Source organism: Notothenia rossii (genome assembly GCF_949606895.1).
Source record: "Notothenia rossii genome assembly, chromosome: 9".
Taxonomy (NCBI): Eukaryota; Metazoa; Chordata; class Actinopteri; order Perciformes; family Nototheniidae; genus Notothenia; species Notothenia rossii.
Window position 1 is genome coordinate 55999766 of NC_136907.1, and position 69685 is coordinate 56069450.

A 69685-nucleotide genomic window follows, 5' to 3' on the forward strand; every position below is an offset into this window, starting at 1 on the left:
ATAAATGGGGATTCAAACTGTCAGTAGCTAAGACGCAGGTCATTTGTTTTACAAAACGGCATAACATTGCTCCGATATCGTTAAAATTGTATGAGCAAACTCTTGAACAGGTTAATACAGGGGTACTCAAATACAAATGTTAAAGGTCCAAAAAAAAGTTTTTAATAAGACAAAGGTCCGATTATTACGGTCATTCAACATTTAAAAAAATTGCAACAAGATTCTTAACACGAGGTTGCAAAAACAAAAATAATCTGTATGCAGCAGTTTTCATTGTTATTGCGTCTGTGCTTGATCCCTCAGAGTCGCAGAGCTGCACAGTTATGAATAAAGGCAGCCGCACCCTCTTTCATCCAGCATTCCCATCATTGCTTTATAAATGTCTTGCCCCCTTGTGTGTCCACTGAGGTTCGTCAGGCCCAACACATCTTCAACAAACTCCCCCTTTGCCTCATCATAAAAACTCACAAACACCAGCAACTGAGCATTGTCAGTGGTGCCAGTGGACTCATCCACAGCTAAGGAAATGCACTGTGCATTTTGTATTCCATCACAAAGCTGATTAATCAAATCACCAGCCAGTATGTATGATCTTCTGGTTGCTGTGGAATCTGAGAGGGGGATTTGCTTTATTTGACCTGTTATTTCCTCTTTTTGTTTGCCTTCAAACATGATCTCCATCACTTCAGTCATGCATTATTTTATACTTCAGTTATTATCGAGTGGAAAGTCCTTACCTACTGGCCTAGTGGTCACTTTTTTTTGACTGGGCAGTGTAGTTTTACACACCGTCTTATTTGACTTTCTCAGGACTTAGAACGGTTTTTTGGGGGCAGACCCCCACAAAGAAAAAACACGTAAGGTCATCATCTTAACAGTTTTGTATGCTCATCCCGTGAACAGAGCATCATGTCTATTACAGCTGAATGCGGCGATTACCATTTTGTTCAGCAAAACGCCTCACAAAATTAGTAAGATCCAAAGCTTTAGTGCGTTTTGATTCAATGCTGAGTACAGCCAAACTTGACAGTCTCTTCTCTGTCATTGTAGACCGCAAATACCTCATTCCTTCAGTACTTGGGTCCGAATCAGTCTATGGTCCGAATGCTTCTCGTTTTGCGCCGTACCGTTCAAATGAAATCGCCGCCAATCATATTTCAACGCTCGCGCCATGGGTTGACGTGCGTTACAAGACGTGTGTCTTGTGCTGCATTCACTTGCACTCGGACATTAGAGATGTTCTCTCATAAATGTCTGATGAGCCGCAACTTTTCTTTCAAAACAAAGCTGCCAACTGGGGTGGCAGCTGGGGTGGCAAGGCCTATTTTTAGGGTGGCAGTTGCCACGCCATGCCGCCCCGGGGTCCCAGGTAGGTGAAACTAGGCTGCTAGCTACAGTACAGATGCAACTAGATGAGCTGTTAACTCTCGCTCTGACTTATTTTTTTTTAAACACACATTTTTCCCACCCGCATTCCGTGAAGACCCGCCCTACTGTGCCTCTGATTCGCAGACTGTTGGTGGGGGGGAAAAAACGCTGATGGGATGCTGAATGTGATTGGACCAATGCGTTGACAGACACACACAGACACACACAGACAGACAGACAGATAGAGCGCTGTTTGTACACAACGGAGAATTTTGACTCGTTGCGTTGTCTCAAAAATAACACAGATAATACATATGAAAAGTATATTTTCGCTCAGAGTCCAGAGACAGTTGTCGTTCGGTCCGGATCCGGACCGGAGTCCGGACTTTGAGGATGCCTGGGTTAATACAATAAGATTTCTTGGTGTTTGGTTTGACAGAAAGCGAACATGGAGCAATCATATAGGAAAAGTTCAAAATGAATGTAAAAAAGTCAACAATGTACTTCGGTGTTTGGCGGGACAGGAGTGGGGAGCAAGTAGTAGGTCATCACTTCTGAATATATATTGGGCACTGTTGACAGAGTCACATGTATAGCAATAAACTGATCATGACGACGAGGTATTCTTTAGCCTTAACTGGCGTGGTTTATTTTCATATGTGCATTGCACCACTTGACCTGCTCTCCATGAGAGCTAGAGAGAGAGATAGAAGGGGAGGGAACAATCCCTTCTATCTGATATCTGACGTCAGCTACAATAGCTGCGCCTTCTTACGCCTATAGCGCCCTCTTACTGTGGAACAGTTATAGTGCAGTTACATGCAGACATATTAATACTTACACTTAACACTCCCACTTATGAATGACGTGTATACTGTACAACTTTTCCAAGAAAAATAACAATTCAAAACATCAAAAGAACATGGCAGTCAATATTACATAGTAGGCAATATTTTACACACCGAACATGACCCTTGCACATTTTTTCCATTTCAGTTTGGAGACAGGCTTGGTTATAGCGTCTGCAACCATGTCATCTGTAGGACAGTAAACCAGTGTCATCTTTCCTTCTCTGATGACAGATCTAATGAAGTGATATTCAATTAGACATGTATGAAACATCTCGTTCCAATTTCGCCCAGACTGTTTCAGGCCGTAAATGGATTTTTCTAGCTTGCACACTAGCTTCTCTCCTTTCTTCTCGTAACCTTCAGGTTGTTCCATATATATGTCCCTATCAATGGGTGCGTGCAGGTAGGCTGTCTTCACATCCATCTGGTGTAAAATCAAGTCGTCTTCGGCTGCCTTCTGCATAACTACTCGTACACTGGTCAGATTAGCTGTTGGGGAGAATGTCTCACCGTAGTCTATTCCTTCCCTCTGACTGTAGCCTTTGGCTACAAACCTGGCCTTGTACCTGTCGTGCCCTTCAATACCCTCCTTGATTGAGTACACCCACTTGCCTCCCACTGTCTGTCTACCCTCGGGTAATTTTGTTAGAGTAAAAGTATGATTGTCCTCCAGGGACCTCATCTCCTCATCCATCGCTCTCTCCCATTTTCCTGATTCAGGGGATATCATGGCCTCTTTAAAGGTCTTAGGTACACCACTCACTACTCTGTAGCAGTAATCTATGCTGGTAAGTGTACTGTCATCCTCGTCACTTTCTCTCTGGGCATAGTCTTTCAGATACTTTGGGGGTTTATGTTCCCGGGGGGGATATCTCCCACTGCATGAGGCACGTCTCGTCACCCTAGGGTGCTTCTCGCCATCATCCTCCGTTAGCTGTTGACCGTCTGTCTGCATGTCTGTGCTCAGTACACTAGGCTGTGTCGTCTCTCTTTTCTCACACCCTACTCTGGAGTCCAGCTCTGGCTCCTGTGTCTGTGTCTGTGTCTCGTTCTCACATGTTGTCTTTGTGACAAACTTTACTAACCTGTGCTTTTGCACTTTCCCCTTACCGGGATAATAGACTAGAAAAGCGGGGCTGACTTTGTCATGCCCTACAAAAAGTCCTTTCTCACACCTGGACTCGAGTTTTCCTCTGTCCTGTTGGTAAGCATAACACACTGACCCAAACTTGTGCATCCTGGCTAGATCACACCTTTTTCCTGTCAGTGCTGTATATGGGGTGGTGCCCGTGTGCTTGTTAAAACACCGATTTCTGGCGTAAGCTGCTTCTTGGACCGCATAATGCCATAGACTCTTAGGTAAGTTACCGTCTATTAGCTTACACCTAGCCATTTCGAAAAGAGTGCGCCCTTCCCTCTCAGCTATCCCGTTCTGGTGCGGGGAATAAGGACAGGACGTTTCGTGTCTGATCTTGTTCCCTCTCAGCAGTGACTGAAACTCTCTATTTGTAAACTCTGTTCCATTGTCGGACCTCAGGCATTTTACGCTGCCATACGGAGCTACATCTGCAAGGAATTTCTCTGTGGCCTGAAGTGCGTCACTCTTTGCTTTGAGAAAGTAAACAAACACTGCCCCTGTACACACATCTGTGAAAGACTGCATATATTTAAAGCCACCTATGGACTCATTAGTTACTGGATCGGCTAGATCTGTGTTAACTAGCTCAAGTGGTGTCTTTACTTTTTCTGTGGGACCTATGTTCCTTGTTTGAGTGAACTTTCCCTTTATACACACATCACATTCTTTGTTAGGTCTATGCTTTTCACCGTTAATGTGCATGCCTACAGTTACCGCCTGCAGCTTCAGTATATCCTCGTAATTACAATGACCCATGATCTCATGCCATGTCTCAATATCATGAGTGACATTACACACACAGGGGCGCCGTAAGGCGGTGAAAAGTTAGGACGATTCCAAGGGCCCGTGACTGACGGGGCCCTCAAAATGTTTAGAACATTAAGAAAAAAAAATGTAAGTAACCTTTCATCAATCCTCAATAATTGACATTAATAGAACGTTATATTGATAAAGTACTCACTAAACTTATGATTAATTTAACTTATTTTCTTCCAAAAGTTAATTATCCAAAGCCTCTCTACACCCCCTTCTATTTACATGTAATGGTTTGGTCCTGCCTCCAAACGCGGTGCAGCACCGGCACTTGTAGAGAGTGAAAACATGTGAGGAGGGATGCTAGTACTTAGCCTACACTTGTGTTGTACCATGTCTCAACGACTCAAAAAGTCAGGCTCTAAGAAAAGAAGAGAAAGGAGAGAAAGACAAGAGAGAGGGACTAAAGGGCGACAGTATGTCACCCAGTTTTTAACAAGAAAAGGTGTGGTCCATGAGTGGTGGAAATTATTCTGTTAGCTAATGTTTTGTTTTTACTAAGCTGACATTAAGTAGACTACTGTTAATGAGTCATTCTATAATTAGGGGTACATGTCATGTCCATAGGTTGTGGTAATCCATTTTATTAAGTATTAAATTAATGCAATGATCAATTTTATATTGGGGCACATATTTATTTCATTTAATACAAAAAGCCGACAGATCACATAATGTATTTAGCAGAAAATGCATATTCAGTGCTGGAATTTGCTGTTTTGGTGCTGTCCGATTTGCTAAATGTCAGGGTTTGCTCTTCAGTTAAGCAATAACATACATATTTTTGTAAATAATTTTCATTATTGTTTAATTAAAATAATCATTAGAATATAAACAAGGTGTTTTCAAAACTATTTGGCTCATTTGTGTACATAAAATCACCCAATTTGTGCGTGTCCAAGAAATCTCTGTCAACTGTGTTACCCATTAAAAACACCCCTATAAATTATCAATGGTTTGCTCCAAAGTCATATTTACAGTATCAAGTGATGTCATTTCCTTTTTGGAGGGAATTCTGAAGACAGTGAGGCAAGTTTGTACTTCTCCTCTTCAGTATTTCATCAATATTAAAGTGTACGCATAGAGTGGGTTAATTGATCATCAACTGTGTTATCAACATGTTTTTGTGAACTTACTTTAGATATTATATTTACAAATATACAGAGAGGGTGCATAAAAACATGATTTTATCAAGGTAATGTGGTGACCGGTTGAAGGTCTGCAGTTAGCACAAGACGCTAAAATGGCGGAAATGTCAACTGTGTTACCTCTCAACTGTGTTACCTATCAACTGTAACACGGTTGACAGGGATAAACACAGTTGACAATGTTGGCAGTTTATTGTCATAGTTTATGCTTATATTGAATGTTGAAATGAAACTTCACAGGGTATGGATGATTTTGATATTCAGTGGTTTGACATGATCCTTAAACCGAGTTATTTGTGTTTTAGAGCGATGAAGTTATCTGCTGCAGAGAAGCAGCGCCAGTACAGGGCACGGCGTAATTCTGATCCTCAGAGACGGGCAGCATACTTACAGAAACACAGAGAGACATGGCATGACAACAAAAACCTAGGGAAGGTGAAGACAGTAAAAGATTTAAGTGAGAGGGAGAAGAGAAGGAAACGAACATACTGGAGAAGAGCCCAACACCAGAGCAGAGAGAGAAAGAAAGTGATAGAGAATCAGGTTACCCCACCCCAGAGTCCTGAAAATGTTCCACAGCCTGACATGCCAAGGTAAAGATTTATTGAAACACAGAAAACAAGTTTAAGAATAGATTTGATTATGAAATGATAATACATGATAAGACACTAGTAACTGCTTGTCATCATTACTCCATTCAGTAAGCATATAATACATGATCCATTGCTTTGTGTATCACTTCAGACAGAGAATTGCTGGAAGGAAGAAAGTCAAGAGAAGGGAGTCCAAGTTATACAGGGAGGTTCAAGCTTTGAATGAATTACTCAAACAACAAAAGAGAAAAACTGACAAATATAGAAAAAGATTTACAAGGCTACAGCAAGTGTCAGAGTCACCCAGATCAAAAACCAGGCGCCTGTTAGGAAGGATTTCTGTGCCTACAGAAGTGCACAAAACATTAGTTTTCCACCATGCCCTAGTGGACAACATTAGTACAAAGTATGCCTCTACCACACACAAAAAGACTAGGCAGGTAATTGCAGCTCTTGTGTCAGGAAGGATCTTGAAAAAATACAAGTTCAAAAAAAGAATCCAGGAGACCCTATCAATTTCAAGAAAACAACAGAGCCACAGTGAGATATCCACCATCCCCAACAAGTTGAAGTATAGATCTTTATGCTATAAACTGGGCAACAACGTTCTGTCCTTCATGACAAGGGATGAGAATAGCCGTCTCACAGCTGGAAAATCCCAAACAATAACAAGAGGGAAGAAAAAAAAACAGAAAAGGTTCTTAAACGACACCATGAGAAACCTGCACAGGAGATTCCTCCTTGAGAGCCCCAACTGCAGGATCTCATATTCTTTGTTCTGCCGTATGCGGCCCTTCTGGGTAGTCCAGCCATCCATTGCAGACAGAGAGACCTGCCTTTGCAAGGTACATGAAAATCTTTGTTTTCTTGCAGAGAAACTACATTCTCTCCGACTCATTGGGAGAACTGACTTGGAGGGAATGGCAGAGTCAATATGCTGTGACTCAAAGTCAAAAGACTGCATGTACAATGAATGTCCTAACTGCAAAGATAGAGACTTTCCAGTCGCAAGTGAGGGAGATTTGCAAGCAAGTGTTTTTATCACACAGTGGAAAACGGAGATTGTTCTCAGAGAGAAGAAGAACAAGGAAGGTGAAAAAGAAAAAATGGCTGTCAAAATGACAATGAAAAAGAAGACAGAAACGACTCTGCAGGATGTACTCGAGCTCTTCCAGCGCCAATTTACACACTTCAAAAGACACCTGTTCAACATAAAGCAGCAATTCACCTACTACCGGGAACTAAAGAGGAGCATGACAGATCATGAATGCTTAATTCATGTCGATTTCTCCGAAAATTACGCCTGCAAGTACTCCTCTGAAATCCAAGCTGTACATTTTGCATCAAACCAGCAGCAGGCAACTCTCCACACTGGAGTTCTACATGTTGGTGGAGTGGAAGAGCATGTGTGCTTTAGCACAATCAGTCCATCAAAGGAGAAAGGCCCTGCAGCCATATGGACCCACCTATCCCCAATACTCAACCTGGTCAGGGCTTCCTATCCCAAAGTGACTGTTGTGCATTTCTTTAGTGATGGGCCGTGCACACAATACAGACAGAAAGGCAATTTCTATCTGTTTTGTACTAAGCTGCAAAAGTGTGGTTTCCAGTCAGGCACCTGGAACTTTTTTGAGGCAAGCCATGGTAAGGGTGCTCCAGATGGAGTTGGAGGCCTCCTCAAAAGGACTGCTGACAGGCTTGTTAGCCATGGGAAAGATATCCCCAACCCTGAGCTCTTCTTCAACTCACTGGTGGATGCACAGACCAAAGTCAAACTCTTCTTTATCAGTGAGGATAGAGTAGATGAATCGACAAAGAGCATGCCAGATCGTCTCCCGGTGGTGCCATCAACCATGCGCATTCACCAAGTGGTAACAGTGACCCCGGGACGAATCAGTTACCGGGATGTGAGCTGCCTTTGCTCAACAAGACAGACCCTGGAGTGTCAGTGTTACAACACGAAAACCTTCACCTTTGAGGCTCAGGCAACAGCACCCACACAGGAGGATGAGAGTCTGCATGAGGCCCAAATACATTGGCAAAACACAGACATCATCGGCCAGTGGTGTATCTTAAATTATGATGACAACATTTATCCTGGAATAATACAAGAGGTGAATGAAAGTCATGTTGAGGTTAAATGTATGCACCGGATTGGAGTCAATCGCTTTTTCTGGCCTAAGCGGGAGGATGTTCTGTGGTATTTACATGAGGACATGATCAGAATTATTCCTCCACCAACTTCTGTGACCTCACGACATGTGGAGATCGACAGAGACATATGGTCAAAGATCTCAGCGATGTGAACTGTCTTAAAACAAAAGAAACACGAAACATAAAAATGAAATACAAGAGGATGAGTTATAAATGTTTTGTGCATGAGATTAATAAAAGGAAAAAAATGTTTTTTTAAATGTAGAATATGTTAAAGTTGAAGATGTTTGGATTCTACTTGAGTTAAGGACAGAAGTTAGGGATGTGAAAAGATGTATTAAATAATTTTTTTAACTATGTTCACAGTAGCTATGAGATGAGTTTAAGTATTGTGATGTTTTTTAATCTTCTTAATTCATCACTTTTGTGATCAAAATAAAAATGTTATCTTTAAGAAAGGTTTCTGTTGTTCTCTTAATGCGTCCTGTCACCTGTGTTACTTCATCAACTGTGTTACTGTGTCTGTCAACTGTGTTCCGTGTGTTTTTTTGTGTAATAAATATTTGAAATGTTGGTTTATTTGTAAGACAAATTATGGGGTATTTCTCTAGAAAGGGAAGTTTTACATAAGGATGGTGAATAACTCTAAAGTCAATTTAACATGGATTTAAGTCGAAAAAGGATTCATCCTTGATGATAGCACCTCACAGAATGTCCATCATTAAGCTTAAATTTCATATTTTCAGATCAGTTAGACAGAACATCTCCAAAACCCTAGTGAATAGACTTAAAAACTTTCAAACAAATGTTTTATCAAATGTGTAGTACTTCATTCATGTTTTATATGACATATCATTTGTCTGTAACACAGTTGACAAAATAATGCATTGAATGTTTATTTTCATTAAAATGTTTTAAAAATCATCAAAGCTTAAGCTTGGCAGTTGATGAATTTAGCACGTTGAGAGTATTTTATGAAAACAACTAGATTATTTATTAAAAAAAACAGTAATTTCTTGACTTTTTGGTTGATGTGAAATGTACCCCTAATTATAGAATGACTCTAATATATTTACAGAAAATTCAGAGGTTTTTCATTTCACTGATCTTTTAGCTGACATTTAAAGGTAGGGTAGGTAATTCACTTCAGAAACACTTTTTGTTATATTTCATGAGATGCTCTTAACATCCCGATAGCAATGAATATATTAAATGCTTTGAAAATAAATACATACAAACATTTCATCTGTGGAAGCCTTGGCGCTGTAAAAAGCACGACCAATCATCTGAGCCGGCCCGGCTAAAATAATTGGATGGCCTACCTGCCTTTCAGCCTTCCAACTGTGCACAAACTTATATCGTGCCCTCATTGGTCATGTGCGCGTTTGTGTGTCTTGGAGGAGTGTCTCTGTAAGGAAGTCTGAAGGAAGGGGCAGATTTTTTTTAGTTGTGTACTTTCAGATTCTAGCGCACTCGAGCTGGTTTTTTCCATTCTTACCTCCTTACCTTTAATAAATGCAGGCACATTTTTAGCGCCTATTCATACTAAATCAGTTATCCCTCCCAGGTGCCAGGACCAACAGATCCATCTCTAAGCTCAGCAGCCCTGTCCCCCCATAATGCTGAACCGGAACAAGCTTTTCTCCCAACTGAAGGAGGTGAGCAGCATTGTGTTGAATGACATGCCACTTAACATATTTGAAGGGAGACTGGAAGACAATATATCAGTGATGCAAACACAGGTATGGTGAAAAAAGAGAGAACTATTCGAAGCAGAATAAAAACAGCGTAATATACCATCTGACAAAGGCCTGTGCTATAATGCTTCAATTAACTGGCTATTCTTTATAATGTACTCAGATCAATAGGAGACAGAGATGTTGAGTTATAAATCAAGGGTTTTTATTATTATTTACAGCAGGGTTGGGGAACCTTTTTCCTTTCAATTTTTACAACATCCTCCGAGGGCCGTACAAATTATTGAACTCAACCTCTGCTTAAAAAAACTAAAATCACAGCCCATTCATTTGGCCTTTCTTTCATGCTGTGCAAAGAAAAAGCAACCTCTTAATCCATTTTACCATGACTCGCGCATGAATGCATGTGCACGGTGTGGCATGACCACCAAAACAGAAAGATAGGGACACAAGATGTGTGCAAATGTATTTGGTATCCTGTCCATGTGAACATGATTTAAGTGGGGGGGACCTAACCTCCTCTAGGAGGGTCCGGGGGCATGCTCCCCCGGGAAGATTTTTTTTAAATATCGAAGTTAAAAGCATCAATCTGGTGCACTTTGAGAGCAACATGAGGAGATCTATGGAAACATCTTTCAACACCCATTTGAAACAGAACTGTAAGCAGATTTTTCTTTTTGGATATTTTACAAATCACTCCCCTTTTAAACTCTATTCTTGTTATTTTAAACACCTTTTTTGTTACCGTCATATAGTATTTTATACCTGTTTTTCATTTAGTCTCTAATGTCTCATTAATAATTATAATGATCATATCAAGGTGTGCCTTAACCTCACTGAGCTGAGGTTAATTGAGCCTCTCAGGAGAGAGCTCTCTTCCACCTGGTTGTAGAAAAGCTCTTTAAATTCGTTAGCATAGCTAGCTAACCAGATGCTAATAACAACAGATCGCCACTGTGCTTACAACTAAAGACACAGCCACGCAAACACTGCGGCATGTGTACGGCTCGTTATGGGTACTTCAATATTTGAAAAGCTGGAGCGGCGTTCCGGTGCTCTCCGTAAGCACTCTAGTCTAGTCTACACTCCTTTCAGACGAGACATAACCACGTGAAGACACGTTACGCTCGTGTTGTGTTCAAGGAACCTGTCCTTGGCCAGGAAAAACAGGCACTCGCTTGTTTAATTATTTTGCGATCTAGATTTCTTCTTCTTTTTTGAAGTGAGAAGTTGTCCGGAATTACACAAGTCAACCAAAGCAGCGTTAAAAAAGCGGGAGGCGCCGAAAAGCGACTAATTTGCATCACTGATATATATATATATATATATATATATCAAAATAAAAAGCTAACATCTAATTTTAATTATAAATTTCAAACACAGTATTTTCCCACATAGCCAATGATCTATATAAAACAAAAAACTGCTTTTAGTCTATTTGGATATAATTTGGACAGTTTGAAGCGTTGAGTGAGTCTGTATTAGGTAAACTAAATGTTAATCACTGACATTTTGGTTATGATATTAATACTTATGTTATTATATTAAAGCAGGGGTGGGGAACCTCCGGCCCCCGGGCCGTATACGGACCGCTAGACTATTTGGTACGGCCCTCGAGGTAATTTATAAACAAAGTGGCCTGTGCCTGGTGGTGAGGCCCAATGTGATATATTTTCATGGGGCCCAAAATCCCTGGCGGCACCCCTGTACACACATCATTTTCATTACATTCTGTTTGTAGATAATACATTCTCTTGTACACCTCAATGTTAAATCTCGTACCGTCAGGCTCCCCAAGAACATCGTTACCTTCATTGAAGAACACCTTGGCACCATTTGCAGTAGCAGATTTGACAGAAAATAGTTATTGGGGGAACGAGGGTATGTAGAGGGCGTTCTTCAACGTCACTGTACACCGGCGCCCTTCACTGTCTATGAGGCATACCTCTGCGTCTCCTCTCCCGTGCGCCAACCCGAAAGTGCGCTTCCCATCTGCCAGCTCCATGCTGTGTCTCTCCGGCTCGAAGGTGCTGTCAAAGTTCTTGAATCGTTTCCTGTCGTTGATAAGGTGGGACGACGCACCTGTGTCCACGATCAGTCCCTTCCTTTTGGCCTGCTGCTGCTGCGCTGACCAGCTGGCGTATGCTGTCTGCGCCCCGAAGGTGAAGTCCTCTCTTCCCGCTGCTTTCCGGGCGTCATCTCGACTCGCCCCACGTCCACCACTGCCGCCATCTTGTCCACAGCCGCCATCTTGCACGCGCGCGTACCGAGCGCTCTGTTCGCGCTTATTTCTACGTCTCTGTCTGCGTGTCCCGAAGTTTTACAGAAACTGCACCAAACAGTTTTTGTGCAATTATCTTTTCGGTGACCCTTTTCTCCACATCGCCAACACGCCATCTCCGTCGGGGGTCCGGTCTTTTTCTTTGGCGCTGCCCGGGCCTTCATTACCCTTTCTCCCGCCTCCTCGGCGACCGGGTCTGAGTCTTCTGAGGCCTCGTAGTTCCGCAACTTGGCCTTGAACTCCCCCAGCGACATGTCTGCTGAACCGCGCGTCACCAACAGTGTGAACGGTTTATACATCTCCGATAGTCCCCTCATAACCAACTGGTCCTGACGACGAAGTATTCTTTAGCCTTAACTGGCGTGGTTTATTTTCATATGTGCATTGCACCACTTGACCTGCTCTCCATGAGAGCTAGAGAGAGAGAGAGATAGAAGTGGAGGGAACAATCCCTTATATCTGATATCTGACGTCAGCTACAATAGCTGCGCCTCCTTACGCCTATAGCGCCCTCTTACTGTGGAACAGTTATAGTGCAGTTACATGCAGACATATTAATACTTACACTTAACAGGCACTCATGAGACCTGTATTCGATTATGGGTGTATAGCGTTCATGGCAGCAGCAGAATCAAACCTTAAAAAACTGGATGTCCTACAAGCTCAGGCCCTGAGAATTTGTAGTGGATCTTTTAAAACATCTCCAGTATCAGCAATACAGGTGGAAATGGGAGAAATGCCTTTAAGGATAAGAAGAGTGAAGTTAATGTTGGCATACTGGGTAAACCTTCTGGGGCACAGTGATAGTCATCCTGCGAAAAGTATTTTTGAAAGACTGCTGGGAGCACAATGAGTCACATTTAACAAGTTTTGGATGGATTGGCGATGTTAAAGCAGCAAGTATAGGTTTGAATCAAATACAGTATTGCCCCACAGTTCCAATCTCGTCCATTCCACCCTGGTTATTCCCATTGCCAAGTGTAGACCTCAATATACAAAAGGAGTTAAAGGAAAAGAAAGAACTACCAGTATTGCGCATAGTCCAGAATTATTTTGCAAGATATCACTCAGACTCAACAATCATATTTACAGATGGTTCCAAAGACCCAGAGACAGGGCGTGCAGGGGCAGCAGTATATATCCCAGTGAGTAATACACATATAAAGGAAAGGGTAACAGACCATGTGTCAGTATACACCACAGAGTTGTTGGCATTGGTACTGTCATTGAAATGGATAGAGGAGAAAGAAATACATAATAGTGTAATAGCATCTGACAGCTTTTCAGCATTATCGAGTATACGATCAGGTAGATCTTCATCATTCATTTTATATAAAATGCAAATCAAAGCCATAGCAACTCGTTTCATCTGGGTTCATGCTAATGTTGGTGTGGAGGGTAATGAACAGGTGGATATTCTGGCCAAACAAACACTCAGAAGTATGAACATAGACATAGAAGTTCCACTCAGTAAAGCGGAGGTTAAAACATTCATACAGAAATATGCACAAACAACATGGCAAGATCATTGGGACCTTAGTGATACAGGAAGACATCTTTATAAAATTCAAAGGTATATGGGGGATGGAAGGAAGGTGGGGTTTAAAAGAATGGAGGAAAATGTCATTTCTCAGATGAGAATAGGTCATACAGGTCTCAATCATACATTAAGTATAATAGGAAAGCATCCAACCGGAAAGTGTATACACTGTAGCCAGCCAGAAACTGTTGAGCATGTTTTACTGCTTTGCATGAAATATAGTACTCAGAGAAATGTGCTTTTCCAGACACTGAAGAAAGCAAAATTCCATGACTTGTCGCTATCAGGACTGTTAGGGAAAACATCAGGCAATATATATTGTGAGATTATTAAATTTCTAAGAGAAATTGATACATTTAAAATAATCTAGAGTTTTGGTTCTTTGTTTTGTTTCTTTTGTCTATTGTTTTCTGCTTACTCTCTTGTCCACACTCCAGTGCAGTTGGTGGCGTTAATGCACCTACAAGTTGGTTTGCCAACCGCCAATAAACACGAAAGAAGAAGAAGAAGAACACTAGGTGGGTTATGGCTAGAAAGGATCCGTCTTGTGTAAAACTCGCGAGAGATGGAGCTATTTGGAAAAGGGGCAGAAATGTAAAATATATTGTAGCTAAGATTCAGGAAGCCATTACGGAAATTGAAAGCTGGTCTCTGACATGGGGGTTTAGATTGTCGGTAGAAAAAACTGAAACTTTATTTTTTACGAGGAAAAGGATAGGTGAGGAGGTTAGGTTAAAACTTTCTGGACAAGATCTAAAGAAAGTGAAGACATTTAAATTTCTGGGAATATGGTTGGACGAGAGAGTCACATGGAGAACTCACATTGATAAAGTAGTAGATATATGTAAAAGGGTTTTAAATGTTATGAGGTGCTTGGCAGGCACTAAGTGGGGGGCTGATAAAAATGCTTTGAGGAACGTATACACGGCCTTAATAAGATCAGCCATAGAATACGGACTAATAGTGTATGGGTCAGCTGCATATTCTTCTCTTCAAAAATTAGATAGAGTCCAGGCACAAGCACTAAGGATATGCTGTGGGGCAGTAAGATCTACACCAGTGTCGGCACTTCAGGTAGAGGTCGGAGAAGTACCTATTTCTTTGAGGAGAAAGCAGTTAATTGTTCATTACTGGGCAAATCTACAGGGTCATAAAGGTACTCACCCTACTAAACAAACTGTACAAAGAAGTTGGGAAAGTAACAAAATAAAAAAAGAAAGTTTTTGTTTTTGTGTTTCGGAAATATGTAAGGAATTCAAAGTTAAAGAATGGAATATTAGTCCGACGGTGTTGTTATCAGCTGTTCCACCATGGTTGCTACCTCAACCTATAGTAGATTTGTCACTAGTGAAACGGGTACATTCAATGAAAAACAAATTCAATGTACAGGCTTATGTGAACACTGTTCTACATGAACATTATGGGCAGTTTATAAAAATATTTACTGATGGATCCAAAAATCCAGAAAATGGTCTAACTAGTTGTGCATTTTATGTTCCTGAGTTAAAAGTCAAAGTGGGAAAGCGTACAAGTGATCACATTGCAGTATATACAATAGAGATGATGGCTATCTCTCTAGCACTTCAGTGGGTAGAGGAAATACAGCCAATGCGAGTGGTCATTTGCTCTGACTCCAGTGCAGCTCTGGAGAGTATAAACAACTTCTCTTCAGAATGTCGTCAGGATATTTTACATGAAATTTTACAAAGCATGTTTAGGTTAGTTCATCTGGGAATTGTTGTTCAATTTGTGTGGGTTCCAGCGCATGTGGGTATTAAAGGGAATGAAGTAGTGGATCAACTGGCAAAATGTGGTTTGAAAGCAAACCAGATTGATATTATGGTACCCATCAGTAGAGCAGAAGTCAAATATTTTACAAAAGTGGTTATCAAGCAACAATGGCAAAAACTATGGGACAGTAACACCAAAGGAAGACATCTATACCAGATACAAAGGGAAGTAGGAACAGGAAGCACTTGGGGGAGTAGTAGAAGAGAACAGAGCATTAACAGCAGGATAACATTTGGACACTCTGGACTAAACTCATCACTGCATCTGATTGGAAAACATCCAAATGGCAATTGTGATGGTTGCCAACAACCAGAGACAATACATCATGTATTTTTTAGCTGCCCGGATTATAACAGACAAAGATTCATTCTGAAAACTGCACTGGAACCACTCAACATCAAGGACATGGATTTCAAGGCAATATATGAAAGTAAATCAAGAAATGAAGCAAACAAGCTGTTTTCAAATTCCTCAAAAGCACAGGTCTGAGGATAAGGATTTAATATGAACATGTAATAACTCAACAGTAGGTGGCGATATATGCTCCAAGTGGAAGCGATTCGCCATTAAATAAAAGAAGAAGAAGAAGAAGAACTCGCGAGAGTTTGCAAGTCACGTGGCTGAATGTTTACGTTTGGCAGGCAGCCTTTCAGTTAAGATCGTTAACTAACATCGGTGGGCCACAGCAAATGATGGTAAGAAGCTAAACTATCTATTAATTATGTCAATTACAGGGAGTGTGATTGTTGAAATAGGGTGTTAGCGGTCTTGCTGTTCAAAGAAGAATGACAACACTGTAGATCACCAACACTATGGTTTATTTTTTATTCACAGGCAAGTCAACGTTGTCACAGTAAAAGTCCCAAGATAGCTCCTGGTGCAATAAAATGTTCCCTTTCAGTGTTTCACTATTATGTCTAATGTTTCTCTATTAATATTGCTGTCGAATTAATGTGTATGTAGCATGTTACTGCTGTAGATGTGTTACCGAGCCGCTCCGATTACAACGAGAGTTACAACGAGAACGTGACGTCATATTTACACAAGACGGATCCTTTCTAGCCATAACCCACTAGGTGGCGCCATTTCTCTCTTTGTCCACACAGCCGTAGAAGAAGAAATCAACCGGCGCGAATTTTCTGCCCACCGCGCGCATCTTCAGACCGTCCAAGCTCAACAAAACTCGAGTCCTAGTTAAGTAAGCGTCTGGCTTCCTTTAGTCATGTTTGATCACGTAGACTTTGAGTGATCTGAGGAGCAGTAAGTTTTAGAGTCATAGTTTCAGTGCTGACGATCCCGGTGCTAATGTTGTTCATTCTGTTCTTGTTTACGGTAGTACCATAGACTGTATATATAAAGGGTAGTACACATGACCTGGACCGTGACCCACCAGACTGTTCAGTGTGTGTCACAGGGACTTCATGAGATAAAAACAAAGCGAAAGCTGTGTAAGGAACTTTCTAGAACATTTAAAGTGTATGTGACACGGGTCCTTATGGGTTAATAATATGGATCATGGACATTTTCGAGTTGTGATCGTAAAGCAAGCTCTTGCTCTTGATATCCTGTTCAGACCTAGTTTCAGAACACATATTACTACATATAGTTGTGTTTAATTAGCTGTTTGTGTGTTCTCAGTTGATGGGGGATAAGCTGTGAAAACAACACCTACTACATGTACAAGAGGTGGTGTGTTACATAACAAACATGTCCGGATGCTCTTCTGATTTAAAAAAAAAAAACCTTTATGCCAATCTTTGATTTTGAATCATATGAAACGGTGACTTGACAATTGAGATCCAGCAGAATGTTATTTCTAACATTGTGCCTTTGTTATTCTTCTACCCAATCGTCATCATCATTCAATTGTTTTGTTGTCTTTGTAGGCTGGCCTCTGACAGCGAGTATGAGGCAGATGGCGTGGAGTCGTCACTGTCCACACGAGTAGAATATCATTGGTAGGACCACATGAAAACTCTTTTCTAAAAGCCAACACAGAAGTTAGCATCACACTGGTTTCCTTGTCAAAAAGCCAATAGGGTTTTTTATTTGGCATATCAACATTAGGTAGTTTAATTTAGCCCTATGTTAGCCAGCATTATTTTAAAGATGTGTATATGCTACAAAATTAATACATTTGGGTATTTTATGTTTCAAAACAAAACCTATAAAATCTCCTAAGCTTGAGTCAACCACAGATCTTATTTCGTGCAACATCAAAAAAACATTCACTTGGAGACGAGGGAATGAAAGCGTACAAATGTCTGTGTTTTAGGACTTATTTGAAGAACTTGTTGAATAAGATACAGGTTTGCATCTTGGTGATCATGTACAAATGTATAACCCCTCATGGGCTCTTTATCACAGGTTTGTTCTCTATCACAGGTCATTTGAGTATCGTCTGAAGTGGAAAACATCCATGTTGACACAACGCTCCTCAAGCCTAACAAAGGCCTCCAAGAAGATCGCCCAGAGAGACCCCAGCCCGGATGAAGAAGTTATCCAGCGCAAGCTGAGGGGTAGGACAAAGAGGAATGGGCTGAAGAAAATAGAAACTAGTGACAGTAGAGTCCATGCCGAGGAGAGGAGGGACCGCGACATCCTTGACGTCATTAACAGCACACTTGAGGCTAAAGGTGTCGGAGAGGAGGATGAAGAGAGGTTTGTAGAGGTAACTGATGAAGAAGTGGATTATTCAGATGCAGACCGTGTCTCTGTAAGCAGCATAGTGTCTGGTCCTTCCCTCCCCCATAATGCATCTCGAAGGAAACAGCTTCTCTCACAGGGCTTGTGCACAGCCTGTAGGAGCCTCTACGAGAAGGCAAAGAAGTTGAAAAGACCTATGAAAGACAAACTCCTGGACGATGGTGAGTTATTCTTTGTTTAAGCAACAGTGGATACAGTAATGTATGTGTTGGGAAATGTGCACGTGGTACCCTCAAATATTAGTACAACAAAGTATCGTCACAGTGAAAAACACAAAGTCCTTCCTGGCATGCTATCAGCCAGCCTTGTATATAGTGAAATGGTGATCTCCAAATATTTGCGACTTCAATAAAAGTTATGATGCAATTGCTGTAAATTAAGGCTCAGCGTAAACATTTTATATAATAATTCTCTGGACATAGTTTTCTATTGATACCTGCATCTTTTTATTGATTCAACTTGTCCAATGAAGTCGATTCTGAACCATGTGCTCGCATTGAATTATGAATAGTATAACTACCTCTGTAAGCATTTCTGTTTTTCAAAGCCAGTTTCATTACTAGTTTTGCACTATTGTTTTTATATCTTCCACATTTACACGGGACACACTCATCTGCCACAGGAGGTGCATCTCTGCAGCGTTTACTCTCAGGATGCATGATAACATGTTGAACCTCTCTCCGTTTGTACTTAAGATCCCAAGTCCCTGACATGTGACGAGTGGGTCCTGATCAAGAGCTGGAGACCGAGGAAGCTGCATAATGAAAGACGGTGTGTGTGTGTGTGTGTGTGTGTGTGTGTGTGTGTGTGTGTGTGTGTGTGTGTGTGTGTGTGTGTGTGTGTGTGTGTGTGTGTGTGTGTGTGTGTGTGTGTGTGTGTGTGTGTGTGTGTGTGTGTGTGTGTGTGTGTGTGTGTGTGTGTGTGTGTGTGTGTGTGTGTGTGTGTGTGTGTGTGTGTGTGTGTGTGTGTGTGTGTGTGTGTGTGTGTGTGTGTGTGTGTGTGTGTGTGTGTTGACTCAAATCTTTCAACATTTTAAATATACAGCAATAAAACAACTATGCTAAAACATGCTCAAGGGGGATATTTTTGCCACTTCATATGCCTGACTAATATGGTCCATTACCTTGTTTTAAAATTGCCGATTTCCCTAGGTTTAAAAGTTGTTGGAAACATTTGGGATAATATTACAGGTCTTGTCGGTTTCACTGATGTTAATGTATGAATGTTACATCGTATAACTTTTTACAAAAGTAACACCTGTAGCTATGCAAATACAAATGTTCTCAGCTCTTTATAACTGCTGTATTTCAACAGGAAGCTTCTGATCCAGGTACAACTGGTTAAGAAAAGACTTAAGGCCACAAATGGTGCAAAGCGGAACTCTCAATGTGGGAGAAAGTTGGAATCTTCAGCCTGCACAAGACCGCACAGCTTCCTCCAGAGGTAACGTCTAACACATCACCTTTAAAGCAGTAAAGCCTCAATGAGCTTGTTAGCATGAAAAATGACTTCATCATTTGTATCAGAAACCTTAGACGGTGTCTCAGAACGCCAATGAAACAAATGAAGAAGAGCAGGGGGAAGAGGAGAAGAGTTGGTTCACAGGGTCCTTGTTTGGCGAAGCAGCAGCGTCTCCACAGCAACCATCACCTCCAAAACATCCGTGTAAGCAGCACCGATAAGAGCAGCATTCTCAGCGCTGGTTTGGAAGGTGAGATCAATCAAGAAGTCAGCGATGATTCGAACAAACATCTGACTGTTGAGTTGATCCCCGCCAACGTTTCCCTGGAACTCACCGAGTCCAGAGAGCTCCCATCCAATCAGAAAGCAGCGAAAAAGGCGTGTGGATTCAGAGACTTGCTTGCCCAGTTGCGCCGCAACAGCAACGTGGTCGTGAAAGAAAGTCGTTAGCTAAGTGACTCTGTTTTATTTAATAAAACTTCAGGAAGGTATTAAAGCCCTGATGTAGCTTTTACTTGTTGAGTTTGCGCTTTAGCCCTCCTATTTTCTCTGTTGTTCTTGATGTTTCTGAGTTGAGTAGACCACTGATACAGTTCCACATACCTGCATGTTATTTATTTATTGTTAGCAAGTAGTTTAATTCTATGGAGGATGGATTGTGACACAATTAAATAAATAAATACATCATTAAATAATTAATTAAATGTGTCATTAATTAATTAAAATTGGAATTAAATACATAAATATGTGATTAAATGTGTCATTAATTCATTCAAATACGTATTCATTCAATGTAAAAACCACATATAATTATTTCACTATTTAATTAATTATTTCATGGACCTGTGTTATGGAGGATGGATTGTGACACAATTAAATAAATAAATACATCATTAAATAATTAATTAAATGTGTCATTAATTAATTAAAATTGGAATTAAATACATAAATATGTGATTAAATGTGTCATTAATTCATTCAAATACGTATTCATTCAATGTAAAAACCACATATAATTATTTCACTATTTAATTAATTATTTCATGGACCTGTGTTGCAGCGCTTCATGAATTTATTTTATCTGTCAAACTCACCCATCAAAGTCAGGGGGCGGGGCTAACGCAAATCTAGTCTATCCATTGCTTTCGTCTAAAGCCTTTCCAAGCATGGCGGCTACGGAGGACATTCTTCAACTTTCTCAGGAGTTGGTGAGAGATATTTTAAACCTTGCTGAAGATGTGGAAGCAGGACCTGCTGACCCAGAGCAGGTAGCGTGTAAAGCAGAGGAGTTTATTGAAATTGTTGGAGTTATTTCCGCCCTTTCCGATCAAGATATTGATCGTAGAGTGACTGCAAATTTAGAGGAAGTACTCCACCGCTTCTCTGGTACCAGGGCGCAACAGATACAACACACACAGGGACCAGGACGTTTGGCGTTTGACATACCGAGTGCAGTCTTGGAACACCAAGTTCTTTCTGGAACACCAGTTTGTCAAATTGCAGCATTGTTCGGAGTCTCAAAGAGGACCATCAGAAGGCGTATGAAACAAAATGGTCTAAGGTATTTACACTACATTCACGAGTTTTCAGTTTATGAATGGCCGGTGTTGTGTAACAAACTCGATACTAATATGTTTTTTTTGTTTGTGCAGAAAGACCGACCTCTATTCAGCAGTGAATGATGAGGAGTTGGACCATATTGTAACAGAACTCCACAGAAGACATCCAAACACCGGCTACAAGCTAATGCGAAGTCATCTGAATGCAAGAGGTGTGCGTGTTACAAGTAAGTATAATAATATATGACCTGATGTAAGGGATAATATAGAATGAGACGGTCATTTCTCCTATGTTTTGCTAACTCTATTCTGGGTCGTGAGAAAACGCAAAGCCGTTTAGAAATCAATGCATGGAGGGATTACATACGCGTGTATATCAGATGTGGGTAGTAATGAGTTACATTTACTTCAGTAACTTTTTGGATAAATTGCACTTTTAAGAGTAGTTTTAATGAAAAATATTTTATATTTTTAATTGAGTAATATTGTTCTAAAATAACAATACTATTGAGTACAATTGTTGGCTTCTCTACCCACCTGAGTATTAAATATATGTACATATAATATTTGTGCCTTGATTTATGTTACTTTTGTAAAGATTTAATATATGTGTGCTGTAGTTAAGAAGTATTGTTTAAAATACATGAATTTGAAGTTTATTCATTTATAATATCGTAGACAATCCCAATTAATTGACTGTAACCATAACAGCAGAAAGGGCAGCTTTAGCCAACAGAGATATTATCAGCTGTAGTCCCTGGCCAGATGAAAATAGACAGCCCCCCCAAAAAAGAGATTATTATTGATTACATTCATGTTCTTATTTGACAAATCAGATGTTACTCAACAGTTACTCAGGACTTGAGTGTTTTTTTTCTCCACCAAATACTTTTTTACTCTTACTCAAGTAGTTATTTGGATGACTACTTTTTACTTTTACTAGAGTAATATTGTTCTAACGTAACAATGCTGACTTGAGTACAATTTTTGGCTACTATACCCACCTCTGGTGTATGTTTTATATGTGTGTATTTATGTAGTGTTGTCAGACTCTGATCTTGCATGGTTGTTTTCCACGCCTTCACTCTCCCTGTAACAAGTTATGAGTAATTTTTCTAACCATCACCATTAGTCCGAAGCTGATTAAATAAGGCAAATATCCTACATAGTTCCTCTTGAACCTCTTTTCCTTTATGCTCCTCTAATTGTAGCGGTGTCCCTAACAACTGCGTGTTATACATAGCAGTGGTGAGAACAGACTGTAGAATGCAACGATTGACCAATCAATTTAACAGAATTGGTAATGATTACATTTATTTATACTGTATCTATTATTTGAAAATGAACTATACAGTAGTGAGCCTAGCTAATTTTAAGATAATGTTCATGTAGCCTATGTTTCTATTTGCAATGCATCCAGTCATTTTATTTGCAGTTAACTTGAAGCCAGTAGCCATGTATTAAAATATCCTATCACTAAGTTTGGTGTAACAACTTTTTTCTCTTTCAGAAAATTTAGTTAACTTATTTTGACATGGTTCTGCACTGTAATAGTTGTACACACCTCACTATGTTATGACACTGTTTCCTCAAATTAAGTGACTCCACAAGTATTTTTGTTCCAGCACTAGTCAAGTAGATTGAACAGGTGTGAGTGTGTGGTTTTTTTATTTCATTCTTCTATCCTCAGTCTCAAGACTGCAAGACTCATTATGCAGAGGGAGTCCACATGAGACGTCTAAGGCTGCGTGTGTTAAGACGACGCCAGTATTCTGTTCCTGGCCCGAACTCTTTATGGCATGTAGATGGCCACCATAAGCTCATCAGGTCAGTGATATTGGCAGATAAAGAATGCATCTGTCAGTAGAATTGTTTTACAGTGAAGTTGTTTTTTGTGTGTTTACAATTGCCTTACAGGTGGAGATTTGTTGTCCATGGTGGGGTGGATGGATTCAGTCGTTTGGTGGTCTACCTGACTGTGGCTGGCAATAATAGAGCTAGAACTGTCTTGCAGAGCTTTATCGCTGCTGTTGAGCAGTATGGGCTGCCATCAAGAGTACGGTCTGATAAAGGAGGAGAGAATGCAGATGTAGCAGAATTCATGATCAGGAGCAGAGGTGCCAACAGGAATTCGCACATCACAGGAAGAAGTGTCCACAATCAGCGGTAAAAAAATGTTTGGCAACTAGGCTCACACAACAAACATTACCAGTTGAATATGTCACCCACAAATTAACACCAATTGTCAATTTGATCTTAAAAACAGAATAGAGAGGATGTGGAGAGATGTGTATGAACATGCCCTGGACCTCTTTCATCAGATCTTCACTTCACTGGAAGATCAGGGAACACTGAATCCAGACAATGAAGTCCATCTTTTCGCACTGCACCGGATCTTCCTTCCTCTGATTCAGCAAAGCCTAGATTCTTTCAGAGATGGATGGAACTTTCATGGTCTTAGAACTGAAAGGAATCAGTCACCACAGCAACTCTGGAGAAGATACAGAGAGCAAGGCCCAATGGAGGACCCTACTGAGGTTAAAGAAAGATCAAATTTTAACACTTTTTAAATAGTCTGTTTCCCTAATGGAATTATATGAGAAATGATATGCTATAAAGGTACTTTAAATGAATCATACATCTTATCAAGGTCTCCTGAGCTTTTAAAGAACAACCTGAGTTATAGTTATAGTATTCATGGCTGTATTATTTTACAAAACTATATAGGCGACCAAAAACCAACAGGGTCCATAGTGCTCAGTAATTTTTTTCATAAGAAGGCTGTTTGCTGATATGTGGGTTGTATCCCATTTTGAATTATGTACTGATTAGTTTTAACCATTTCATCATTAAGTGGCCATCCTAAAGGCTTTTTATAGTTTTTTCACTAGAGTGCCTTGGATTTTTTCTTCGGTTATTTGTAATATGTATAATTTCTCAACTGACTTAGTGACCAAAAATAACAAACTTAACCCTTGTGCACTGTTAGAAACCACTACCGACTCGTTATTGTTCATTTTAGTGGCTTTTTTCCCCCAGCCACGACTTTGATGCAGGTAGAGAATTTGCCGAGTGTATTATTGACCTAGTGACATTTTTAAAATTATATTTACAAAATTCATTTCAAATTAATGTGTCACCAAAAATCATTCCATTTTCTGTAACACAGCAACATTTATGGCCACATTTAAGAGTGAAAACATCCAACAGTGCATGAGGGTTTAATACTTTGAGTAATGAAACTAGTTTGATGTATTAAGTACAAGATTGATCATGCTTGTCCTCCATTCAGGTTTATGAAGACTATGGGATCGACTGGAATGGACCTCAGTCTTCATGGAGGCACTGTGTCAGTCCCTGAGATTCAGCTGGCCCATGAACTCTCCGATGAAGAGGCTGCCATTTTGCCAGCTCCAGGAGTTTCTGTAACTGATGCACTTAGATCATATATAGAGACTGTGCAAGTTTTATCAAGAATCATAGCAGACTAATGTCCAACCAATGCTTTTATTTGGCATCTTAGAACAAGCAATCATATTTGTAAAACGCTTCATTCCTTAAAATCAGTTTAGCCTTAAAGCTCTTCCATCACTGTTATGAACTTGTAAATGGACTTTATGCACAGCTCCATTACTTCCTAAACTTAAAACACACTCCTTTTACTTGCTGTCTCATTATTGACCACTGAATGAATAACATGAATACTGCTCTCTTAACACTGAAAGCTGATGATGCAGAATGGTTGGGTGTAAGTAAATGGAAAAAACTATTTTGAATAAAACAATTGTCAACTACTGGACACAGTATGTTCACTGTTTGTTTTCAAAGACACTGAACTTGTGTCAATTGACCTGACCAACTGCACAGTGCACATCTGTCCGAAAAACACTTAAACAAGTCCAAATCCAGTCTGAACACTATTTATGGCAGAGACGAGTGCTTTCTCAAAGTCCATGAATGTTTTGAAATGGGCTGGCAGCTTTAGTGTTTCAAAGCATGTGGAGGATGTAGGAAGGGTTCCACCAGAAATCTCCACTTTCAGTTCAGGAGGAAGCTTCTCCCAGCCAACCCAGAACGTCAGCAGCTGTAGCCGATGAAGCTAAAAGTCAAAGTGGATTCAAGACTATATTTAGTTCAACTTAATTCATATCAATGAGACATAGAAGAGTTGCTAAAGAGAATAAATTAGCCAAATACAGGTGAAACTTGGAAAATGAGAATATCTTTCAAAAGTGCATTCGTTTCAGTAATTCCAAAGGTGAAACAAATCTCATAACATGCAAAGTGAAATATTTCAAGCCTCAGTTATAATTTTGATGATTTGGCTTACAGCTATGAAAATCAAAAATAAAAGAATCAAATTAGAATATTTTATGAAATCAATAAATGTAATCATCAAAATTATTTAAAAAAATGCTTGAAATATATTGCTTTGCATGTAATGAGTATATCAGTTTCACCTTTTAAGTTGAATTACTGAAATAAATGAACTTTTGCACGATATTCTAATTTTCCGAGTTTCACCTGTAATGTTAATTACCTGTTTCAATGAACATCCTTAGAAATCCAGTGATGCGGCACGTAGACTCTATGTCAAAGTCTTCATCATCACTGTCCTCAAGTGGCCATGTGATTTTGTCTAGAAGCATCTTACAGAACAAAGTAATTATTTTAAAAAGAACTTATTTTAGTGAAGGAATAGGCAGAATACATTCTTGGTAAAGGAAAAGAGAACCAGCTCAGTCATTGAAGATGTGTGTACATTCATCAAGTGAAGTCAAATCTAACTAAATTACTGATTTACCTGTGGTGTGAACTGCATTTCAGCCATTTTGGGGAGAAGAAGAGGGACAACATCTGGCCTAGATGTCAACAGGGGCCATACCATCACATCTTTCAGTCCTTTTCTCAACTGTTTGATTTGGCGCATGGTCCTCCCAATAACCTAAGAGGCAGAAAAATCCATATTACAGATGAAATCCTCAACCCAAATTTGCCAATAGTAGGGAAAATGTTCATAAAAAGCAAATTACTTGCTTTATAAAATCCATCCTCACTCTACTACACAATATAGCAACCCTTTATAAGACATTTTCAAGTTCTAGAATAATGTACGTACGCCGCTAATCAAATGTGTTTTCCTGGAATGTCCCTTTATTTTTCAACAAAAAAAATTCTACCTGGGTTACAAGTTAAAGAGAATGCTAGTTCTCCTGCCTACAGTCCCAAAATGCCTGTGAGAGAATAAGTGGTGCTTCATGCAAACCTGACATAACTGTTCTGCTTAAGACAATGATGGATGATGGGGAAATGCCACTTTCTAAGTTTCAGCACCTGGTGTCTAGTGCTCAAATACGGTACTAAGAGAAGTTAACAGTGGTGAACACCTAACTATCACCTTTTTAGAGTAGATTATCAAAAGGGAAATTCACACAACCAGATGAGTGTTGTTGAGCTGCTTTGATGTACTGTAGTGTGATTTTTTTTTATGAAGGATTGCATTTTGTTTATGATGATTTTTCCTACTGGGTCAACTTTTGTGAAATTGGGGTTTCTTAAATATACCATTGTTCTAATAACACTTGCAGGAATGAGAAACATTGTAGTAGTTAAACTGTATGTATTTAATGCTGGTTTTGAATAACTAACATTACTATGGGCCAAGACCAAATATGTTTAATGTTTCCATCTCTTCCTGTGTTGACATAAGAACCCAGGGTTCACAACACTTTATCATTTCAACAACTACAGCAATGAATTCCGTCAATAAATAGGGACTCACTGCATGGAGTAGAAGTTTGTTATGTAGCCATCTCCGATTTGTTTTGGTGACTGTTGGGAGATCCCAGGACATTGAAAGATCTGAAACGGCGTCCTTCTGTTCCGGTGTAAGTTCTTCATGTTCAAGCTAAAATCCAAATCATACAAGTGATTACATTTGCCCAAACAATAATTCTGCAAGGCAATTTTTTTGACATTACATACCAGTTTTATGATGCTCCTGATGTGCAGATCAGGACAGTCTTCTGTAACAACAGTTGCTGTTTCAGGGTCCCCATTGAACAGTACATGAATTACAGCAGGACTTAATCCTGTGACATGGGGGCCGTCATGCAGAAAGCTGTGGGCCAACATCCTTCCTGCAACCCGGAAGAGGTCACTTTCAATAAGCACCTCTGATGCAGCTGGAACAAGATGATCAGGTTCACCCTCAAATAGCAGTGTTCGGCCCATTCCTCCTGTAAAGTATCCAGAGATCTAGAGATTAAATCAAAAACAATTAACCACTGAAATACATTTTCATCTTTACAATAGGAAGAGACTTACCAAGATCTAGACTGAATCCAAACTGAAGTTTGGATATTATTGTTGTCATAAAGTACCGCATCACTCCCTCCCCAACAGCAACGTCACCTGAAATAAAATTGATGAATTAATTATAATTAATAAATAACAGTGGCAAAACAATGGCTGACTGATCCAGGTAACAGGATTAGGTAACATTTAACAAGCAAGGAAAAAGTAGTCAATATTGTATGTGTGTATTATGCAAGATCTTTTTTCATCAGTGATCTTCAATTATATGATTTATGGATCCCATTTAACAACTTCATATAAAAACCTGAGTGTTATAAACTTTACTGATACATTTATATTAAAAACTTTGGTAATACTTTACTTGAATGGGTATGCATAAGACTGACATGATAATGTCATAATCATGACATGACACCTGTCATGACACTTTATGAATGCTTATGACAGTCGTCATCAAGTGTCATTCGATAAATGATGTCACTTTTAATGCCAAGTTGACTTTGTTTGAGATGTCTTTGTTATGACAACTTGACATAGACCAAAACAACGTAACCTGTCATAAACATGACATATAAGACCTGATTATCAAACTTTGAAAATATATTTAGCTTTATGTCTTAACGTAACATTAAACTGTCATATATTGATAGCTTTCACATTGTAGTGTGGAATCTACAGAATTGACGAGGCATTTTGTTGGTTCTTTTTACTGCTTTATTTACGTTTTTACATTACCTTTTTTGTTGGAAATAGGTTGAGAGATAACTGGCACAGAGGACACCAGATTAGACATGCAAAAACGTTCAAAAAGTTTGATAATAAGGTGTTCTGTGTCATGTTTATGACAGGTTATGTTATTTTGGTCTATGTCAACAACAATGTCAACTTGGCATTAAAAGTGACGTCATTTACCGAATGTCACTTAATGAATGCTTATGACAGTCATAAAGTGTCATGACAGGCATCATGTCATGATTAAGACAGCATCCTGTCCGTCTTATGCACACCCATTCAAGTAAAGTGTAACCCAAACTTTATATTACTTACCAACAAGAATACAATGAAGTGGACATGCCCATTCTTGCTGCTGTTTATAGAATGACAGAAGTTCCCGTTCCCTGTCTTCTTCGGAGTCCCTTACATCCATCTTCATTCTCAGTGCTTTTCCAGGTGCATGTTCCCTTAAAAGATGCTCTTTGAAAACGTTTGCAGCTTCAGCTGGTTCCTTAATAAGCTTCCAATCTAGAAAAAAACAACAATAAAGTGATCAATTCCAGACAGACATGTTGTTAGTTGGGATGTTACCCGCAGATTAAGATATCCTCTCAGTCTACAGAAAAAGAAAACATTTACAGAATATTTTACAAAGCTGAGTTGATATAAAAACCGCTTTCTGTAAAAAAAACAAAATATTTTAACAATATATAACCCTATTGCCCATTGTTTTGTGTAATTGTATTAGCTTATCCAATTATATCTTACAGGTGTTATTTTTCTATTGACACAGTTTAAATTACACACAATCTTATAGCAACTGTATTGTGATGACACAGACCGTTGTTTGTTTCTTTGGGACCAAAATCCTCATCAATCGCTGCTGGGGCAACTGAACCCTCAGCTGATGTTGATGGCCTCACTGGAAGACTGTCAGTGACTGGAGCTGTCCCGCTATCATTTTCTTCACTTTCACCTCCCTCTTGTTCTCTTTCTAATGCCTGCATGGGTGCCCTTCAAGTTAACAAAATTGAGATTATGGTCACACTCCCTTGTTTGTGTGCACAACACTTCCCAAAGAAAAAAGAATACACCATCCTTCAATTTCTATAGGAAGTACATACCCATTGCAGCTCAATCTGTGCAGCTTCATCTCTGAAAAGGGAACTTCATTCTGGCAAGTGATGCAGGGGATTACTGGACCAGAGACATGACCTGAGCTCTCCTAGCAACAACAACAAAATACTTTTAATTAATGATTAAATGTCACCAGTGAGCTTTGTTTTAATTATGCATTAAACTGAGTGTGTGAAATTATGTACACTACACAATCTAAGGTTAGATCCTGTTGAAGTGGACGTATGTAGATTGTGGACTGTCCAATCATCGTTGATGGATCTTTCAGAAAGGCAAGTGTGTATCCAGAGCTGGGACACGGAAGTAGTGCCAGATTTCGACTACGAGTAGATCCTGCAATTTTAAGAAATTCAAAGCCTCCGCCTTTTTGGAGCTTCGGGAACACTTCCATAAGTTTGTTTGATATGACCATTGGATCGCTGTCATTCCCTGTGGAATAAAAGCACATCATATTGACTCACCAAAAACTAAGCAAATAAGCCTGTTATAACGTATTCACAACATGATAAATCAACCTAAGTTTGAGTCTAATATGAACATATGGAAATACTTGTCTATAAAAAGAAATGCCGAGCATAACTGCACAATTTCAACTTTCCACAGACAGTACAGTACTTTCTTTATGGTTTTGCTAAAGTCTTAGTTTCTTACTCACCTAAAAATGTCACTTTTTGCTCTCCAAGTCCTGAAGAAAGAAGTTCCTGTTTATGCTGTACGCTTGGAACTTTCTCCACCTTGTGGTCTGCCAAACAACAGACCGTGTGTGTGTAGCTTCTTCGAATGACTTGTGCTGGTCGTCTCATAGTCCTTCTGGCGCCACCGGTATACGGCGCGAAAAGCCTTGCTACCTCGGCTGCAACACAGAACAATGACAACTCAATCGGTCACCAGTCAGCTAAAACAGTTAGCCTCACCGTCTATTTAAATTTAGTGGTTGCTGCGAGCTAACACTATTTTGCCGATTAGCGTTGTATGCCCGCACCATTGAACACACACAAAGCATACCGCGCACACCTACCGCATACAAACACTTTTCAATCCATCTCCAAATTGTTCGCTAATTTAACCTACACCTGTGTCCAAAGTCATTGATTACTAACACACTTGGCTGACATTAAATGACTTAGCTAAACTAAGTTAGCTTACCTTGGACAGGTGTTCGCAGTGGAGCGGCAGGTAGTGGAGCCGCCGATGTCTCCGGAGCCCCCGCCGCCGCTGAGGTCGCCGTCGGGGCCGGAGGAGTTCTGCTGAGAGCTTCCTCGATTAAAGTCGCTGCTTCTCTCAGCAGCTCCGGGCAACTCTTCGACATGTTGTACTGCACGCATGAAATTCGTCGATGTAGGTGCAGGCATGGGTGCAGGACGGAGTCTTCCACTTGACCCAACGTACTGTAGCCTATAGGTGAATAGCGCCATCCAGTGTATCGGGGTATTTTCACTATCAATCCATTATCTGGAATCCATCTGTCTTGACTTGATGCGCTGGGTAACCAATCAGGTGTTAGAACCCGCCCCCTGACTTTGATGGGCGAGTTTGACAGATAAAATAAATTCATGAAGCGCTGCAACACAGGTCCATGAAATAATTAATTAAATAGTGAAATAATTATATGTGGTTTTTACATTGAATGAATACGTATTTGAATGAATTAATGACACATTTAATCACATATTTATGTATTTAATTCCAATTTTAATTAATTAATGACACATTTAATTAATTATTTAATGATGTATTTATTTATTTAATTGTGTCACAATCCATCCTCCATACCATAGATAATACATTCTCTTGTACACCTCAATGTTAAATCTCGTACCGTCAGGCTCCCCAAGAACATCGTTACCTTCATTGAAGAACACCTTGGCACCATTTGCAGTAGCAGATTTGACAGAAAATAGTTATTGGGGGAACGAGGGTATGTAGAGGGCGTTCTTCAACGTCACTGTACACCGGCGCCCTTCACTGTCTATGAGGCATACCTCTGCGTCTCCTCTCCCGTGCGCCAACCCGAAAGTGCGCTTCCCATCTGCCAGCTCCATGCTGTGTCTCTCCGGCTCGAAGGTGCTGTCAAAGTTCTTGAATCGTTTCCTGTCGTTGATAAGGTGGGACGACGCACCTGTGTCCACGATCAGTCCCTTCCTTTTGGCCTGCTGCTGCTGCGCTGACCAGCTGGCGTATGCTGTCTGCGCCCCGAAGGTGAAGTCCTCTCTTCCCGCTGCTTTCCGGGCGTCATCTCGACTCGCCCCACGTCCACCACTGCCGCCATCTTGTCCACAGCCGCCATCTTGCACGCGCGCGTACCGAGCGCTCTGTTCGCGCTTATTTCTACGTCTCTGTCTGCGTGTCCCGAAGTTTTACAGAAACTGCACCAAACAGTTTTTGTGCAATTATCTTTTCGGTGACCCTTTTCTCCACATCGCCAACACGCCATCTCCGTCGGGGGTCCGGTCTTTTTCTTTGGCGCTGCCCGGGCCTTCATTACCCTTTCTCCCGCCTCCTCGGCGACCGGGTCTGAGTCTTCTGAGGCCTCGTAGTTCCGCAACTTGGCCTTGAACTCCCCCAGCGACATGTCTGCTGAACCGCGCGTCACCAACAGTGTGAACGGTTTATACATCTCCGATAGTCCCCTCATAACCAACTGGTCCTGACGACGAAGTATTCTTTAGCCTTAACTGGCGTGGTTTATTTTCATATGTGCATTGCACCACTTGACCTGCTCTCCATGAGAGCTAGAGAGAGAGAGAGATAGACAAGTTTACGCGCCAAAACACGGGTAGCGCCATAACCCTACACAAATGCACTTCATTTCCGCCGGAAGTATTTTGCACAGCGTCTGTCGGTGTAAACCGGTGTAAACAGTCAGACGGGCACTGGTGTAAACACAGCGATTTCGATGCTAACAGTGATGCTAGCTTGGGAACACGATTCTACTTCTTTGACTGGAGATGGCGTTACTCTCCCCCACCCGAATTCAGTGCAAAACTGGGAGGATAACATGACGACGTGGCCCAGCATAACGTACAGCAAAATTTGCTCCTACTTCGTTCAATCCATGGCAATAGATGGAAAAGCAATGGACAGTCTGAAGGCATATCATAAGGCTGCGCACATTCTACTTTGCCCACATGCTCCCGAAAATTGTTGACGATTTTGTTGAGGGAAGGTTACAGTTCTGCAGTAAATATCTCAGCATTTTAAAACCAAAATAAACTGCCTTATTTAGGTCATGCCCACAGGAGCCAACAGTTGTCTGTTGTTTACATAATGCACAATTTACATGATCTCTTTATGCTGTGCAATATATCATATGTGCCTGTACTGTTTGAGTGAAAATAAAGTTTGATGTAATTTCATTTCATTATTGCACTGTTATTGCATTATTGCATTTCATATGTTCCTTAGAGTGCTACAATTTCTTTTAACACAGTTCATCATTCATATTAAGCTCATACTGTACATAAATAACACTGAATTAATTAATTGTTGAGAGGAAACTAAAGAAATGGCTTCAACAAGAAAGATCACATGTTTAATCCTAACAGGTATTACAAATTAAAATATAAAAGCAGCCCACACAATTACATCACTATGAAAATATTCATATATAATATTAAAAAATACAATGCATGCAGTATTTGTTGTGTTTATCTGTATTTAATGAACAACATGGCTGGGTGCTGGGTGCTGGTTTGTGGTCGTAGCACTCTCTATCTAACCACTCGTTCAGGTGCTTTCTCGAGTGATTGCAACCAACTACCGCACACGTAGTTCCCGAACCACTTTTCTTCATGTTGTAATTGTTATATCCTCTTTGTCTCTGCGATATCAGTGCTTTGTCGGCACAACGGAGCTAGCTAGCAAAACAAACCCAGTCCGCCAAAACGGAAGTGCATTGCATCGAAGGGAGGAGTTCAGGATGTAGAGCGGAAACGGCTCAATAACTGAAGTGGAGGGAACAATCCCTTATATCTGATATCTGACGTCAGCTACAATAGCTGCGCCTCCTTACGCCTATAGCGCCCTCTTACTGTGGAACTGTTATAGTGCAGTTACATGCAGACATATTAATACTTACACTTAACAGGCACTCATGAGACCTGTATTCGATTATGGGTGTATAGTAGAGATGTTAAGATTCACCGATTCGCATCGGTGCACCGGCATAAACGTTCAAGATGCGAGTGCACCGGTTGAAAGAGTGCACATCGGCTACAGTTTGGGTTGAACTCGCGATGCATCGATTGCGTAGCGTCTTTGCATCGGTAAAAAACCGATTCATTCATATAAAATCCCCTTATCTTGTCAACGTTCAGCAGAGACGATCTTTGATATTTGCTTCGCCACTACGGAGAACGAGAGTCTCAGTTATCAACACACACGGAAGTTGAGGAGAAAGAGAAACACAGCGCAGCGAAAAATACCTACAAATCAAACGTTTGGCAACACTTCGGATTGTTCAAGAAAGACGGTGTAATAGTCATTTATGCTATATAGTTGACCGCAGGTCATGGAGAGTAATAAGGTATCCGTAGACCTTTGTATGAGGTATCTTTATTACTTAACAGGTCTACAGCCATGATACATAGATGCGGACTTGCATACACACAGTATCACTCCGCAGCCGCACCCCATCAGTAACGTCCTGATGGTATATGTGCGCGGCACTATTACTACAGACGGTCAACTTGAAAAATCACTCGCAAATTGTTAACGATGCCGAGCCGCTTTAAAGTACACAAGTAGTACGAGGAACTTAGCGACGCACATAAAGAGGCGACATGGGGTCTGCGGCTGAAAAGAGAAACCTGAAAGTGAGACATATGAGTTAAATCACTCTGTGAGGTGTTCTGTCAGAGAGAGGTGTTTAGCTTACAGCAGCCTGTGACGGCCAATAATAATTTAAATGTCTTCCTTACTGTAAGCAGTTATGAAATACCTGTTTGTGAAAGGTTATTTGTTTTCTTTATTGTTCAGATAGAAACCAATGCTTTCTGCTCACTGGTGTGTTAGCCTCTGAGTGTTAAGCACATCAGGCTGGCAGCTGTATGGGCATTGCTCTATGGTAGCTGTTATTTGCACATTGTTAATCATGAGCAATGCATCCTTACATTGTTTAACTGTGAGGTGTTATACAATTGTACTCTGGAGAGCTTTTAAAGGTAAAAAAATAAACGGCATGATGGGATGTGCAGTACCAAATATGTAAAGCACTTTTTTGTTAATGTATGATTTGCTGCATATAAGGAATAAAACAAAAATCCTCTGTCGTACCATATTGAAGTATCATTATTTTTGCATCGTGTTGAATCGCATCGTATCGCCCCGAATCGCATAATGTTGAATCAAATCGTATCGAACTGTATCGCAACAGGGGTGAATCGTATCGCATCGCATCGCCTGGTGTTTCAAAGGTATCGTTAATGTATCGTATCGTGGTAACGTATCGAGATGCGCATCGCATCGGCCTCAGTGATGGAGATGCACATCCCTAGTGTATAGCGTTCATGGCAGCAGCAGAATCAAACCTTAAAAAACTGGATGTCCTACAAGCTCAGGCCCTGAGAATTTGTAGTGGATCTTTTAAAACATCTCCAGTATCAGCAATACAGGTGGAAATGGGAGAAATGCCTTTAAGGATAAGAAGAGTGAAGTTAATGTTGGCATACTGGGTAAACCTTCTGGGGCACAGTGATAGTCATCCTGCGAAAAGTATTTTTGAAAGACTGCTGGGAGCACAATGAGTCACATTTAACAAGTTTTGGATGGATTGGCGATGTTAAAGCAGCAAGTATAGGTTTGAATCAAATACAGTATTGCCCCACAGTTCCAATCTCGTCCATTCCACCCTGGTTATTCCCATTGCCAAGTGTAGACCTCAATATACAAAAGGAGTTAAAGGAAAAGAAAGAACTACCAGTATTGCGCATAGTCCAGAATTATTTTGCAAGATATCACTCAGACTCAACAATCATATTTACAGATGGTTCCAAAGACCCAGAGACAGGGCGTGCAGGGGCAGCAGTATATATCCCAGTGAGTAATACACATATAAAGGAAAGGGTAACAGACCATGTGTCAGTATACACCACAGAGTTGTTGGCATTGGTACTGTCATTGAAATGGATAGAGGAGAAAGAAATACATAATAGTGTAATAGCATCTGACAGCTTTTCAGCATTATCGAGTATACGATCAGGTAGATCTTCATCATTCATTTTATATAAAATGCAAATCAAAGCCATAGCAACTCGTTTCATCTGGGTTCATGCTAATGTTGGTGTGGAGGGTAATGAACAGGTGGATATTCTGGCCAAACAAACACTCAGAAGTATGAACATAGACATAGAAGTTCCACTCAGTAAAGCGGAGGTTAAAACATTCATACAGAAATATGCACAAACAACATGGCAAGATCATTGGGACCTTAGTGATACAGGAAGACATCTTTATAAAATTCAAAGGTATATGGGGGATGGAAGGAAGGTGGGGTTTAAAAGAATGGAGGAAAATGTCATTTCTCAGATGAGAATAGGTCATACAGGTCTCAATCATACATTAAGTATAATAGGAAAGCATCCAATCGGAAAGTGTATACACTGTAGCCAGCCAGAAACTGTTGAGCATGTTTTACTGCTTTGCATGAAATATAGTACTCAGAGAAATGTGCTTTTCCAGACACTGAAGAAAGCAAAATTCCATGACTTGTCGCTATCAGGACTGTTAGGGAAAACATCAGGCAATATATATTGTGAGATTATTAAATTTCTAAGAGAAATTGATACATTTAAAATAATCTAGAGTTTTGGTTCTTTGTTTTGTTTCTTTTGTCTATTGTTTTCTGCTTACTCTCTTGTCCACACTCCAGTGCAGTTGGTGGCGTTAATGCACCTACAAGTTGGTTTGCCAACCGCCAATAAACACGAAAGAAGAAGAAGAAGAACACTAGGTGGGTTATGGCTAGAAAGGATCCGTCGTGTGTAAAACTCGCGAGAGATGGAGCTACTTGGAAAAGGGGCAGAAATGTAAAATATATTGTAGCTAAGATTCAGGAAGCCATTACGGAAATTGAAAGCTGGTCTCTGACATGGGGGTTTAGATTGTCGGTAGAAAAAACTGAAACTTTATTTTTTACGAGGAAAAGGATAGGTGAGGAGGTTAGGTTAAAACTTTCTGGACAAGATCTAAAGAAAGTGAAGACATTTACATTTCTGGGAATATGGTTGGACGAGAGAGTCACATGGAGAACTCACATTGATAAAGTAGTAGATAAATGTAAAAGGGTTTTAAATGTTATGAGGTGCTTGGCAGGCACTAAGTGGGGGGCTGATAAAAATGCTTTGAGGAACGTATACACGGCCTTAATAAGATCAGCCATAGAATACGGACTAATAGTGTATGGGTCAGCTGCATATTCTTCTCTTCAAAAATTAGATAGAGTCCAGGCACAAGCACTAAGGATATGCTGTGGGGCAGTAAGATCTACACCAGTGTCGGCACTTCAGGTAGAGGTCGGAGAAGTACCTATTTCTTTGAGGAGAAAGCAGTTAATTGTTCATTACTGGGCAAATCTACAGGGTCATAAAGGTACTCACCCTACTAAACAAACTGTACAAAGAAGTTGGGAAAGTAACAAAATAAAAAAAGAAAGTTTTTGTTTTTGTGTTTCGGAAATATGTAAGGAATTCAAAGTTAAAGAATGGAATATTAGTCCGACGGTGTTGTTATCAGCTGTTCCACCATGGTTGCTACCTCAACCTATAGTAGATTTGTCACTAGTGAAACGGGTACATTCAATGAAAAACAAATTCAATGTACAGGCTTATGTGAACACTGTTCTACATGAACATTATGGGCAGTTTATAAAAATATTTACTGATGGATCCAAAAATCCAGAAAATGGTCTAACTAGTTGTGCATTTTATGTTCCTGAGTTAAAAGTCAAAGTGGGAAAGCGTACAAGTGATCACATTGCAGTATATACAGTAGAGATGATGGCTATCTCTCTAGCACTTCAGTGGGTAGAGGAAATACAGCCAATGCGAGTGGTCATTTGCTCTGACTCCAGTGCAGCTCTGGAGAGTATAAACAACTTCTATTTTACATGAAATTTTACAAAGCATGTTTAGGTTAGTTCATCTGGGAATTGTTGTTCAATTTGTGTGGGTTCCAGCGCATGTGGGTATTAAAGGGAATGAAGTAGTGGATCAACTGGCAAAATGTGGTTTGAAAGCAAACCAGATTGATATTATGGTACCCATCAGTAGAGCAGAAGTCAAATATTTTACAAAAGTGGTTATCAAGCAACAATGGCAAAAACTATGGGACAGTAACACCAAAGGAAGACATCTATACCAGATACAAAGGGAAGTAGGAACAGGAAGCACTTGGGGGAGTAGTAGAAGAGAACAGAGCATTAACAGCAGGATAACATTTGGACACTCTGGACTAAACTCATCACTACATCTGATTGGAAAACATCCAAATGGCAATTGTGATGGTTGCCAACAACCAGAGACAATACATCATGTATTTTTTAGCTGCCCGGATTATAACAGACAAAGATTCATTCTGAAAACTGCACTGGAACCACTCAACATCAAGGACATGGATTTCAAGGCAATATATGAAAGTAAATCAAGAAATGAAGCAAACAAGCTGTTTTCAAATTCCTCAAAAGCACAGGTCTGAGGATAAGGATTTAATATGAACATGTAATAACTCAACAGTAGGTGGCGATATATGCTCCAAGTGGAAGCGATTCGCCATTAAATAAAAGAAGAAGAAGAAGAAGAACTCGCGAGAGTTTGCAAGTCACGTGGCTGAATGTTTACGTTTGGCAGGCAGCCTTTCAGTTAAGATCGTTAACTAACATCGGTGGGCCACAGCAAATGATGGTAAGAAGCTAAACTATCTATTAATTATGTCAATTACAGGGAGTGTGATTGTTGAAATAGGGTGTTAGCGGTCTTGCTGTTCAAAGAAGAATGACAACACTGTAGATCACCAACACTATGGTTTATTTTTTATTCACAGGCAAGTCAACGTTGTCACAGTAAAAGTCCCAAGATAGCTCCTGGTGCAATAAAATTTTCCCTTTCAGTGTTTCACTATTATGTCTAATGTTTCTCTATTAATATTGCTGTCGAATTAATGTGTATGTAGCATGTTACTGCTGTAGATGTGTTACCGAGCCGCTCCGATTACAACGAGAGTTACAACGAGAACGTGACGTCATATTTACACAAGACGGATCCTTTCTAGCCATAACCCACTAGGTGGCGCCATTTCTCTCTTTGTCCACACAGCCGTAGAAGAAGAAATCAACCGGCGCGAATTTTCTGCCCACCGCGCGCATCTTCAGACCGTCCAAGCTCAACAAAACTCGAGTCCTAGTTAAGTAAGCGTCTGGCTTCCTTTAGTCATGTTTGATCACGTAGACTTTGAGTGATCTGAGGAGCAGTAAGTTTTAGAGTCATAGTTTCAGTGCTGACGATCCCGGTGCTAATGTTGTTCATTCTGTTCTTGTTTACGGTAGTACCATAGACTGTATATATAAAGGGTAGTACACATGACCTGGACCGTGACCCACCAGACTGTTCAGTGTGTGTCACAGGGACTTCATGAGATAAAAACAAAGCGAAAGCTGTGTAAGGAACTTTCTAGAACATTTAAAGTGTATGTGACACGGGTCCTTATGGGTTAATAATATGGATCATGGACATTTTCGAGTTGTGATCGTAAAGCAAGCTCTTGCTCTTGATATCCTGTTCAGACCTAGTTTCAGAACACATATTACTACATATAGTTGTGTTTAATTAGCTGTTTGTGTGTTCTCAGTTGATGGGGGATAAGCTGTGAAAACAACACCTACTACATGTACAAGAGGTGGTGTGTTACATAACAAACATGTCCGGATGCTCTTCTGATTTAAAAAAAAAAAACCTTTATGCCAATCTTTGATTTTGAATCATATGAAACAGTGACTTGACAATTGAGATCCAGCAGAATGTTATTTCTAACATTGTGCCTTTGTTATTCTTCTACCCAATCGTCATCATCATTCAATTGTTTTGTTGTCTTTGTAGGCTGGCCTCTGACAGCGAGTATGAGGCAGATGGCGTGGAGTCGTCACTGTCCACACGAGTAGAATATCATTGGTAGGACCACATGAAAACTCTTTTCTAAAAGCCAACACAGAAGTTAGCATCACACTGGTTTCCTTGTCAAAAAGCCAATAGGGTTTTTTATTTGGCATATCAACATTAGGTAGTTTAATTTAGCCCTATGTTAGCCAGCATTATTTTAAAGATGTGTATATGCTACAAAATTAATACATTTGGGTATTTTATGTTTCAAAACAAAACCTATAAAATCTCCTAAGCTTGAGTCAACCACAGATCTTATTTCGTGCAACATCAAAAAAACATTCACTTGGAGACGAGGGAATGAAAGCGTACAAATGTCTGTGTTTTAGGACTTATTTGAAGAACTTGTTGAATAAGATACAGGTTTGCATCTTGGTGATCATGTACAAATGTATAACCCCTCATGGGCTCTTTATCACAGGTTTGTTCTCTATCACAGGTCATTTGAGTATCGTCTGAAGTGGAAAACATCCATGTTGACACAACGCTCCTCAAGCCTAACAAAGGCCTCCAAGAAGATCGCCCAGAGAGACCCCAGCCCGGATGAAGAAGTTATCCAGCGCAAGCTGAGGAGTAGGACAAAGAGGAATGGGCTGAAGAAAATAGAAACTAGTGACAGTAGAGTCCATGCCGAGGAGAGGAGGGACCGCGACATCCTTGACGTCATTAACAGCACACTTGAGGCTAAAGGTGTCGGAGAGGAGGATGAAGAGAGGTTTGTAGAGGTAACTGATGAAGAAGTGGATTATTCAGATGCAGACCGTGTCTCTGTAAGCAGCATAGTGTCTGGTCCTTCCCTCCCCCATAATGCATCTCGAAGGAAACAGCTTCTCTCACAGGGCTTGTGCACAGCCTGTAGGAGCCTCTACGAGAAGGCAAAGAAGTTGAAAAGACCTATGAAAGACAAACTCCTGGACGATGGTGAGTTATTCTTTGTTTAAGCAACAGTGGATACAGTAATGTATGTGTTGGGAAATGTGCACGTGGTACCCTCAAATATTAGTACAACAAAGTATCGTCACAGTGAAAAACACAAAGTCCTTCCTGGCATGCTATCAGCCAGCCTTGTATATAGTGAAATGGTGATCTCCAAATATTTGCGACTTCAATAAAAGTTATGATGCAATTGCTGTAAATGAAGGCTCAGCGTAAACATTTTATATAATAATTCTCTGGACATAGTTTTCTATTGATACCTGCATCTTTTTATTGATTCAACTTGTCCAATGAAGTCGATTCTGAACCATGTGCTCGCATTGAATTATGAATAGTATAACTACCTCTGTAAGCATTTCTGTTTTTCAAAGCCAGTTTCATTACTAGTTTTGCACTATTGTTTTTATATCTTCCACATTTACACGGGACACACTCATCTGCCACAGGAGGTGCATCTCTGCAGCGTTTACTCTCAGGATGCATGATAACATGTTGAACCTCTCTCCGTTTGTACTTAAGATCCCAAGTCCCTGACATGTGACGAGTGGGTCCTGATCAAGAGCTGGAGACCGAGGAAGCTGCATAATGAAAGACGGTGTGTGTGTGTGTGTGTGTGTGTGTGTGTGTGTGTGTGTGTGTGTGTGTGTGTGTGTGTGTGTGTGTGTGTGTGTGTGTGTGTGTGTGTGTGTGTGTGTGTGTGTGTGTGTGTGTGTGTGTGTGTGTGTGTGTGTGTGTGTGTGTGTGTGTGTGTGTGTGTGTGTGTGTGTGTGTGTGTGTGTGTGTGTGTGTGTGTGTGTGTGTGTGTGTGTGTGTGTGTGTGTGTGTGTGTGTGTGTTGACTCAAATCTTTCAACATTTTAAATATACAGCAATAAAACAACTATGCTAAAACATGCTCAAGGGGGATATTTTTGCCACTTCATATGCCTGACTAATATGGTCCATTACCTTGTTTTAAAATTGCCGATTTCCCTAGGTTTAAAAGTTGTTGGAAACATTTGGGATAATATTACAGGTCTTGTCGGTTTCACTGATGTTAATGTATGAATGTTACATCGTATAACTTTTTACAAAAGTAACACCTGTAGCTATGCAAATACAAATGTTCTCAGCTCTTTATAACTGCTGTATTTCAACAGGAAGCTTCTGATCCAGGTACAACTGGTTAAGAAAAGACTTAAGGCCACAAATGGTGCAAAGCGGAACTCTCAATGTGGGAGAAAGTTGGAATCTTCAGCCTGCACAAGACCGCACAGCTTCCTCCAGAGGTAACGTCTAACACATCACCTTTAAAGCAGTAAAGCCTCAATGAGCTTGTTAGCATGAAAAATGACTTCATCATTTGTATCAGAAACCTTAGACGGTGTCTCAGAACGCCAATGAAACAAATGAAGAAGAGCAGGGGGAAGAGGAGAAGAGTTGGTTCACAGGGTCCTTGTTTGGCGAAGCAGCAGCGTCTCCACAGCAACCATCACCTCCAAAACATCCGTGTAAGCAGCACCGATAAGAGCAGCATTCTCAGCGCTGGTTTGGAAGGTGAGATCAATCAAGAAGTCAGCGATGATTCGAACAAACATCTGACTGTTGAGTTGATCCCCGCCAACGTTTCCCTGGAACTCACTGAGTCCAGAGAGCTCCCATCCAATCAGAAAGCAGCGAAAAAGGCGTGTGGATTCAGAGACTTGCTTGCCCAGTTGCGCCGCAACAGCAACGTGGTCGTGAAAGAAAGTCGTTAGCTAAGTGACTCTGTTTTATTTAATAAAACTTCAGGAAGGTATTAAAGCCCTGATGTAGCTTTTACTTGTTGAGTTTGCGCTTTAGCCCTCCTATTTTCTCTGTTGTTCTTGATGTTTCTGAGTTGAGTAGACCACTGATACAGTTCCACATACCTGCATGTTATTTATTTATTGTTAGCAAGTAGTTTAATTCAACACACAACGTGAGTGTTGCTTCTTTTTTTTTGTACATGTATATTTTACCCAATCCCTAGAATAGACTGATCAAACCAGTAGACATACATGACAGACTAATCCAATGCTGTTTTGAGTTTGTATGTGGGAAAGTATAACGTGACAAAACAGTCAGTATTCTAAAGAAGAATCTATTTTTTTTGTTGTACCACAATGCAGATATAAGGATTATTGATTCTTACATATTTTCTTATAATTGCAAAACTATATGTTTACATTTAGTACGCAGTATACATTTGGGACACATTATATCCTTGACCTGTCTGTATAAAAAAAAAAGCCTGTTTACTAAGTATATCAAATGAAAGACAGTTCCAAGTGGTGGGTGTGTAAACATGGACTATTTTCAGGTGTCGGGCAGTGTTGTTAGACCCTCTCTGTTAAAGCCCACATGGTGGCGCCACTTAATAAAGGAATCAGCACTGTATATCAGCCCTGTGGGATTAATTGTGTTGACATTACATTTTTTCCTTTTTCAGAAAAATATATACCGTATGTTAATACTATACATTACATACCAATAAATATGTTTATATATATGTTTTTAAAATCAGTCATTTGAATTAATAACAGCAAAAAAAAGAAAGAACGTTTTATTCTCTACTTTTTGTTTACTGTAATGACACCTCAAATTTTATTTAATTATAATTAGGAATTTAAAAGCCACCTTTTGGGGCCCTACTAGCTAATTTAAGATTTCTTATTTGTATTTTCTGCCTCTACTTTGACATGTTTATATGCTTCAATGTTCAAAACGCTCTTTATTTTTCACCTCTTTTCACCCTCTGTCTGAAACCAGAGCCCAGTCTGCTATTGTTGGTTAGCTGGCCGGCTCTGTTGTGATTGGTCAACTGCTTAAAGTTTTTGAGTGTGGGAGAGACACATCCTCTTGAATGAACAATATACATGCATATAACACACTTAAGGTAAAGGGGGAAAAAACAAAGAACATAACAATAGGGCCTCCATTTTTAAAATGTTAGTTATGTTACTTTCCTCGCTTGGCTTTGGTTAACATGCAGCAGCAGGTTGTTATGGACAACCAGTATGGAATTTATTTCCAATAACACGAGTAACAGTTCACATCAGGTGCTCGCTCTTGTGTTCCATTATGTTTCCAACCATGTCAATTTATAGTTCATACATTCCAAGTCCAAGTTATATCATTTATATATAAATGGAAGGAGCATGGCGCATGTCTGATAACATCATTTTTTTCTATATTGAAAATGATGAGATTTAAAACTAGTTTACTATTCAGCAGGCCCTCTGTTACAAGAAAATCATGTTTAAATTGTCTAAATCATTTGATGAGTATAAGTTGTTTTTGTAACTCATCAAAGTTGTTTTCCAGAGATCTGTGCTGATACCAGTGAGTGTGGAGGAAGGGTGTGGAGAAGGAGCGAGAGATAAGGGACTGAGAGTTGGGTCGGAGTTTGTTTTGGGACGTGTTGCTGTTTACTCATGGGATTATATTGTACTGTTGGAGGTTTAGGATTTCAAATCAAAATAGCGAGTGCCAAGACAGGAAATGTGTCTGCTGACCAACACCAAGGATGTAGAATATTGAGTTTCATTGTAAACAAATAAAACATGAATTATAATTAAATGCCTTTAATTATGAATTAAATCACTTTGACTTTATTAAACTTGTTGTCAATAAGAGCAGCAGCTGTTTCTCTGAGCTGCCTATTTACATTTAAAATGTTCTTTAAACCAAACGATCATGAAATGCTGAAGCAAATTAATTGGGAGGTACAACTTAATTCAATATTTTACTTATTTAAAGACATGAGGTAAAATAGATATTGCCAATTGTAATTCCTTATTTTACTTATGGTTTTAATAATGCATTTAAAATAGTTTATTCGAAACCATTTTTTATTTCATAATCATAGTAAGCCTATGCACATGCCTATGCATCATGATGAAACGTACAAATACACAAACTTGGTATAGACAGAAAAAGGCTTATTAAAATATTAAATATCACAGGCCATGTTTGCCCAGTGAACGTGTACATTATGGAAAGCATGTCTGCATCTGCCAGTGGGCCATCACAGGTAACATCATAATATGTGAATTCAATTACATGAAAGACTTACTCACATACATATTACATACAATAATATGAAGGTATAACGGTAATAAGCCAAAAAAGATATCAGCGAAAACTTAAATATAGTGAATCCTCTATTTATATTACACACTGTAAAAATCCAGTTTCACTTTTCAGAAGGATGTGCTCTAGCTCACAACTCAGTGATAAACATGTTGTTATGTTGCCCTTAGAAAGTTGACTCACACTCACACACTAATGTGTTACTGATAGTGACAGATCAGAGGAACTCATAAAGTAAACTTGGCTGATAATCATCTCCAATTCACTTCTGGTCTCCCGTGCTAGCATGCATCGCTACATAATCAAATACAAAAAGTATGTTCACACTGGTTGCTGAAAATCCTGCTGCTTGTGCTGAGCTTACAGAGCGTGCAGTTTGGAGGGACACAAACAAACACGGTCTGTTTCTCATCTGCAGTCTTTCCTATTGCCAATAGGTTGTGATCATGACAAACCAGAGGTCTCAGGGCCAAAACAATTCATGCAGTGCACACGCAAACTCAGTATCCTGTGATAGAACCATTATCAGCACCTGAGACCTCGAAAACAGGAAAAACGTTTCAGCAGGAACACAGATGTGTTGGAGTGTTTGGGGGAGGAGCATGATCGCAACTATATATCCCCTGCAGACAGAAATCTCAACTTCACTCCGCCTAGAGAGGGACTGCCTCCGTCATGTCTTACTATGAGGTGAGTTTGTGATGTGTGGTCAAACTAAGCTTTTAAGTAGATTCACAAATCTGTGTTTACAATCGATTGTTGCTTTTTCCTTATGCTTCCTGTCTTTAATCATCATTGTCTCCCCAGCATATCTTCTTCGACTACGACCTCAATGACACAGGCTCCGGCTCTGGATCCGGCGACCTGGCGGGGGATCTGCAGGAGCCCTGTGACGTGGAGCAGGTGATGACTGCTGACCTTCAGCAGGTCTTCTTGTCTGTGGTCTACGCCCTCATCTTCATCCTCGGAATCACAGGAAACGGGCTCGTCGTCATAGTGCTGGGCTGCCAACGCAGGTGAGATGATGTTTATTGTTGGTGATCTGGTGAGTTTCTTTGTGTCCTTGACCAATAAGATGAATGGTTTTCCCTCCTGTGTTGGTCTACAGGTCAAAGTGCAGCCTCACAGACCGGTATCGCCTCCATCTCTCAGCAGCTGATCTCCTGTTTGTGCTGGCGCTGCCGTTCTGGGCCGTGGACTCAGCCCTGGCCGACTGGCGCTTCGGTGCGGCCACCTGCATCGGTGTGCACGTTATCTACACGGTTAACCTGTACGGCAGCGTGCTCATCCTGGCATTCATCAGCCTGGACCGCTACCTGGCAGTGGTCCGAGCCACGTACACAAACACGGGGGGGCTGAGGCAGCTGCTGGCACACAGACTGGTGTATGTGGGTGAGTGTTGAACTTGACAGACATTATTTCCCCCATGCAACTTCTTTGTTCTTCCCCCCACAGTCTCTTATGTTTTGTTTCTTCTTCTTCTACAGGTGCCTGGTTGCCTGCTGGCCTCCTGGCAGTGCCAGACTTGGTGTTTGCGAGGACTCAGGAGGGGGGGGAGGGGGCCACTCTGTGCCAGCGGTTCTACCCAGCAGACAACGCTCCTATCTGGGTTGCAGTCTTCCGTCTCCAGCTGGTCCTGGTGGGTCTGGTGATCCCGGGCCTGGTCCTCCTGGTGTGTTACTGCGTCATCGTCACCCGGCTGACTCGGGGCCCGCTGGGGGGCCAGAGGCAGAAGCGGCGAGCAGTCAGGACCACCATCGCTCTGGTTCTCTGCTTCTTTGTGTGCTGGCTGCCCTACGGAGTGGGCATCTCTGTGGATGCCCTACTGCGCCTGGAGGTCCTGCCCCGCGGCTGCACCCTGGAGGCCGTGCTGGGCGTGTGGCTGGTGGTGGCTGAGCCCATGGCCTTTGCACACTGCTGCCTGAACCCCCTGCTGTACGCCTTCCTGGGGGCCGGGTTCAAGAGCTCGGCCCGCAGAGCCCTCACTCTGAGCCGGGCCTCAAGTTTAAAGATTTTACCAAGAAGACGCCCAGGGGTCTCCACCACCACAGAGTCTGAGTCCTCCAGTTTACATTCCAGCTAGTGTTTGCTTCTGTTGCATGTATATATATATATATACTGTGTATATAAGTGTGTGTTTAAGGACATGTACACAAAAGGTCTGAGAAAGTGAGGAGCAGTCTGCTGGTTTACGACTTGTCTTCTCCCTCCATGTGGGGGTTCTCCTGTAAATACTGTTTTTAGACATGATTTTGTTTCTGCTGTGTGTATTGATGTTTTCTAATAAAATATACAAAATACCCATATGTGTGAAAATGTCTTTTGTTGTGAAATAGGTCTCTGGCTTCCTGAGTGAAACTGTAAATTCCTGTCTTGTACTTAAAGCAATGAACCACAACAAACACTCATTCTCAGTGGGGGAGATAGATATCATTCATGTAATTACTTTAAAGCCAAAACTACATAAACACTTCAGAGACTACTAAGCAAGCTAATGAGATGGCCGACCCTTTATCATAGAAAACACATTGCAATGGGCCAGGAATGGTGGAATAGTGAAATGGCTGAATCAAATCTATTTATTCTCGCTCGTGGTTTAATTTGAAGCCGACAGCAGTGTCCAAGGTGACAAATCACGATTGTTTTTTGTTGTACTTGGTGTTTGGGGGCAGAGTGGGCAGTTAACAGATACATAGCATTAGAAAAACAGTGTTGAAATGATTTGGCATTGTGGCATGTATTGTGTTCCTATCTGTATTATCATCAGCCTGTCTTCATTTGTAGTGATTCAGGATCAGTCAGCCGCTACCTGCCATCTGAATCCACTGATCCGGAGCATGGGCACGGTAAAGTTCTTTCCAAAAATGAAACTGTGCTCTTTTCAAATGGGACGTTTGGTGGCCAGGTGTATCTGAGTCACATTTTTTTGTGTGTTTGTCACTGTCATGGTTGTGCAGATCAACAATGATGATATAAACAGTTTGTTTCTTCTACGTGAGAGAGAAGGGAGCATAAAGGGGTCAGGAGGTCCATTTGTTCAGTACTCAAATGCACACACATGTATACAAAGCACTTCCCACATGCCTACTTCCACTTGGAAGTGTGAGAAACAGAAGCTGGAAGTTCACCGTGTCCTGTTTCCTGGAGCAGAGCTGAGGAGGATGAAGATGAGAGTTGTGAGAGACAAATAGGAAGAATACAGTTAGTAAGCAATAAAAGGAAGACTGGATTGTGGCATCACTGTAACTCTCATGGGCTTTATACAGTGGGGCAAAAAAGTATTTAGTCAGCCACCAATTGTGCAAGTTCTCCCACTTAAAAAGATGAGAGGCCTGTAATTTTCATCCTAGGTACACTTCAACTATGAGAGACAGAATGGGGGGAAAGAATCCAGGAAATCACACTGTAGGATTTTTAATGAATTAATTGGTCAATTCCTCGGTAAAATAAGTATTTGGTCACCTACAAACAAACAAGATTTCTGGCTCTCACAGACCTGTAACTTCTTCTTTAAGAGCCTCCTCTGTCCTCCACTTGTTAACTGTATTAATGGCACCTGTTTGAACTCGTTATCAGTATAAAATACACCTGTCCACAACCTCAAACAGTCACACTCCAAACTCCACTATGGCCAAGACCAAAGAGCTGTCAAAGGACACCAGAAACAAAATTGTAGACCTGCACCAGGCTGGGAAGACTGAATCTGCAATAGGTAAGCACCTTGGTGTGAAGAAATCAACTGTGGGAGCAATTATTATAAAATGGAAGAAATACAAGACCACTGATAATCTCCCTCGATCTGGGACTCCACGCAAGATCTCACCCCGTGGGGTCAAAATGATCACAAGAACGGTGAGCAGAAATCCCAGAACCACACGGGGGGACCTAGTCAATGACCTGCAGAGAGCTGGGACCAAATTAACAAACGCTACCATCAGTAACACACTACGCCGCCACGGACTCAAATCCTGCAGTGCCAGACGTGTCCCCCTGCTTAAGCCAGTACATGTCCGGGCCCGTCTGAAGTTTGCTAGAGAGCATTTAGATGATCCAGAAGAAGATTGAGAGAATGTCATATGGTCAGATGAAACCAAAATAGAACTTTTTTGTAAAAACTCAACTAGACGTGTTTGGAGGAGAAAGAATGCTGAGTTGCATCCAAAGAACACCATACCTACTGTGAAACATGGGGGTGGAAACATCATGCTTTGGGGCTGTTTTTCTGCAAAGGGACCAGGACGACTGATCTGTGTAAAGGAAAGAATGAATGGGGCCATGTATCGTGAGATTTTAAGTGACAACCTCCTTCCATCAGCAAGGGCATTGAAGATGAAACGTGGCTGGGTCTTTCAGCATGACAATGATCCCAAACACACCGCCCGGGCAATGAAGGAGTGGCTTCGTAAGACGCATTTCAAGGTCCTGGAGTGGCCTAGCCAGTCTCCAGATCTCAACCCCATAGAAAATCTTTGGAGGGAGTTGAAAGTCCGTGTTGCCCAGCGACAGCCCCAAAACATCACTGCTCTAGAGGAGATCTGCATGGAGGAATGGGCCAAAATACCAGCAACAGTGTGTGAAAACCTTGTGAAGACTTACAGAAAATGTTTGACCTCTGTCATTGCCAACAAAGGGTATATAACAAAGTATTGAGATGAACTTTTGTTATTGACCAAATACTTATTTTCCACCATAATTTGCAAATAAATTCTTTAAAAATCAGACAATGTGATTCTCTGGATTTTTTTTTTCTCATTTTGTCTCTCATAGTTGAGGTATAGCTAGGATGAAAATTACAGGCCTCTCTCATATTTTTAAGTGGGAGAACTTGCACAATTGGTGGCTGACTAAATACTTTTTTGCCCTACTGTATATATGCAGAAATGTGTGTGTAATCACTTCATTCATAGTCAATATATGGAGGAAAACATACCAATTATAGTACCTTTTCATATATTTTGTTCCCTGTCTCTCTCTCTATAGCTGTCATTCACACACATACACACTCACACACAATTCTCTTCTATTCATAGTGTATCCAAAACAGGAAAGACTTCCTGCTGCAGCTCATTTTAGGAAAAACAAGCAGCTAAAACAATCAAACACCAGAGCAGCTCTTCCCTCACCAACACACAGAGCTGTTATAGTATAATTCAGTTTACCAACATGCACGATGGACACTGAAGGACATCGGGAAGCAGCAAGTAATATGGTGATGTGTTAACATCATAGACTGTATATATAAACATTTAGATTAACATATAGATAGTAGATCTGTAAAGGGTTAAAAGTCAGGATGATGGTATCCTTACATGATCATTTCATGAGCCAATTAGAAATGTCGCTTTTGTTGCTCCAAGTTTTAGATTTTGATTTCACGTGCATTAGCAAAACATTCACCCTCAGTCTTGCCCTTTCTATTAGAAGCACCAAATTGAGGATATTTATTCCAAAAAGAAAGGAAAGACTTGACCAAATACACGATTAACTCACTGAGTATAACCTATAACAGTGCATTTAGTCATTCATTTTAAGCCATACTAGTGAAAGAATGGCCCCAAAAATAATATTAAAGGGGCCCTATTCTGCTCATTTTCATTTTCAGGTTCATGTTTGTATTTTGTTCCTGTGCTGTGAAATACTTCCATGTTTTAATGTTCAAAAAGCTCTTTATTGTTCTCATCCTGCCTGTGCTGCAGCACCTCTTTTCACCCTCTGTCTGAAACCAGAGCCCAGTCTTCTCTGATTGGTTAGCTGGCTCCGTTGTGATTGGTCAACCGCTAAGAGATATCTGGCTCCTTAGCCATTACAATGCGTTGGAACGATAGTCATTATAAGTGCAAGTGTGACGTAGTGATGTCACTAAGTAAACAAAGGACTAAGATTTCAGGCAGGAGGGAGTGTGAGGGAGAGAAATACTCCCTCTGGGAATTTTAGCCTTGCATACCATTTACATACTCAAAAACCTATATAACACACTATACACACTCACACACACACACACACACACACACACACACACACACACACACACACACACACACACACACACACACACACACACACACACACACACACACACACACACACACACGCGCGCACGCACACACACCCTCACTCAACATGTATTTTATTTGCTTTTACATTTAGCATGTGATTTATCTTTATCTTGGTGGCATGTATGTTCCATGAAAGCATGTGTGGACCTGCTTTGATAGAGAAGAGCTATGTCACATGCCATGTTACTTATTGTTACTTGTTGTCAAATTACAGGAGCTGTGTGTTGCCTAACTCCTGTTTTAGGGGGATGTTTGCCTTTTTATTTTTTTATTTAATCGTTTATTTGGCAGGGACAATGTACAGTGATGAACACTTAAAACATTCAAATGTATCAAGTGTAACAGTGCCAGATTTAGCTTTGAGCTAATTTCCATCCGCAGTCCTTCGAAACATTTAAGAAAATTACATTTTACAAACATAGCAAAAACAAATTACATGATATGCAAAAAGAGGAAGAGCAGCATACACAAGTATTTATGACATGGTAATGCAATATAGCAGCTACGACATATAAAGTGCAAGAGAAGATACAAGAGCTACATACAGTGTGAGGGGAGATAAAGTGCATTTAGAGGTGATTGCACATCTGTTTGTTTCTCAACAGCCATCAGCCTTCAGTAACTGAATCACACGCTACACTTGACCTACTCACTGTGCCTGTCAGAAAAATGCTGAAATGCTGAAATACTGCTTAACACCACTAAAACAACGGAACTGTGTCACAATGTGGATACAAATACACCAGGAAGCGACTCATTTGAACCATCTTTCTCCTCTTCTCGACATATCCTGCAGCTTTTTTAACTGTTTGTTCCCATTTTGTCATTTTTCACCTGTTTCAACTGTTACTACAGACTATGTTTAATACCGTGTTCTGATGTTTGTGTGTCGGTGTGTGTCTGTGATTGTAAAATTGGTAGTAGAACCAATAATGGTAGGCCTATCAGTGATGGAATGTAAATGTACCTAAATACATAACATACATCTTTATTACATTAACTATAGAGTTGAATATTATATCAAAAGTGTTGTCGCCGACCTTTATTGATGCACTTGTGGCACATGTGGTGTGAGTGTTAGGGGAAGTGTTTGTGTGTGTGTGTGTGTGTGTGTGTGTGTGTGTGTGTGTGTGTGTGTGTGTGTGTGTGTGTGCCTACAGATGGTCCGGTCCTCTCATATTCAGACAAGCTGAGCTTCCTGCTGCTGAACAATCGTGGGAACACCAGAGGTCAAGACAAAAGATGAAATAAAGAGGGAGAGGAAGACTGGGTTGCATCCAAATGGCCAGCAACAACTTCCTGCTTTGTTCATGGTTGATTCATACAATGTGACAGGTGAAACCAATAGCCCGCCGGGAGCGTTTGTATTGCCCTCAGCAGGTGGACATGTGAGAATAATGTGGGAGCAGAAATAGATATTAATGGAAAAATAGGGTAGAAATCAGTGGTGTTCACAGATGGTGCCTCGACTTTATCCTGCATGCTGAAGCTGATTGCAGACTTTTTGTAAATGATTGTGAATGATAAACACTCTGTAAAATGTAGCTGCAATCACATTGAATTAAATATGATGTTTACATTGTTTTGAAATGGTCAAATCGCAAATCTAATCAAAAATAATTTCGTCTTGAATCTTCATTTGTAGTTTTGGTAATTTCAGTTTCTTACACCAAAGAAATCTAAACTCACCGACTACAGTAGATCTCTCCAAAAGCTTGTATTGGTATTTCAATCAGGAGTGACTTTGTTTTGATTTAACAATTAGTATTTACTGCGAAGAATACACAGAAAAACTTTCCCTAACTTCATTTGAAATAAAATAGATTATAAAGACTTTCTCCTTAAATGTAAATAATAAATGGATAAACACAAATCAAATCAAACTTTATTTATAGAGCTCTGTTTGTACACAAAAGGTTACACAAAGTGCTTCACAAACCAAAGAAATAAAAGAAAAGTCTATCCCCCTTCCAAGCTAATTAATAGAGTATCACATAACTTCATGATTAATATAAAAAAACCTAATACCAACATACAAACATAGGATTGTAATACATAAATACAAATATACACAAATGAATCTTTATATACAATATTTCACAGTAAGGTACATTTTGAGAACATTTGTATGTATTCACGATTAAAATGAGCACATCATTGAGTATTGAGTGGGACAAAGAGCGCTGATGACAGCAGGGAGTTTGTGTTCCCTGCCATTATAACCACTGTTCTGGTGCATAGCTGTTTCTTTGCTGTGGTTAACAAACAGTCTTCTCCAGTGGATCTTGAGTCAAGTTGTGCCAACTTTGTGTTCTGTAGAATACCAAGAAATGGGTTTAGAAAACCATCCACTCAGTTTATTGCAGCCAGTAAGTAATAAGTGGTTAGAAAGACAAAATAAATGAAATTTGGAATTGCAGTTTCTGCAGACAGCTTATATTGGGATTGCAATGAAAAAAATACATATTTTAGAGATTATCAGCACCAATGTGTAACCAAATGTTATGTTATTTTTGACTAAGTATGTACTCTGTAGATTACCTCAACATGTGAAAAGATCAGAGGTGGGAGAAGTACTCAGATACTGTACTTCCCACATCTGGAACAAATATACATAATGGTCAAGGTAGATATGGTTACATGCTGCCGACATAAACAATGAATATCATGTATTGCTCTCTACAGTCACTGTGAGAAAATAAGTGAATGAAAGTAACATTGCAAGTGCTAGATCATTTAGACTCATGATTCTTCACTGCCCTCCAGTGGTCACAGTGGGGAACTGCAACACTACAGTGGTTTACAAATATCTACATGTATTTATTTATCTAGTCTTTGATAGAATGTATATTCACATGTAATAATCTTAGTAATGATTTGTACATGCTGATAGGTATTACCCTTTATAATAACACTGGCTTGTTATATTCTACACCAGCTATAATGGTAGTCGCACTTATTGTGAGTGTTTAAGGTTAATTTAGCATTCATTTTTGCAACACTCGAAACTATTTTGAAGCTATGATATAATCTGTATTATTTCAAATTAATATAGAGCAAAACTGTTCGAAAGACACATGAGCAAAGACAAAGAGAGAAAAAAAACGACAACTTTTTTTTCTTCACCTCTTTTCCCCCTGAACTTTATTGGTTTTGTTTTGAAGCAGGGAGCGTGTGGAAAAAGCAGAATAAGCCTGCGTCGTTTCACATATTCCCTCCTGATTGGCTAAAACACAGAGAGTATTATCATGGCATCACCGATTGGTCAAAATCAGCGCGCCAAACGTCACATGTCACTCTTTTCGCGCGAAAACCGTTGTTCTGTTGTCGAGACTGTAGCGTGCTGAGTGTGTCTGTCCGGAAAACAGCGGCACGACTCTGTGTTATTCTGAACGTTTTTGAGTCTTTTATTCCTTTTTGACGGTGTTTCAACATGGATGTTGCCACAGCAACCGCGGAGAATGCCGGAGAGATTGTGAAAGACGAGTTGGCTGAAAAATGTCAGAAGTTATTCCAGGCTTTCTTAGAGGAGTAAGTCAGACAGAAACAGGCTTCTTTGTGTTGTTGTCGGCCAAAACGCGTTGATGCATCACTTTTTAAACACTCTTCATCAGTTATTATTGATCGGCTGGTGGTTATTTATCATATTTAGTAACTTTTCTTCTGCCTGTATCCATGTGCAGGTACCAGACCGGGGACGGGGAGGTGAAGTATGTCCGTGAGGCCGAGGAGCTGATCAGGCCGGAGAGGAACACGCTGGCGGTGAGCTTCACTGACCTGGAGGGCTTCAACCAGGAGCTGGCTACCACCATCCAGGAGGAGTACTACAGGTGGGTTGAAACCAGAGTATAAACCCCAGTTCGTCCTGTGAAACAGAATGTAGCCTACGTATACAGGAAATGTAGAAGTGCTGACATTTTAACCATCTGATTACAACCAAAAACCCTGCATCAAAATCGATCTTAAGAAAAAGAACAGAAGTATTAGCATCAAAATATACCCAAAAGTACCCACTATGTGTTATGGTCCATTTCAGAATCATATTAGATTACTGTATTATGATTAATGATGCATTATAAGATAACAGATCAAATATGACGTACTTTATTAATCCCAAATTGGGAAATGTTTACATTGCAGCAGCATAAAAACAACAAAACAAAACAACGCATTTCACATAAGTAGACATTTTAAGAGTAGAAATAAACAATACTACAATTAAACATCTCAAAATAGAATTAAAGCAGCATAATGCTTCAATCGCAGCTGGTAAAGGGAAACATTTCCATCCCATCGCATTAAAGTCCTCTTTAGTGCCATTGTATGTCTTGATTTGATATTTAGAGTATTATCCTATAACATAACAAGCAGGAAGTGTCCATATCTTAGTTTGCATGCAAACATACTCCCTTATTTCAAAGGTTGACGCATATTTTTCTGTCGATCAATAATGCAACCATTTGTAGCAGCTCTATTAAAAAATCAAACCATTGAGTGATTTAACAGCCATGGAGATGCCGCTGTGTATTCACGTTGAAATGATTCTGTTTGCAGAGTTTACCCCTTCCTCTGTCGGGCAGTGCGCAACTTTGCTCGGGATCACGGGAATGTTCCTCTCAACAAAGAGTTCTACGTAGCCCTGGAGGAACTGCCCACCAGACACAAGTAAGACACAGATAACTACTTAAATTGTGTGTATCATGCTTTGATTTTAATCAATCAAATTACAATAATGTTAGATTTAAGCGTCCAATAATGAATTCTAAGGAAATATATCAACTTCTTCCTTGTGTGCGATGTAGGATCCGTGAGCTGTCATCCATGCGCATCGGTACCCTGGTGAGGATCAGTGGGCAGGTGGTGAGGACACACCCAGTCCACCCTGAACTGGTAAGACCTCCACCTTGCACCAAATAATAAGAGAAGAGCTACGTGATTACAATTGGGCTGTTCCTCTATAACATTGTCATTTTGTTGCAGGTGAGTGGCACCTTCCTGTGCATGGACTGCCAGGCGTTGATCAAAGATGTCCCCCAGCAGTTCAAATACTCTCCTCCCACCATCTGTAGAAACCCTGTCTGCAACAACCGCAGCCGCTTCCACCTCGACACGCACAAATCCAAGTTCATCGACTTCCAGAAGGTAACTATAGCTGCTTTCCCTCTGGACAAAAAACCTACTGACCTCTGGCTTTTTGGTTTCACCGACATAACATAAATAGAGCATACATGGAGATGCTTACATCACTGAACCTGTTGTACATCAGCGATAATCATGTCCTCCTTGAACGCCAAAAGGACATACCATTTTTTGATGCTATCAATTTTCCTGGCTTTTTGTTTTTAGCGGACAAGGTTACCAATCTGCATTTTTCGAAGTGAATATAATAAGATAAGCAACAGTATAAAACCTCTATGTGATGTATGTGTCTGTAAGTAAATGGGTTAGTGAACTTGACTGTCTCTGTGCAGGTGCGTGTCCAGGAGACGCAGGCGGAACTGCCTCGTGGTTCGATCCCCCGCTCCCTGGAGATTGTCCTGAGGGCGGAGGCTGTGGAGATGGCTCAGGCCGGAGACCGCTGCGACTTCACCGGGACCCTCATCGTCGTGCCGGACGTCTCTCAGCTCACCACTCCCGGTACGATTTTTGGACAGACACTTTGAGCCTGAAATTCACCTGAATTGTGAAAATACTTGGAACAAATCATATTGCACACCTCATGACTGTTTGTATGTGCGTCCCGTCCACAGGTGTGCGCGCAGAGACCAGCACCCGGGTCCCTGGAGGGCCACAGGGCTTTGAAGCCGATGGTTTGAAGGGACTGAAGGCTCTGGGAGTCAGAGAGCTTTCGTATAGACTGGCCTTCCTTGCCTGCAACGTGGCCCCCACCAACCCACGGGTAAGACACTCAAGCTAAAAATGAAGCATTTCCATATGTTTTCACGTTATCAGAAATGTAGCAGTCTATACCTATAATTAGGGACGCTCCGATCGCCAATTTTGGGGCCGATCGCCGGAATCAGTATCGATCGATCTCCGATCGAGTGGGTAGGGGATCTTCCATTTAAAGTGCAGTGTTTCCCCTATATACAAATAGCGGCGGCGCAGCTCCCAGCAGCTTCTACTGAAGCCTTCCGATTAAATCGCCATAACGCTGACACCGCCTCATCTCCACCGCTCCCATGTTTTTGTTTGTGTTGCCATAAGTTATTCTCTCGCCGTCGGTGCGCTGGGCTAATGCTAATAATGCTAATGCCAGAAAATACAATGGCGGCTTCACAAAACGTTTCAGAGTTTTACGGGGCGTGGTTTGCAATCCGCCCAGCCAATCAGAAATTGGAATTTTTTTTCTCCCCAGGAAAGTACCTGCTCTCTAGCAGGGACTGAAAAGGGGGGAAAAGTTCTCATAAACTAAGTTCTCTTTTTGGTGTGAACGCAAAATCCCAGGAACTATCGGAACTAAAAGGGAAAGGTACTCTGGTGTCAAAGCGCCTCTTGAGAACTCAATAATGTGGTTACTACTTCCTTCTGGACCTTAAGACTCAAGTGCTCGTTTCAGTATGCACTTTGCTAAATGACAGTTGTACAAACATGCAAATAAAATAAAAATATATATTTTCTCTTAATGCAAGGACGCCCTTAGTTTGGAGCCTTAATTCCATTTAGCTTACCTGGGTCCACTGTAGAAAACCAGGTCCCCTCAAGTTAGGTTAGAGCTTGACAACATACAAACTCCTTGGTTCTTGTGACATCCCTAGCTATCATCAAAACCAAATAAGCTACCCAAGCCCCGAACATGCCTGGTGTTAAATTCAGTTTTTGTCTTGTTGTAGTTTGGTGGAAAGGAGCTGCGAGATGAGGAGCAGACAGCAGAGAGCATCAAGAGCCAGATGACAGAGAAGGAGTGGGAGAAAGTGTTTGAGATGAGCCAGGACAAGAACCTGTACCACAACCTTTGCACCAGCCTCTTCCCAACCATCCACGGTCAGTGCTCCACCCCCACAACCAGCATTTACTTTGGATCCAGGGAAGTTTAGTCAAAGTGGTTCATTGGGATTTTAGTTAAATGGCGGCTGTGATTTCCAGGCAACGACGAGGTGAAGCGTGGTATCCTGCTGATGCTGTTTGGAGGCGTTCCCAAGACGACCATGGAGGGCATCTCGCTGAGAGGAGACGTCAACTTGTGCATCGTCGGAGACCCCAGTACTGCCAAGAGCCAGTTCCTCAAGTATGTGACACAACGCGGACAAATTCCCACACCTTGCTTGACGTTGTAATCCTTAAAGGGAATCATGCGCTTTGGGGGTTTCCTGTAGTGTGTATAGGTTTTAGTGCATGTAAATGGTCTGCAAGGGCTAAAATCCCAAAGTTCCAAAAGAGTAACACACGCTTCTATTGGCTAGCGCTCCAACACATTGCACATGATCGGCTAAGGGGCGGTTAAGCAGATGACCAATCACAACAGAGCCGGCCAGCTAACCAATCAGAGCTGATAGGGCTCTGGTTTCAGACAGAGGGGGAAAAAGGTGCTGCACCATAGGCAGGATGAGAAAAATAAAGACCTTTTTTGAACATTAAAGCATGTAAACATGTCACAGTAGAGGCACAGAAGACAAATATTAACCTGAATATTAGCATAATATCCCTTTTTTAATTGTGCAACTATAACGGAAATTGATATGCACGGATCTGACATCGTAATTGTGTGTGCAGGCACGTGGAAGAGTTCAGTCCCAGAGCAGTGTACACCAGCGGGAAGGCGAGCACAGCTGCAGGTCTGACGGCAGCTGTGGTCAGAGACGAGGAGTCCGGCGAGTTTGTGATCGAGGCCGGAGCTCTGATGCTGGCTGACAACGTGAGTGTTGGAACGCAGGCAGTGAAGGACATTATTGAGAGCATTCAGTGGTATTAACTGCAAGCGATTCTCCTGCAGGGTGTGTGCTGCATTGATGAGTTTGACAAGATGGACCTTAAGGACCAGGTGGCCATCCATGAGGCCATGGAGCAGCAGACCATCAGCATCACCAAGGCCGGAGTCAAGGTACTGCTGCCAGATTTAACTAAATGCTAAAAACAAAAAATAGTTGTCAGGGCTCGACATTAAGGACTGCCCGATGGCCCGGGGCCATCTAGTATTTAGCTCGGGCCATGAAGCCTCACCTGCTGGTTGCCCGATCGGGCAATCTATTATACCGGTATCATGCAGCTCGCGGATCCAGTAATGAGTGACCCGAGAGTAAAACTAAACATATCTATAACTAGTTTAAGTAGTTTGAGAGGTGATTAAAATAGCTACATGTGATATTCTAACCTGAAGTGTGTGTTTTGTCCGCTCACCGCTGCATGTGATCATGCAGAGCTGCGTGTCGACTCGTCAGCAGCAGCTGATCTCTCTCTCCCGTCAGATTAGACTTCACTCGCGTTTATGTCCATATCGATCAGATCCAGCTAGTTCTAGCTAATGATATGACTACCTGCTTATTAAAAGACACCGTGACATAAACAATAAGTGTCGCTATGCAACCGGGTAAGGCCGCAAAGTATAGCGCAGCATATGCATTTGTTTACATGCCCACCGGAACCCCCAGGCATTACCAACAGATCAACGCACAATCAACCCATACAGGACATCTCTTTCTCCACATTAAGTGTTAGACATTAGAATTGACTCTTCTTGTCTTTCACATAAGTTACGCAACCGATGCGGTATTGTGCTAAGGGGAAATTATTTTGACCGGACATTTTGACCCGAGAGATTTAGATTTGCCGGTCTTCAGCATATTTTAGTCAAAGTCTGGTAATTACCGGCTAACGGAAACTCTGGTGTCTGGTATGTGCTGTCTTTGTTGAGTATAAAACGTGTTTTCCGTCTTGTTTTGGACTACGCAACCTCCTTGTTGTATTTACAATCCAAATAATGTGATTAGTTAAAGCCTTTGCTTATGAAGGAAAGCTCTGAAATGAAATCTCTTTTTGGAAAAAGTTTTGAAACGGCCGCAACAGTTTTAAAGGAACACACAAGTAAAATAACGCCTTGTGCAAAAAGGCCTGAACGCCCATTTCTATAGCACAACCTCAACACACTTAAAACCACATACTTGTTTTAAAAATCATTGTTTTAAGCCCAAATTAAAAGAACCTTCCAGTCAAATCTGCAGTAAATTAACTAGACTCCTCCGTTTCTTCAGGCCACCCTGAACGCTCGCACCTCCATCCTGGCTGCAGCCAACCCTGTGGGCGGGCGATACGACCGCAGCAAGAGTCTGAAGCAGAACGTCAACATGACCGCCCCCATCATGAGCCGCTTCGACCTCTTCTTCATCCTGGTGGACGACTGTAACGAGGTAAGCAGCATAGTCTGTATATTTGTTTTAGTTTTACAATTTGAAGTGCGTTTTAATATTTTCTTACTTTCATAAATCCTCTCTGCTCTAAATATCCAATTCTCCTACTTAACGTTCTAACGGATCATGTGTGTATCCAAGGTGACGGACTACGCCATCGCAAGACGCATCGTGGACCTGCACTCGCGCATTGCAGAATCTGTGGACAGACTGTACTCTCTGGATGAGATCCGCAGATATCTGCTCTTTGCAAGGCAGTTCAAACCCAAGGTGTGCGTCTGCCTGCTGCGATTAAGCGGGTTAGCATCAGGTTAGCAATGTATACGCTTCTGATCGGTATTAAACTGTTCCGTGTTCCGTATCTGTAGATTTCCAGCGAATCCGAAGAGTTCATCGTGGAGCAGTACAAGCGTCTCAGACAGCGCGACAGCTCCGGAGGCGTGACCAAGTCGGCCTGGAGGATAACGGTGCGGCAGCTGGAGAGCATGATCCGCCTGTCGGAGGGCATGGCCCGCATGCACTGCTGCGACGAGGTGGGTGCCAAGAATGATTTGCTGCTCAGGGTGCACAGATTAAAGTTGTACACACTTGAATTCAGGACACAATGTAACTCTTAAAGTGATAGTGTTGCATTTTAGGAGCCCTATTATGCTTTTTGGGGTTTTCCTTTTCCTATAGTGTGTTGAATACGTTTTAGTGCATGTAAATGGTCTGCAAAGGCTAAAATCCCAAATTTCACTACAGAGGGAGTTTCTGCAAGAGTTCTGCTCATGTTTTAAACTTTCTGCACATTTAAACATATCTGTTTTCTGAGATGATGGGAATTAGCCAAAGATATTTGGAGAAAGTTGTACTATTTAGAAAACAGTCGTAATTTAGTGGGAATAGAAGCCAACATTTTTGGAAGGCTCAAATCTCACCCTTTGTGAAGGTTTTTGCTCACATGTTAACTTTTCCACCTTCGATTAAATGCAGACTACTAAAGCTTTTCAATGGGAACCACATCCTGGACTATTAAACTACTCACAAGTTTTGCTTTGATCTTTTCCTTTCTGTTAATGTCTTAAGGTGCAGCCCAAACACGTAAAGGAAGCCTTCCGTCTGCTGAACAAATCCATCATCAGAGTGGAGACGCCCGACATCAACCTGGGGCAGGATGACGACCTGGAGGAAGAGGAGCAACAGGAGGATGGTACTGACACACAAACGTATAAATGCACCTGCAAGGGCGCAACATAACTAAACTAGAGCTGAAGTTTGTTCCTGAACTGAAAAGACATCCAGGTTTCTAACGCAAATGTTATCTCTGCAGGAAACGCCATCCCTAATGGAGTGAATGCTGTAAACGGCCTCACAAATGGTGTTAACGGCCACCCAGATGGTGTCAATGGGCCCACAAATGGAACTAACGGCAACACAAACGGTGTGGAGGGACACACTGAGCCAGGCAGCCAGGCCAAACCAGCTCTCCGCCTGTCTTTCCCCGAGTACAGGCGTATTTCCAACCTGCTGGTCTTGCATTTGCGCCGGGCAGAAGAAGGTGTGAGACTCTCTTCATACTTATTGCAAAAAAAGATTCTTAGTTATTTTTGGTCTAACCTTTTCCCTGTTGTCTGTTTCAGCTGAGGAAGAAGAGGAGTTGAAGAAAAGTGCAGTGGTGAACTGGTATCTGAAGGAGATCGAGTCGGAGATTGACTCCGAAGAGGAGCTGGTCAATAAGAAGGGTCTGATAGAGAAGGTCCTCCACAGACTGGTGCACTATGTGAGTCCACACGCTGCGAACATACAGCCATGAATGGAGGTCGTTTTGTGTTTGACTTCACTTAACCCTGTGCCTCTCTGCTTCTCCAGGATCACATCCTCATCGAGCTGTCTCCGTCCGGGCTGAAGGGCTCAGAATCTGCTGGCACAGAAGAAGTCGTGTTTGTCGTCAACCCCAACTACACCCTGGAAGATTAAACATCACTTCTGTGTCTATGTTTTCTTCACCCCCCTTACAACTTCCATCCTTGTTGATATTTTACTTCAACAATAAAGTTGATGTTCAAGGTGTTGTTCAATGCTCATATGTAACGCATACATACCAGAAGCATCAGAGATGTTATGCGACTTGTTTTGTACTGTACACAATATTCTGGGGCTCTTAAAAATAAGACATTCATAGTCAAACTGCTTTGTAAATATGCTGCTCTGTTCTCCAGTTGTTTGATGGTTTCTGTCTGTTTTGACCCCACGTTAAGGAAAATGCCCTAGAATTGTCCCATCGCTTATTCCACAACTGTATATTTGACATTGAGGCTCTATGGTTTCAATGTGATTTTGTAAAATGATGAAATAAATTGAATAAAAAAGTTGCTTAAAGAAATAAAATATTGACAAACTAAAAGCTATTTGATGCTGTTCCTGCCGTATTTAATTATAGCATTACACCAGTAGGTCGTCTAGGTTGAAAATGACTTTAAATAAAAAAATATTTTCTGTATTCTCTAATGACAAGTTTTCCTGTCATAGTTTTTCTGATATGTCAGCCTTTTTTCCCCAAAAGATTACCGTCCTATAATATGAAAAAAAAAAATTATTTTCAAAATGCACTTTACTAAGTCGTTTTTGTGCATGTTTTTGACATAGGCCTACTATACAAAAATCGGAACTTACGACTGCCTACTATTTTTTATTTCACAAAAATGTGACTGTTTTTCCCCAAAAAATAATACTAGAGGCCTACTATTACATTTTTCAATAGTGACTTTTTATCACATTTGTATTTATAATACTATCATACTTTAACTTTTTTTCCACGATATTTTCGATATACTTTATTGACTTTTTTTAAAAAATGTTCTATGGCTTTAAAAAACATTCTCATTCCTTTCACCTTTTTCGACATGCTATAGCTGCCTATTTCTGTATTTTTTTGGACATACTAAACTATTACTCTATCAACACTACTGTTTGGTGTTAACTGCGCATGTCAGACATTACTCAACATAACATGGCGGCGCCCTACGTGACAGCAGTCAGGACATTACTGAAAGGTAAAATACAGACATTACACATTGTTTTTGAACGATTATTATCCAACCTATCTTCTACAAAGGCTGTGGTACAGTTACTTGTCTAAATAATGTAACGTAGCGTTATTTTTCCCTGTTAGGAGTTTGCTATGTTCCCGAACGATGGCACCTTACGCAGAGGAGCCGAGCCCCGGCAGTAAGTCAGTGTTCGCAGCTACATGTCTCCCCTGCTGCCTCCCTGTGCAGCTCCAAGACCGGGGCTCACAGCAAAGCCGACCCACGCACAGACGACAGGAAAGCCGGGGAGCAAGAGGAGGAGGAGGAGGGTCCTGAATACATGCCCAGGAGAAAGGCAAAGAATCCCATGATGCCTATTGGCTATGCCTGGTAAATCTCTTCATTCATCTACAATCCTTTATATTGGTAAAACACTTCAGACAACACCATTTATTTGACTGCTTCTGTTTTATTTCCGCCCTGGCAGACTAGCTGTCCGATCTACTCATATGTATATATATATATATATATATATATATATATATATATATATATATATATATATATATATATATATATAATTTAAACTGTTTGACTGATGTGCTGAAAATAGCAAGGTCTGTCAATGTTGTTGAACCAGAAACTATGTAGAAATACATTTATACAAGCTATTTGATGCTGTTCCTGCCGTATTTAATTATAGCATTACACCAGTAGGTCGTCTAGGTTGAAAATGACTTTAAATAAAAAAATATTTTCTGTATTCTCTAATGACAAGTTTTCCTGTCATAGTTTTTCTGATATGTCAGCCTTTTTTCCCCAAAAGATTACCGTCCTATAATATGAAAAAAAAAAATTATTTTCAAAATGCACTTTACTAAGTCGTTTTTGTGCATGTTTTTGACATAGGCCTACTATACAAAAATCGGAACTTACGACTGCCTACTATTTTTTATTTCACAAAAATGTGACTGTTTTTCCCCAAAAAATAATACTAGAGGCCTACTATTACATTTTTCAATAGTGACTTTTTATCACATTTGTATTTATAATACTATCATACTTTAACTTTTTTTCCACGATATTTTCGATATACTTTATTGACTTTTTAAAAAAAATGTTCTATGGCTTTAAAAAACATTCTCATTCCTTTCACCTTTTTCGACATGCTATAGCTGCCTATTTCTGTATTTTTTTGGACATACTAAACTATTACTCTATCAACACTACTGTTTGGTGTTAACTGCGCATGTCAGACATTACTCAACATAACATGGCGGCGCCCTACGTGACAGCAGTCAGGACATTACTGAAAGGTAAAATACAGACATTACACATTGTTTTTGAACGATTATTATCCAACCTATCTTCTACAAAGGCTGTGGTACAGTTACTTGTCTAAATAATGTAACGTAGCGTTATTTTTCCCTGTTAGGAGTTTGCTATGTTCCCGAACGATGGCACCTTACGCAGAGGAGCCGAGCCCCGGCAGTAAGTCAGTGTTCGCAGCTACATGTCTCCCCTGCTGCCTCCCTGTGCAGCTCCAAGACCGGGGCTCACAGCAAAGCCGACCCACGCACAGACGACAGGAAAGCCGGGGAGCAAGAGGAGGAGGAGGAGGGTCCTGAATACATGCCCAGGAGAAAGGCAAAGAATCCCATGATGCCTATTGGCTATGCCTGGTAAATCTCTTCATTCATCTACAATCCTTTATATTGGTAAAACACTTCAGACAACACCATTTATTTGACTGCTTCTGTTTTATTTCCGCCCTGGCAGACTAGCTGTCCGATCTACTCATATGTATATATATATATATATATATATATATATATATATATATATATATATATATATATATATATATATATATATATAATTTAAACTGTTTGACTGATGTGCTGAAAATAGCAAGGTCTGTCAATGTTGTTGAACCAGAAACTATGTAGAAATACATTTATACAAGGGGAGGGACACTATACCCATATTTGACTTTTATGTGCTTTTATATTCATTAAAGTAAAACAATTGTCTTTCATTCAGAAGTACTGCAGAAACAACAGTCATATCTTCTCCAGGGTAACATAATCTCCATTTTGATCTACACACTCAAATAAACAGGGTGGACAAAAGTATAAGGGTTGCTCAGTTTAACAAAAATACTGAAACATTGCATTTATATCTTATTGTGACTTTGGCGTTTTCATTACATAATACCATACAATGAAACCTTTTGCATTTTCGAAAAATTTGCTCCCCCTTAGTACCACAACATGTGGAGTGTTTCTCCATACTCTGCATCAATATGGATACTGTAAGTGTTGAGCACTGAAAAAAAATCAATATATTACATTTCTTCCCTCCAGGATGATAGGCCTCCCCGTAGGTATCATCGGCTTCCTGCTGACCAAGAGAGAAGTTGACAAGAACCGACTGAAGCAGCTGAAGGTCCGACAGAGGATGAGGATGTCAAACGAAGGAGAATATGAGGGGAGTCGCTACCGCCAGCATAAAGAGGATCTCAAACTGGAGCGATGATGTATATGTATGGCTGCAATGTTATGCACATATCCTAAATGTCACCACTGAGACGTTGACTTCACTGCAGCAAAAAGACTGATTACAGAAGAAAACTTCATTAGTTTAAAAACCTCTTGAGTATTTCTTTCTGGAGCAAAAACATGAAATTATGCTTGTGACAGCCATTTTGTTTGTCTTTGGGCAGATTTGATTTTTCTTATGTAAAGAGATGCTTATAGACCACTTTGTTGAATCTGGAGAAAGAACATTTATTTGATTGATGCTGATGTTTGTTAAATATGATAAAGCAAATAAATGTATATTTATACAGAATTTGTGAAACCTGGAAAAATGCACATGAACACCGTAATCAAATACACATATTTATTTGATATGAAAAAGGCAAACATCATTAACGTGTATATTTACAAACCCGTACCCCACACTGACACTCTGCTTCACATTCAACATGTCCACCGTAGCTGTTTTGAGGCAAGGGTTATATGTAACATGGGTCTATAACATAGCGTCTATACTTGTGGAGAAGACTAGCTGGCTGCGATTGGTCATTTAGGAGCATTTGAACAATGATCCATTAATTTAACAACATGGCATTGACTGTGTTATCCTGTAAGAAAAAAAAGCCCTGCTAGCACCTATGCATCTGACCGAGGTCTGACCATGACACCAGAATATATGTATAAAAAGGATACTTATGTAACAATACTCATAAGTCTGTGGTAAAAAAAATGAATCTCTGATACATCTTCATTGTGAAGGCACTGTAGTGATGTAGAACCATATATATGTATGTTAAAAACGTGTGTAGTTACAATCAGATGGACCGAGCTATTTGGTGGGCAGATTGGTCACCAAAGTATCAATACTGCTGACGCTAAGAGTAGTTTGGAGTATCCAGACTGTCGCTAGAATCTATACCAAATGTAACATGTGTAATGCACATACACTCTAAAAGCAGATTTATTAGCTTTTCATTTGCTGTTGTGTGCATATCTGTTGAGCTCACCTTTCAAACTATTTACATTAAATCCTACTTGGCCTTTGGACTGATGTATAGCCTACAATTAAAGCCAAGTCAAAAATTGAGAAATATGCTTATAAAATTGCTGAGAGAAAGATGAGCCGATATATACCAATCATGCCTGTCCTATGAACACAAAGCTACAGCTGGGAGGTAGTTAGCTTAGCTTAGCATAAAAACAAAAATGGGAGGGAAACGTTTAGCCAGAATTCGTACGAAAGATGTTTGTTCCACTTATCAGCACCTCTCAAGCAAGTTCTATTTTAAAATGAAAAGTTCAGAAAGTTGCTAATAGAGGGCAAGAATAATTCTGGCATATCAGGAAAAACATGCACAACCTTAAGTAGGCCTATGTACACTTAGATTTTCTATGACCTAACCCTAAGCGTGATATTACATTTTAAATTTGTGAGAATTTTTTTAACCCTCAGAATGAGCCAGACTAGCCATTTCGAATCATTCATGTTAAGCTAATTACTTGCTTGCTGCAGTTTACCCCATAGAACTATTACATCAACGATTTGGCGCAAATGTTAAAGAAGAAATGCCTGATGTTGGAAAAATATTTCCTTGGTTAAAATGTAGATAAAAGTAGGCTATTATAGATTAATTCAATAAATTAACCATGATACGTTTTTACTCAACAATTAGGTATATAACCTGCTTTAAATACAAACAATTACTATCCTGCCCATTGAATTTGTTTGGTTATCGGCAACCACATTTTGAGGCATTGCCCAGCCCCACCTACTTTACTTCAACGCCACAAGAGACGGGCCTCTGTGTTGGCAAAATTGAAATGGAATTAAAAAAAAGAAATCTATGCCCATTTTCTCTTTTTTTTTTTTACAGATAGGCACCAGTCCATGTGTAGTAGAACATCATGAGAAGACACATTTGGAGACACCGTCTGCGTTAAAACATGAGTCCGGTAAGAGTGAATAAATGTTGCAGCTGGCAGTCCAGTGTCCATAGGTATCTACTGTATTTACATTGTATTATTAATACTCTTTTAAAGCCACTGATAATTTGCTTAATGCAGATAAATATTCATTTCGGAAAAAGTGCATTTTTTTGTGCATAGGATTCACCTATGACAAAACTTTAAATTCAGCCCTTGACATTTGTATTATACGTCATGATTTTAATAAATGTATTCTGATTCTGACAGACAGCAAAAGCTTTAAAAAAAAAGGTGGGTTTGTTGTCTGCACCCTGTCATTTGTTTTCCCTTGGGTGCACTTATTTGGTAGAAGCACCAATAATCTGCAACAGGAAAAGGAAGATCTGGACGATGTCGACGTAAATGGAGAGTGCGGCGAACACATACTCCTCTGGGCTGATGGAGTGCTTCCTGTTGCCTATCAGCAGCTGGGTGTGGTAAGCTAGGAACTATAAGACAAGCAGGAAACATTTAGACTAACACTGGAACAAGTGATACACAAAGGATCATCACAGGGTTAACAGTAAAGAAAATAACATTAAATTGCATAATACGCACCAGAGTGAAAGCGATGGCTCCTATACCTGCATAGAGCATGTGAAGCCACGGGATCTGAAACAGCAAACAGTCGTTACAATGAAGGAAACTGGAAAAGCTTTCATGACGAAATTGGGTTTTTATCCTTAACTCACATATTTGAATGACAGCACAATGGTTGTTATGATGCCAGTCACGAACACTACGATCCCCAGGACACAGAAAAGACCCTGGCACTTGGTAAAGTCCACCTAAAAAGAGAAAACCACCAACAGCTGCGTTAAAAAAACACATGAAAAAAAAAATACACTGCGACATTTCATCTGATGAGCACACACAAACCCCACCTTTGTCTGGAAGCAGAAGACGGTGACGGCGATGCAGACGACGGCAGTGATCCCCAGAGCGAGAAACACTGCTTTTGTGTCATAGTAACTAAAAACAAAGAGCAACACAGTTTGTTTTGAGGGACACTGATAGGAATGTCCATGCAAATAAACAGAAGTGTTTTTTTTGTACATGTCTTACCTGGAAACTGATCCTGTCACATAGGAGAAAGCCAGGGTCTGTGAAAAAATAACAAAGGACATCTATTGGTCGATCTAAAATAACAACGGCATCCCAATATTCTAGAAAAACAAATCCTGTTACCGATTTAAAATCGCTGATTAAAAGCTACGAAAGGGCTGCACTAGGGATGGGACAATGTATGATGTTATTAAGGATTTAATTCAAATAAAAAGGGCATCCTGTTGAATTAACATTTCAGGGATATTATTAGTTATTACATGCCTATACTAATCATACTCGATTCTGATTGAAAATGTCAGAGGTTGTTAATACTTGATAACACATCACTTCTAAGCAAAAATAATGACCGTTGCTATGGAGGATCAAGGGAGAGGAGGAAAGAGGTTCAAATATGTAAAGTAAGCTAACACAAACACGTGATGGGCTCTGGCAGCGTTTAAAGACTTGTTAGTGGAAAATAAACTGAACAGACTTGGACAGATACAGAATACCTGGATCAGTGCTGACGTTCATTTTAAGTAACGTTGTTGTTTCCGCTGTTCCAGCCATTGTTGGTGCGCCGTGGAACAGAGTGTTCTTTCTTAGCTTAAGCAATACGATCATTCTTAAGTCAATAATTCATTTTCGTTTAATATTGGGAGTCAAGTAATATGAGTATTTAGAAAAGCGGTATATAAATGTAATGTATTCAAATGATTGTGAAATACATCATGTAAGACAAACAGACTTAAAAACAATAACTTATCTCACCATATGATTTATGATTACCTTATATCACTTATAACAGATGTGTCCTATAATGCAATTTCCTAACTAGATGTAGGTTTAAGGGATTCCAGTATGTTTTATGCCAGTGCCAGAGTTGTCAGCATACTTTGATAATATATGTATATGGTATTAGTTTAGATAATCGTGACATGTCCTTTTTAATATGGACGCATGCTAAGGCGATTCAATTGAAAAAAAGGATGGTCTCCTTAAGTAAATAATAAAACTTGAAATATAACTGAAACATATTATTGTATATTCTTATTTAAAAAATTATATGAAATCTAGAAACTATCCCCACAAAGCTGAACAATAGCAGTCTCTACCAACAGAATAAACTGCGCCATGACTTAATCCATAAAGCCATTTTGCAATATGCAAACACAGCCTGATTCCTGTGTGGTGACTCACTGTTTAGTACCAAAGACAAGCTTCTAACTTTGAGATGAGACCAGCCTAGGCTGTGTGAATTATCTAAGAATAGACTTGAAC

The 69685-nt window shown here is 40.5% G+C and overlaps 7 protein-coding genes across 26 annotated transcripts in view; 5 read left to right on the forward strand and 2 right to left on the reverse strand.

The window, feature by feature from the left end:
- The first annotated feature begins 15951 nt into the window (after positions 1 to 15951).
- On the forward strand, positions 15952 to 24896 carry LOC307019726 (uncharacterized protein). 10 transcript variants are annotated; one of them, XM_079650801.1, is made up of 12 exons: positions 15956 to 16066; positions 16478 to 16631; positions 17258 to 17329; positions 17757 to 18238; positions 18773 to 18848; positions 19392 to 19520; positions 19604 to 21099; positions 21191 to 21324; positions 22788 to 22924; positions 23015 to 23263; positions 23364 to 23634; positions 24390 to 24896. In XM_079650801.1, exons 4-7 carry the CDS (start codon positions 17791 to 17793, stop codon positions 19986 to 19988), a joined length of 1038 nt encoding a protein of 345 aa, XP_079506927.1. In that variant the 5' UTR covers positions 15956 to 16066; positions 16478 to 16631; positions 17258 to 17329; positions 17757 to 17790; the 3' UTR covers positions 19989 to 21099; positions 21191 to 21324; positions 22788 to 22924; positions 23015 to 23263; positions 23364 to 23634; positions 24390 to 24896. The 10 variants fall into 10 exon arrangements, with proteins under 10 accessions (XP_079506924.1, XP_079506927.1, XP_079506925.1 ...); XM_079650799.1 differs by having other exon boundaries at positions 16478 to 16569; XM_079650800.1 differs by having other exon boundaries at positions 16478 to 16564.
- Positions 24586 to 32023, reverse strand: LOC307019719 (uncharacterized protein). Of its 4 annotated transcripts, none has more exons than XM_079650784.1 (13): positions 31113 to 32023; positions 30413 to 30827; positions 29922 to 30119; positions 29457 to 29695; positions 29254 to 29354; positions 28971 to 29143; positions 28463 to 28657; positions 27425 to 27511; positions 27083 to 27336; positions 26880 to 27005; positions 25902 to 26042; positions 25638 to 25746; positions 24586 to 25196 (listed from the first exon to the last, which is right to left on the reverse strand). In XM_079650784.1, exons 1-13 carry the CDS (start codon positions 31137 to 31139, stop codon positions 25141 to 25143), a joined length of 2121 nt encoding a protein of 706 aa, XP_079506910.1. In that variant the 5' UTR covers positions 31140 to 32023; the 3' UTR covers positions 24586 to 25140. The 4 variants fall into 4 exon arrangements, with proteins under 4 accessions (XP_079506910.1, XP_079506911.1, XP_079506909.1 ...); XM_079650785.1 differs by having other exon boundaries at positions 25638 to 25736; positions 31086 to 32023; XM_079650783.1 differs by having other exon boundaries at positions 31086 to 32023.
- A 6021-nt stretch (positions 32024 to 38044) lies between these two features.
- Positions 38045 to 42762, forward strand: LOC307019732 (uncharacterized protein). Of its 7 annotated transcripts, none has more exons than XM_079650812.1 (7): positions 38056 to 38163; positions 38575 to 38728; positions 39355 to 39426; positions 39854 to 40335; positions 40870 to 40945; positions 41489 to 41617; positions 41701 to 42762. In XM_079650812.1, exons 4-7 carry the CDS (start codon positions 39888 to 39890, stop codon positions 42083 to 42085), a joined length of 1038 nt encoding a protein of 345 aa, XP_079506938.1. In that variant the 5' UTR covers positions 38056 to 38163; positions 38575 to 38728; positions 39355 to 39426; positions 39854 to 39887; the 3' UTR covers positions 42086 to 42762. The 7 variants fall into 7 exon arrangements, with proteins under 7 accessions (XP_079506941.1, XP_079506935.1, XP_079506940.1 ...); XM_079650810.1 differs by having other exon boundaries at positions 38575 to 38666; XM_079650811.1 differs by having other exon boundaries at positions 38575 to 38661.
- Positions 42763 to 42914: 152 nt separating this feature from the next.
- LOC307019728 (C-X-C chemokine receptor type 4-like) lies at positions 42915 to 46743 on the forward strand. Its single transcript, XM_079650804.1, has 4 exons — positions 42915 to 45131; positions 45249 to 45457; positions 45550 to 45833; positions 45929 to 46743. The coding sequence occupies exons 1-4, from the start codon at positions 45117 to 45119 to the stop codon at positions 46522 to 46524; spliced, it is 1104 nt and encodes a 367-aa protein (XP_079506930.1). The 5' UTR covers positions 42915 to 45116; the 3' UTR covers positions 46525 to 46743.
- A 7051-nt stretch (positions 46744 to 53794) lies between these two features.
- On the forward strand, positions 53795 to 62231 carry mcm6 (minichromosome maintenance complex component 6). Its single transcript, XM_079650782.1, has 18 exons — positions 53795 to 54028; positions 54181 to 54327; positions 55052 to 55162; positions 55300 to 55387; positions 55478 to 55639; positions 55969 to 56134; positions 56248 to 56396; positions 57331 to 57481; positions 57584 to 57725; positions 58211 to 58352; positions 58431 to 58538; positions 59686 to 59841; positions 59983 to 60111; positions 60210 to 60374; positions 60910 to 61033; positions 61154 to 61381; positions 61464 to 61603; positions 61693 to 62231. Exons 1-18 carry the CDS (start codon positions 53931 to 53933, stop codon positions 61798 to 61800), a joined length of 2514 nt encoding a protein of 837 aa, XP_079506908.1. The 5' UTR covers positions 53795 to 53930; the 3' UTR covers positions 61801 to 62231.
- Positions 62232 to 62781: 550 nt separating this feature from the next.
- LOC307019737 (uncharacterized protein) lies at positions 62782 to 66966 on the forward strand. Of its 2 annotated transcripts, XM_079650821.1 has the most exons (4): positions 62782 to 62876; positions 62996 to 63242; positions 64288 to 64534; positions 65219 to 66966. In XM_079650821.1, the coding sequence occupies exons 2-4, from the start codon at positions 63236 to 63238 to the stop codon at positions 65388 to 65390; spliced, it is 426 nt and encodes a 141-aa protein (XP_079506947.1). In that variant the 5' UTR covers positions 62782 to 62876; positions 62996 to 63235; the 3' UTR covers positions 65391 to 66966. The 2 variants fall into 2 exon arrangements, with proteins under 2 accessions (XP_079506947.1, XP_079506946.1); XM_079650820.1 differs by lacking the exons at positions 62782 to 62876; positions 62996 to 63242 and adding an exon at positions 64072 to 64168.
- Positions 65743 to 69685, reverse strand: part of tmbim1a (transmembrane BAX inhibitor motif containing 1a) — an 11704-nt gene continuing 7761 nt past the window's right edge. The window contains exons 8-12 of the mRNA XM_079650807.1: positions 68423 to 68460; positions 68242 to 68329; positions 68050 to 68145; positions 67916 to 67969; positions 65743 to 67806 (exon numbers count right to left, since the gene is read on the reverse strand). Coding sequence (XP_079506933.1) covers positions 67657 to 67806; positions 67916 to 67969; positions 68050 to 68145; positions 68242 to 68329; positions 68423 to 68460 — 426 coding nt within the window. The 3' untranslated portion in view covers positions 65743 to 67656. The remainder of the gene's footprint in view (positions 67807 to 67915; positions 67970 to 68049; positions 68146 to 68241; positions 68330 to 68422; positions 68461 to 69685) is intronic.

Coding starts and splice junctions, on each gene's coding strand:
- LOC307019726 (XM_079650795.1), top strand. Junction 18,849..19,391: donor AAGCTGCATAATGAAAGACG/GTGTGTGTGTGT, acceptor GTATTTCAACAG/GAAGCTTCTGATCCAGGTAC. Junction 19,521..19,603: donor CCGCACAGCTTCCTCCAGAG/GTAACGTCTAAC, acceptor CATTTGTATCAG/AAACCTTAGACGGTGTCTCA.
- LOC307019719 (XM_079650783.1), bottom strand. CDS start 31,139: ATGGTGCCAAGGTGTTCTTCAATGAAGGTAACGATGTTCTTGGGGAGC. Junction 29,144..29,253: donor CACAGATTGAGCTGCAATGG/GTATGTACTTCC, acceptor GTTAACTTGAAG/GGCACCCATGCAGGCATTAG. Junction 27,006..27,082: donor TCAGGAGCATCATAAAACTG/GTATGTAATGTC, acceptor TTTGGATTTTAG/CTTGAACATGAAGAACTTAC.
- LOC307019732 (XM_079650809.1), top strand. CDS start 39,888: ATGTTGACACAACGCTCCTCAAGCCTAACAAAGGCCTCCAAGAAGATC. Junction 40,336..40,869: donor AGACAAACTCCTGGACGATG/GTGAGTTATTCT, acceptor TTTGTACTTAAG/ATCCCAAGTCCCTGACATGT. Junction 41,618..41,700: donor CCGCACAGCTTCCTCCAGAG/GTAACGTCTAAC, acceptor CATTTGTATCAG/AAACCTTAGACGGTGTCTCA.
- LOC307019728 (XM_079650804.1), top strand. Junction 45,458..45,549: donor GTGCTGGGCTGCCAACGCAG/GTGAGATGATGT, acceptor GTTGGTCTACAG/GTCAAAGTGCAGCCTCACAG. Junction 45,834..45,928: donor ACACAGACTGGTGTATGTGG/GTGAGTGTTGAA, acceptor CTTCTTCTACAG/GTGCCTGGTTGCCTGCTGGC.
- mcm6 (XM_079650782.1), top strand. CDS start 53,931: ATGGATGTTGCCACAGCAACCGCGGAGAATGCCGGAGAGATTGTGAAA. Junction 58,539..59,685: donor TCACCAAGGCCGGAGTCAAG/GTACTGCTGCCA, acceptor CCGTTTCTTCAG/GCCACCCTGAACGCTCGCAC. Junction 61,034..61,153: donor AGAGGAGCAACAGGAGGATG/GTACTGACACAC, acceptor TTATCTCTGCAG/GAAACGCCATCCCTAATGGA.
- LOC307019737 (XM_079650820.1), top strand. CDS start 64,102: ATGTCAGACATTACTCAACATAACATGGCGGCGCCCTACGTGACAGCA. Junction 64,169..64,287: donor AGTCAGGACATTACTGAAAG/GTAAAATACAGA, acceptor TTTCCCTGTTAG/GAGTTTGCTATGTTCCCGAA. Junction 64,535..65,218: donor ATGCCTATTGGCTATGCCTG/GTAAATCTCTTC, acceptor TCTTCCCTCCAG/GATGATAGGCCTCCCCGTAG.